The sequence below is a fragment of the Oreochromis aureus genome, linkage group 22 (genome assembly GCF_013358895.1).
Source record: "Oreochromis aureus strain Israel breed Guangdong linkage group 22, ZZ_aureus, whole genome shotgun sequence".
NCBI lineage: Eukaryota > Metazoa > Chordata > Actinopteri > Cichliformes > Cichlidae > Oreochromis > Oreochromis aureus.
The window spans coordinates 29,719,986-29,790,453 of NC_052962.1; the positions used below are offsets into that span (position 1 = coordinate 29,719,986).

A 70,468-nucleotide genomic window follows, 5' to 3' on the forward strand; every position below is an offset into this window, starting at 1 on the left:
TGATCAGTCCATTTTGACTAAAGTGCCGTCTTCTTCAGCTGTCAGTTGATTTTTCACCACATGAATTTTATTACCTCCTGTGTAGCTCATCTTGGATGGCTCATCATGCCAGGCTTTGACATCCTGATATCAGAACGGGACAAAAACCTTTATTCTGTAGAATTCATGTTTTACTCAAGCTTTGACAAACCATAGAAAAAAAATCACTTTGTATTATTGCAGATAATTCTTTTGGTAGACAGATGAGCCTTAAGACTGACTTTAAATATATGTTAGTTTTAATATAAGGTTCTTTATGTAAAATAGCTTTCTAATAAATGTTAAACATGAAGATTTGACTTGAAGAACACTTTTAGTTTCCTTTCATTTGAAACTATGAAACTATAACTACAACATCATCAAGGTCACTGAAGATATGCTGGTCGACTTTTAGTCCAGAGCCAAATTTGGAAAAATCAACTTTCTGCACCTCTCTGTTCCATTTCTGTGTTTTTTGTCATTTTGAAATGTTAAGTGAACACTTGCTCCTTAAAACACATATTTTATAAATGTATTTTCCATGGATTGTGCAGTAGGAAAAACAAGTATAAGATTCAAGATCCTTTATTTGTCACATGCGTAGTTATACAAGTACAACATGCAGTGAAATGTGTCCAATAAAAGGCCGCGAGTCGGACTGGAACCAGTGGCTCTCAGCTATGCGCCATATGATTGCATGCTCATCCATCTGAGGTAAACTTGCACTGAGTTTGAGAAATAAACAATTTATCAAACTATATAATGAAATATTTGAACTGCCAACTGTGGTAGAATCAAATATAAATAGTAGACAGCAGAAATAAGTAGCAATAATAAGAGACACACACATTAGAGAATGAGTTGCAAAGGGCTCATGAGTAAAGACTTGGTCTGAATAGAGTCCGTGTGTGAGTGGTCTGGGTTATGAGGGTCACAGACTTGCTCCTGTAACCCTTATCTCATCCTTTACTCAAACCATGGCTCAGATTAATGAGGGTGGTGGGTAGGGTGGTGTATGGGAAAATAGTGTTTATTGACAGTCTGAATGGCACAGGGAAAGAAGCTGTTTGTGAGTCTGGAGGTGTAGGACCTGATTGACCTGAGGCACCGACCACAGGGCAGCGGGTCAAACAGGTGGTGGGCAGATTGCAAGGAGTCACCTGTGATGGCTCTGGTTTTGCTGTGACAGAAGGATCTGGTGATGGCGGTGCTAATTACCCTCAGCGCAGCCTTCCTGTTCTCAGTAGTGGCCCCTGAGTACCAAACACCCAGGGAGTAGGAGAGCATGCGCTCCACAGAGGAGCAGTTGAAGGCCAGCAGCTTCTGGTCCAGGTTATTCTTCCTCAGGACATGGAGGAATCCAGCCGCTGCTGCTTTAAGCAACTGGCTATATGGCCTATAACAAGAGGTGAAACTGCTCAATTTTGAATGGAATTTTTCAAATAAACCATTGATCTGCAGTTGATCAGTTACCCGTTTTTTATGTTTTTACAACTTCTCCATCCACCCATCAGCCTGTTCGTCCATCTGTCTGTCCGTCTGTGCGTCCGTAGGTCCGCCCACCCGCTTGCCTGCTTATTTGAGGCCAGGTCGTGGGGGCAGCAACCAATGCAGAGAAACCCACATCTCCCACTCCCCAGCCACCACTTCCAGGTTATCCAGGGGAACACAGAAGCTTTCTCAGGCTAGCCAACAGATATAATCTCCCCAGTGTGTCCTGGGTCTAACCACTGGCCTCCTCCAGGTAGGACATGCCCAGAATACCTCACCCAAGGGGTGTCCTGATCAGATGCCTGAAACACCTCAACTGTCTCCTTTTAACGAGAAGCAGTAGCGGCTCTACTCTGAGCCCATCTCGAATGGCTGATCTCCTCACCCTGTCTGTGAGGGAGAGGCCAGCCACCCTTCAGAGAAAGCTGATTTCTGCTGCTTATATCCACAATCTCATTCTTTCAGTCACTATCCAGAACTCGTGACTGTAGGTCAGCAGTGTCAGTGTCAGCATCACAGCAGCTGTGACCACTCCCACTCCAAACTTCCCTCACTTGTGAACAAGATCCCAAGAAACTCCTCCACTTGGGGCAGCAACTTTTTCCTGACCCAGAGTAGGTGCTCCACATCTTTTTCAGCTGAGGGCCATGCCTTCAGACCTACATGGCCTGACAACCCAGAAACCTGGAGCCCCCTCGACAGGATACCCTGAGGGATGTGGTTCAATGCCTTGTTCAAGTCCACAAACTGTATTTTGTGGACTTGAACAGGCACGATGAACCCTGTTTGGCAAACTCCCACACACTCTCACCCATGCTCGTCCAGAGTTTGCAACCTGGAAGAAAACCCCATTGTTCCTCTTAGATCTGAGGTTCAACTAATGAACAAACTCTTTCCAGTACCTGTGAGTAGACATCCTCGGGAGGCTCAGGAGTGTGATCCCTATAGATGGAGCACACCCCTTCCTAAAGATGGGAACTAATACCCCAATTTGCCAGTCCAGTGGCACCACCCCAGATCTTTATGCGATATTGCAGAAGCATGTCATCCAAGACTGCTCTACAACATCTAGATCACAGGTGTTGAACTCCAGGCCTCGAGGGCCGGTGTCCTGCAGATTTTAGATGTGTCCTTAATCCAGTGCAGCTGATTTAAATGGCTAAATTACCTCCTCATCATGTTTTAAAGTTCTCCAGAATCCTGGTAATGAACTAATCATTTGAATCAGGTGTGTTGAAACAGGGTGATATCTAAAACCTGCAGGACACCGGCCCTCGAGGCCTGGAGTTTGACACCCCTGCTGTAGCTCATCCCCTCCATGGGGCCTGCCACAAAGGAGTTGTTTAACTTCTTCAGTAACCTTGCCCCTAGTGATGGGCGAGTTGTCCCCCTCTTCCCCAGACTCTGCTTCCTCTAGCAAAGGCATGTCAGTGGGATTAAGGAAGTCCACAAAGTATTCCTTCCACCTCCAGATTATGTCTTCAATAGAAGTCAAAACTTCCCCACCTGCATACACCATGTGAGTAGAGCACTACTTTCCCCTCCTGAGTTGATTGAGTAATAATGAAGTCTGTTTATGTAGTTTAAGTTTCTTACAGGCAAAAGTTTCAGATGTCGACATGCGGCACACTTCTGATCCTCATTTGTCTTTAGGTGCACAACACCAGTTCAGTCGCATCAAGGGATAATAGATGAATAAGTAAACATTGCACATATAATATTTATTCACATTTTTTTGTTATACACGATACAGAATTTTTTTTTTCATTGAGCATTTCTGAAAGGCAGCTTTAAATGTTTGTGGTATTAGCTTTACATACTCTACTCAAGTTGTTTAAAAAAATACATGCTGACCTGAATTTCAGACACACACAGCCACTGCTGATTTCTCACAAATACTTCTACGAGATCTTTTGCAGGAATTATCATACCAATACACTGGCCCCATCCTCCCACAGTCCTCTCCATCAGGATCTTTCCCTTTCCAATCATCGGGCTCAAAAAACTTCCAAAATGTCAAACTAAAGGATGAAAAACAGAAAGAATGTTAAGAGTCAAGTAAAGTAAGTAAGTAAGTAAAAGCTGAACTTTGATTCTGGAAATGAACAAAAGTGTTTTTGTAATGTGTTCAGTCTTTTTATACGCCACTATTGGATGTCATAAAATTTGTGTTTGTTTGTTTGTTTGTTTTGTTTGTTTGTGTTCTGTCCTGGTCTCTGTGTGTGTTTCTTCTCTTTCTTCACTTTCCACTTACCTCCTCACTCACTTTAATAAAATGCTACTGGGATTGTCTGATTTTTGCAGTTCCTTTTCCTCACAGTATAATGCACCTTAAGGTGACTATATATATATATATATATATATATATATATATATATATATATATATATATATATATATATATGTGTGTGTGTGTGTGTGTGTGTGTGTGTGTGTGTGTGTAATGTAGTATAATCTAATTAGATTGAATCAAACCTTTCATTTAGTGGGGAGCCATCCACCCACAACCATCTGCCCTCTTCTGCTAAGTCTGTCAGTCCGATCCAGAAAGGGATGTCATGTATCTCCTTTTTTTGTTGAACGTTTTTCCTCAAGAAATTCTAAACAGGAACATTTGATTAAATTATTTTGGGAATCTTTCAGTCGTGTGATGATGAAACATCAGGGTGAGACATGAACCTGCAGAAATGTTTTATACCTGCTCTTCTTCGCTGTCTATCTTAACCAGGTCTCCTCCTTTACTTTTACATACAGTTCTGCTCTCATTCCAGGAGGATGAATTGGTGGAGAAGTAATAGCAATTTCCTCCATGTTCCTTCCAGTCATCCTCACATTTATAACATGGTTCATCTTTGAAGAGATTACAGGAAGATATTTCTTCAGGTGGAACAAATCATGTTTATGTTTGTGTGATTTGGAGGCAGAAGGAGGTGCCTCTGTCCTGTAGTTACAGCTTATCTTATCATTTCTGTCAGTCCATCAACTTTATTTCAATCACAGGATAAAAAACATGTCAAAGACAAAATCTAAAACTTACTCATGTTTACTTCAGGAGGTTGTGAGGTTGTGGTTGTAGGCTTTATTGTGCTGCAAGGTTGTGTTACTGTTATGAAAAAGAAATTTAAAAAAGTTTACTCAATACATTTTTCAGCATAATCGTCTCTTTTTTTATTCTGGGGTAGCAGGATGCTCTTTTGATCCTGTATATGTTTTTATTCCATCTCTTTCTGCCGATACAAGTCATGGCGAAAACTTAATAACTTACTTATTTTAATTTCAGGCTGCAATGGACATGTCGGCGTCACTGTATTGCATGGTTTGATTTCAGGCAATCTCTCTGAAAAAAATAAAACTAAAAGAAAACAAACAAAAAAACAGAATAGAAAATGAATGTTGGGAAAGTAAAAGTTTAGGAGAAATATCGTGTTATGTGATTAAATTGCAGAGGTCATAAACAAAATTCAAAGTCCACAATTGCAGTGTAGGAGTCTCTTTTTCTTACCCGTGACATGAATTTTAAAAGTTTCCCGCTCCAATTCAATTTTTCTGAGCATTTCCTTGGTTTTCAAAAGCTCAAACACTTAAATAAGAAAAAAAAAAGCAACTCAGTCAGTACTGTTTTTGGCTTCACTTAATCTCTGTAAAGAATATTTGCCTTTAATTTTCCAGAGTCAATAGCCAAGGACAAGGTCTTGTTACTAGAACCGCTATTATTTCAGCAAATTTGTAGTCACGATTTTGACTACAAATAAAATTTATTTTATTGCATTCGTGTTGACTTGGTAAAGTAAAACTGTGAATATGTTTGCTTTAAAGGCCAGTTTACAAGCTGCGGAATAAATTTTTGGTTGTATCTTTTCACATTGGAGTCACATTGGATTTTGATTTCTTTAACTGATTTGATTCTGATTCAGTTTTGACTCAGACAGTCAGAAATATTCTAATTTTGATCACTTATCAGTACATATCCATATTTTTATATAAAAACAAAGCTGACACTTGTGAGACTTCATCAGAGGTGTGAGCATCACAGCAGACGCCTTTGTGTCAAAGTAACTGAGGAGAAAACAGAAAAACATGAAGGAGATTTTCCTGGCCTGGTTTTTTTTATAGCAGATAAAATATTACTTAAAAATATTCTGCAGTTGTTAAAAAACGGAAGAAAATCATGAAACAACATATGAACATTACCTGATGCTGCTGAGAGCAAATTTACAGATGTTTTGTTGGAGACCCAGCTAAGTGTTTTGCAATTTGGCATAGTTTGTAAAAGTTTTCTTCATACTGAACAGCAGAAATTAGGCTTTATTGTCAGAGGTCATTTTTGGAAAAAAACAAAAAGAAAACAGCAGCCTACAGCGCTGTAAACAAAGACTGATGTGCAATAAGCAAGTGAATAATGCAGAAAACAGAGATTTGAGATGGGAAACTGTTCTTGAAGTACACTGAGAGAGAGAGAGAGAGAGAGAGAGAGAGGGCTGTACAGGAAGTGTCATTTTATTGTGGTGAAAACAATAAAATCACAAAACAGCCAAAGTAAGAAGTGTAGTTTTCATCCTCTTTTGCTGCTGGTTCAGTGAATTCTGGTTGGAGAGTGACGAAACCTGCAGCTTCAGAATCTGTGAGATGTCGGTTTCCACCACCCAACAGCATGTATATGTATGTGTCATCGGGTGAACGGAGGGATGTGTTTGTGTCTGTGTTCACATCTTTGTGGAGAATCTGTTTACTTGCTCTCATTTGCTGTTTTAGCTGTTTGATGGTTGTTGAAATGGTTTTGTGAGCTTTAACCTGAGATTCTAGGGTTTCTGGCAAAATACATTTATATTTAAAAATCGATTCAGGATTTAATGAATCAATATCACGTTATTTAAGCTAAAATTGATTTTAATCGGAAAATTGATTTTTTAAACCCACCCTTAGGCACACCCCCTAGGGTTGATGAGAATGACTTCCAGACAGATGGACAAACCGATGGTGACTAACCAACAGGACAAAGAACACGACCACAGTCATAGATGTAGCTATGCCAAGTGATAGCAACATCAGGTAAAAGGAGCACAAGAGCTCAAGAAGTACCAAGGGCTGAGAGAAGAGCTTGAACTGTGTTTCTCTGTCCAGAAGAGCACAGTCCTAGGAGTCTCTCCCAGGCCTCTGGTAGAGGACCTGAGCTTGAAGGATAAAAGACCGCCTGCAGGGTGAGAGGGGATTTAAAAAAAGTAAAATTAAAAAAATTAAAGCTGTAAACAGCGATGAGAGGGCCCCTGCACTACCAGACGCACTGTGGTCATTCTGTGCTGTGGTCCACTTGACTTGCAGCTTGGGTGTGCTGTGGGTCAGCAGAGTGAACACCTCTTATGCCCACAAGGTGGCGATGGAGAACACCCACTAACTGTGTGCCCTGATTTATATCATGCCTCAAACCACCAACTGAGCCAATTTTACACAGGTATCTGTACTGCTACTTAAGTAAAGAATGCCTGGTCTTTTGCCACCTCTGCATTTGCCAATGTTATGGGAATGCTCCCGACTAGCGGAGAGTGCAAAGGAACATTAGCAACATAGCTTGCTAACCCATTAATCTCTTTTAGTAGTACAACCTTATGCTCCAGCTTAACACAACAAAAAGGAAGGGGGCACCATCTTGTGGCAGTATTATGCAATTGTGCTTTAATTCACAAAGAGGCAGACAATTTCTTCTCCTATGACATTATGTCAAAAACAGCACGTTAAACAGTTTAATACCACTTCTTAGGGGAGAAAGTAATAGTGGGTCAATGTAGTGTCCAGTCTGGCCTCAGTCTAACATAAAAAGAAGAAGAGAGCAAACTTTTCTTTTATACAGACTGTGATCATGACCTCTTGTCAATTATATTGAAAGAGTTGAAGCCAGTGAAATAATAAACACAACTATGTTGCTAAACTGTATTTTAATAAAGATGTCATTTAATGTCCCTTCTCTGAACAGCAGCGTATACACCCACAGTAAATGAACAATGATGAGCCTGATTCCCTGAATGTGTACTTGATTTTGTTAGATGTTATGAGAGTGTTCTTACTCATGCAAATAATTCTGTCATCATCCACTTTAGTTATCTTCTGTGGGCTTTCAGGTCCTTTAGTGTTGCTGAACTGACAAGTTCATTCAACTTATCAGGCATGCTTTAGCTGCTCCTTGTTTACCTTGCTTCCCTGAGTACTAATATCATCTCTCCTTGTTTTCCCAGTGTGGATCCCTCCTTTGGCCACAAGAAGTGGATCCCTGTTCATCATTACCTCACCTGCTGCTGCAAGAGCTAGTTGCTTTTCTTGGGGTGGCTGTGGCTCAGGAGGTAGAGCAGCTCACCTAGTAATTGGAAGGTTGGTGAGCTGATCCCTGTCTGCAAGCCAAATATTTTTGGGCAAGATACTAATTCCAGTGCATCCATCAGAGTGTGAATGTTAGAAAGCGCTTACATAGAAACAGTATGAAAAAAGCCTGTGCCTCCCCTAGACCTGAAAATCACCATTGGTTCTCATTGCTGTTACCTTTAATCATTTTGCTAAATTACAACAACTTTAGAAACTAATCATGGTCAACATGCAACACATGCACATCGAATGTAATTAGCAGAAGCATCAAGTGAGGATTGATTTCTTTTTTTGTGGATTATCTCTTAAGTATACTTGTTTTTTTCCCCTTATTTTTACAAGGCTTTAGGTGCATAAATGTAAACAGTCATTGTGCAGCATAAAAGAGGAACTTAGTGGCCAAACGACAATTGCAAAACTGTTCACTATCTATGGAGCATGACTTAGCTTTTTCTTAACTTCAAACTGTATCAGTGTTTGTGAACAATGACCTGTATACACCTTTAGCATTGTTGGTGGCTTTCCAGATGTACACACACAGTCAAGACAAGCTGGATGGTCGCTCTCCTCTTTAGTCCAAAGGATGTGGGGTTCATGTTTTCCAAAAATAACTTTAGATTTCAATTTGTCTGATTATAGAACAGTTTTCCACTTTGCCTCAGTCAACTTTAAATGGCTTTGACCCAAAGAAGATGGTGGTGTTTCTGGTTTCTGGATTATGGTGCCATCATCATGGCATCATCTCTACATGACAGAGCTTTGACCTGCATTTGTGGATAGCACAGTTAGCTGTTTTTGCATACAGTGATTTCAGGAAGGGTTCCTGAGTCCATGCATGGATTTTCAGGTTTGCCACTTGTGGACAGAGTTTGCTCAAGATTGTCTGAATCTTTTGATTTATGTACTGTAGATAAGATATTGAAAATCTTCTCAATTTTGCATTGAGGAACTCTGAAATTGTTCAATTTGTAGACGGGTCATTGATGTGACATGGCAGTTTCACTGTCCTACCAGATAAAACAAAGCTTATACGTAAGTTCAGTAAGGAAGATCTGTAGTCACATCGATCTGCTTCCTGGATGTTTTGGATGCTTTGCATCACTTTCACTTTCCCATGCGGTCAAGCTCACATGACAGGGTAGTCCAATCATCTTTCTGCCTGCCTTCTTCAGGCCAATCAGTCTCCACTTGGCATGCTTTAAATCTCACTGCTCATCTGTCACTCTCCCTTGGAGACACCTCCCTGCAACCCACCTCCTCCTCTCCCATGTTAATCAGGCTCCATCCAAATCTCCATCTTCATCACCATCACTAGCGTCTAGACTGTGGGAAGTACTTCCCTAATTCTTATCACCACTGGGATTCGATTTTGCTGTCATGGCCTATCTGAAACTAATCACCAAATAGCTTAATTAATTTCTGTATATCAATAAATCATGCTCAGTTGCTTCTAATGATCTCTGCTTATTGAAATGTTAATATTGTCCTCATTTAAAATGCTCCAAATGGTTCAAAATTTATGTTTTACATGGACATGTTAAAAAAATACTTTATTTTTTAAAAACTTTGTGCCAAATACTTGGCCCTGTGTGAAAAATTCAGCCTTTGTCTCGTCAGTTCATTTTGTCCAGTCTTTTTTTGTCAACTTGTGAACTCTGACTTTAACTGAGACCAGACAGGCTGGGATTTCTTTAGAACTTGTTCTGGCTTCTTTTGTGAGCTCCTGCATGAGTCGCTGATGTCTTCTTGGAGTAATTTTGGTAAGTTGACCCCTAATTGAAAGATTCCCCACTGTTTTCTTCATTTGTGTATAATGACTCTCACTGTGGTCACTGGAGTCCCAAAGCCTAAGAAGTGGCTTTGTAACCCTTTCCAGACTGAGAGATGTCAATGACTTTAAGTGATTTCTTGATTCAACAGGTCAGACAGCAATCAGTAACCACATTATTTTCAAATGTTGAAAACACAATGACAAGAAGTCAACAGACTGGAGGTGTTTATTTCCATCAAGCACAATTGTTTTTTTTTTTTTTTTCTGGATCAGTGTCATTCAAACTTTTCCAGGAAATTGTTTTTGCAAAAGCTTAAAAAAATTAGAAAAAAATAAATGGTTGGAAACTGTTTCACAGAAAGCACGAGAACAGCGGCTCATAATAATAATGTAAATGAAGACAAAAGATATAAGACATAAAATATTAATATATCTGGCATGTAACTGGTGACCTGTTGAGGGCGTACTCCTCCGCTCGCTTTCTGGCACTTGGGACTACACCCCACCCCCTCCTTCTCCCCCCACCAACATTTAATTGATTAAGCAGGTAAAGCAATTAGAAGGATAGGTTTTTCATGTTATATTATTCAACTCTTCTCTTTAATTTTTTCCTTGAAGTTTCTTTTAAGTGTTTGTGACATCAGAGTTGGAAAGTGTCATTTCACTATCTCTACCCTGTACTTAGATTGTTTTGTACGCTGAACTTGATGTAAACCAAATACAAACTGTCCAGTTAAGTTATTTCTTTGAGGTATAGTGCACCATTTATCAAACCAACACTTCAGGCCAGGAGCGCCACCTTTTACCTCCGTCCTGTCACAGACTTCTCCATCAGGATTTTCCTCATACCAGTTGCTGGTATGAGGAACCAGTTGTCTGGTTCTTTGTTGTTCCAGTAAATCACCCTAAGAGATAAAAACAAACAAACAATAATTGCTTCAGTAAAAACTGGTATTTTTAATTGCGGGAATAAAAAACTATTCTAACAACAGTGAAGCTTATTTATCAGTGATGAGCTGTTCACCCACAACCATGCACCCTCTTTTGTAGTTAAGTGTTCTTTTCTAAACACTAATATAGACTTAAGTGTCTCCTCAGCTGGTACAATCCAACTTTTATTATGCACAAGTAGTGGTTATGTAACGCGGTGGTTACAGTTAGCATTGCTGCCTCACAGCAAGAAGGTCCCACGTTCAATTCCACCATGTGTACTTTACAGTACTAATGTGCAGTACTTTACAATTTCACAGATAGTGTCAGAAGTTCATGTTGCAGATAGAGACCATTGTGCATTAATGCATTCATCCGAACAAATGAAAAACCCATAGTGGTAGAATATCACTTTTATCCAGATCAGTAGATGTTTAAAGTGTGGAGACTGATTAATGCTGTTTGTATAATATACTGCAGGGGTGCAGGGAAAGGTAGGACTGACTTCCCAGGAGGGGCAATTGCAAGCCTTGAATGAAAAGGTGTTTTGTTTTTTAGTTTTTTTGCATTTTTAAAACTTTCTTGTAATATGTGTCATAATTGAGACAAATGATGCAGAATGGTTATATCCACCCTGCACTTGGACTCACAGTCACCTACACAGAATAACTGCATTAGCAACTTTCTGTCAAAAGAAATGTGCACAGACACAATGAACAGGTTAAGAATGATTTAGCTATAAGCAGAGTCAGTGTTAGATATGACACAATCAAAATAACTCAGCACAGCTTAACACCATCAAATCCTTTAATTTCAAAAAGAGCCAGAGAGAGTGAAGCAGCAGCATCAGCAGGTCTGTCTCCAAATGATGTGACTCAAACTGAGATCATGTAGCAGCAACCAAAAGTTATTCCAAGCGATCACTCATTCACCTGTAAGCTTATCAACACTAACACCAAATGACATTAAGCTTTATTGTATGTTGACCCAGTGGTTCTTAACGGGTGTGCCATGAGGTAAGCAAGACGTTTTGAGGAAGTAGGTGTTCTTCAGGGAGATGAAACAGCATTTTAAAATACCACAATGACAGTGGGAGTTAAATAAAAAAAGAAAAATGTAGGGAGTCACATATATTGTGAATAACAATTTTTGTTGCTAGTTTTAATTAAACGTGAGCTGCAAACCAACACTCTTGCCAATGTTTTCATGTCTTGTGTGTGTGTGAATTGTCTTGACTTTCATGTATCTTTCATGTCAGATGTGATTTTGTATTTTATGAGCGTGAAATCGTCTCTTCACAGACTTCCTGTGGCTGCAATAAAGTGCTGAAGTCAGAAGATGGCCAGTGCATTTGTGAGCTAACAGCACAGATAAATTCTGTTTCTTTGGTAATTTAAAGCAGATCAGAAATGTTATTGCTTTTAAATAAAGTTTATGAATAAAAGTGTTCAAACTCACAGAAGCAGAACGTCAAAAAGACAGCAGTTGCCAGGAGAACACAGACAACCACCACCGCCCCTATTTTTGTGGTGACCTTTGACCCTCTGTTTACTTGTTCATGTTGAGGTTCAAAAACTTCATCTGTTGAATATTTAGAGGAGACAGAGGGTGGATTAATTAAATAACACAAAATAATGTAGCTGTGTACAGGTAAAAGGACACTGAAATATTCATTAGTAATGATCCAGTATTTATGAGTTATAGCAGTTACAGGTTGGAGGACCACAGCTGCAAAGAAACACTGACATGCTAAATAAGGGATAACCACATGTCGAATACATCACAAGCCCCAATCGTTCCTCTTTTTATCATTTTCTAAGTCACTTTAAACTTACAATTAAATGTCTGTCTTGGCATTTTCTCCTACCAATAAAACTGAACAAAGTCTGAATGCTTATATTTTGCAAATGTGCAGAGTAAATATCATCATCTATAGACTTGCAGCATGATGATACATTTTAAGATATGTGCAGATGATCCTGTTTTTATTCCAGAATAAACATATTATGGTCAAATAGCTTTTATACAGAACAAAAGAAAAGTCATCTTTACCTTCCCCCACATTGCCACTGTCTGAATGGCTCATCGTTTCAGACTTAAAGATCCTGAGTTCAGAATTAGTCCAGCTGTCTCTGAATAATAGAAGAATTTTAATAAAGATTTATGTTTTACTGAAGCTTTTGACAATAGAAGAAAAACACAAGTATTTGGCGATATTTCTCCTGAAGCTATGTTTGCTCTTCTCTTTAGGCTGTTCAAAAGAAACACTGTACCTCATTTTCATGTTTCACAACTTTCTCATGAATCATGATAACGGGGAGGAGACTTCATCCACAGTCTACTTCCTCATATTTGAAGAACACTTTTTCACAAAATCCATTTTTATACATTTCATGGAAACTACTGTTCTTTTGTAAATTAATAAAAATACCACAAGGACCACAGCCCTGCAGGCGCTGCAATCTACTCCAGAGTTTGATTGCAGGACTCACAACCTTCATCTCTTTCCCCTTCCTAACACAAAAAACTGACATCACCAGGAATTAGGCATCGAGAGCCGCTAAATTCAAAATATGACCTCACAGTGGATAAGGAACAAAAAGGAAAAGAAGAAAGACGAAAGCCATGTAATCATTTTCCAGAGAGGACTCTCTTTTAACTTGTGGATTTTACATTTTAATCAACTATACATGCATGCATGGTTGATAACCCACTATCTTCTTCAGGTCATCTTCTTCCTTTACTGGTCTTGTGGTCTCAGCGAAAGCTCAAGAGAGACAGAGTATTCTGAAGTCTTGTCTCTCCTCTTTCACTACCAGCTGTCAATCTCACTCACACTGCATCCTGTAGTCATGTAGGCACAACTGCTCTCCAAAGTTTTCTTTTTACCATTACATTGTTGTCTGCTTATGACAACAATGAACTTGAGTGACGTCCCATTTTCATCTGAAAGGTGTTTTATTGAGTTCAGGTCAAGACTCTGTGCAGACAGTCAAGTTCTTCCACACCAAACTCACTTATAAATGTCTATATGGACCTTGCTTTATGCACTGGTGCGCAGTCATGTTGGAACAGGAAGGGGCCAGCCACAAACTCTTCCCACAAAGAGCATTAAATTGTACAAAATATCTTGGTATGCTGAAGAGTTCCTTTCACTAGAACTAAGGGCCCGAGCCCAGCTCCTGAAAAACAACCCCATTAATGTAGAAACTGTAGCTGCTGCCTCTGTCCTCTAGATGGAGCTTTAATAACTGAATCAAGACCATCTGCTGGATTAAAATAGGAGGCTCGAGGCGGACATGAGGTGCAGACTAACCAGGCTTTTATTCACCAACATTAACAGAAAGCAAAACATAAGAAAAAATAAAACAATACAGCACAGTGATGTAGCAGGGAAGTTATCCAAAGCGTAAGTCAACATCTGACTCAAAAATAAAATAACATGTAAGTTGCTTTGGCACTTTGCTAATGTGGCTGAATTAAAATGACTCTGCAGAGAAGAATAGATCAAAGTTCCTCCAGTGATGATAAAATATAATTTGAGAACACCATAAGGGGTAATCTGATTATTTGTGTAATCTGATTTCACCTTTAAAAGTAATCTGATTACTTAAACTTGTCGAGGAGATTCATGCCAACACACGTTTCCCACATTAACCTGCTCTGCGGTTTATCCTCTGTGCTGGACAGGCTGGTTATTCTACAACTGGTTGTTGCAGATGTGCATTGCTGCCATCTACTCTTCATTTTTACTTAGCTCAGTTTGCATTAGTAATGATGCTTACACATACATTCAGTAAGGAAGCTCTGTATTCACTCATCTGCCTGCGTTCCTGGGTGCTTTTGTGCTGTTAGTCTATTCTTTACATCACTTCCACTTTCCCATGTTGTAACCTAATTCTGTCATCTTCACTCTGATCCACTCATTTTATTACCCACCGTAAGCCTGCCTTCATCTCATCTCCAAGTTATCCTGGCCAAAATGAGTTCCTCATCCAAGTATTAACCTGCTTCATCTCTGCCACCACCAGCATCTAGACTCCAAAGGGTCCTTGCCTACTTCCTGCCACTGTTAGGCTCTACTCTGCTATGCAGCTCCATCTGAATAGTTTATTGCTCAAACTCAGTACTTCAATAAATCATGTTCAATTCCTTAAAATGGTCTTTATTGAAATGTCTGCTGTTCTCATTTTGTCATTTTTTAGTGTTATTATAAATGTAGATTGGGTAACGGTAACTGTGTAGGAAACTGCACTGTTGCATGATGCATGCATCCAAAATAAAGTCGTTTGTAAAGATGAGCCCGGAGTGTGCAATGGCAAGTTTGGTGTGAAATGGTCAGGTCCATCTATAAGGGCAAGGAGTGTTTCATGTATGTAAATAAGCCATCTCCTTTATTTCATTACAGTGTTCAGATTGTTAAAATATTATTTTCTTTAATTGTCACAAAATAATGTGTGCCCCAGTCTCCAGTGAAATGTAGTACTGGAAGAATGGTTATTCCTCCGTTCTACCACAAGAGGGAGTATGCCCTGAAATGAGCAGTCTACAAGGGCTAAACACAGTGGGCCACTCATTGTAATGTAGTGGGCCTAGCAAGAGTTAAGAGACTGGTTACAAAACGTGTAATACAGTATTATGTGTGGTCATCCTCATTATGTTTGTAATCATCTTTTAATCTTGATTTCATTTATTCTACTGTAAGATGTATTTGTTGAGTTTGAAATATTTCAGTCCACTGTGACGATGGACTGTGTCTGTATATTTGCAGATTGTACACCAAAGGCTGACACATTAAGCCACAAAGGTTTTATTTAAGTGTGCAACACTTCTCCTCCCCTTGTATGGTTGACAGCTGTGTGGTGCAGACTTATATGTGGTTGTCAGTGGTGGAGAACTCATGCATTTCTCTGGATTAGGCAGATATTTGACCATAATACACAGTGCCCAGCTTTGTGGGAAACCAACACAGCATATCAGCACAAAGACCTCATACCAACTGTCATTCCAGTAGTGGATGGTTAGTGATTTGAAGTTGTTTTCCAGCCATAAGACCTGGGCACCTTAAACCATGAACTTCTCTGTATACTAAAGTATTCAAGAGTCAAATGTAACGCAGAGAGAACAATGATCCCAGGCACAGCAGCAAATCTGCAAAACAAGGAAAAGGAAAATAATCAACATGTTGCAATGGCCCAGTCAAACTCCACACTTCAGCTTGTGGTACTGTGGTGAGAGATTAGTGAGCAGAGTGAGATTGATCGTCAGACTACTGCTTCTACTACTGCTAATATACTAATACGACTAATAATAATGAGAAGTTATTGCTTCTAAAGGTGATAATCTTTGCTGCTAATCTTCTAATCTGTTAATCTGGAACAGTATAATTTGACATATTGAAGTCATCAGGACTTTTTTACTTCCGGTTTTGTTTTGTTATTTTCTGAACGAGTGTGAATCCCAGGCCCACATCACAGGTGTAGGTGTAAACAAAGGGAAGGTCTAATTGTAGGTGTCCTAGAATGGGTGAAAAGAGCAGACCATTCTGGAGATCTTCAAAAGTAATCTTACACTCAGGTGTTATCTTAAATTTGGCCTTATGTGTATGTTTTAGTGGATTCAGCAGTTTGGAAAGTTGGGAGAAATTTGTGACAAGCTAGTGGCACAGGCAGTGTGGTAAATTTAGCCAAAATAAAGACATTGAAATTTACTCAGTAGATATTCATCATGATAAAAGAGGATCTTTGTAAACCAGTTCAACCAGGAACTCGGACATTACATACAAATGGAAGATACTTCCAGGGATGAACAGCTGGGCTGATGTTTGGTGGAGATGTCTGGGATCGAACCGAAAAAAAGACAGAATTAATAAATATCAATTGCTGAGAAGCTGCCACGACCAATTGGGACAGCTTGACCTCATAACATGGCATTTCTTTTTGTTAATGTTAATTATGATAATGTAAGAATACAAACCTGTAAGTAATGTTTTAAATTGCATTCATTTCCCTCATCTTAGAAATAATAGCACTTTCCTCAATGTTGCTTCCAGCTTTTTTTAAGCTGATAACATTTTGAGACACAAATTTGTTGTTTTAATTTAGTTTATTTTGAACTCAAAGATGAAATTCATGTCAATGTCAGTTTTCCCTAATATTTAATCAATGAAAGTTAATTTGAGGCTTTACAGAGAAAAGATAAGTGAAGCTTTGCATCCCTCATCTAAAAGATACAACTGCAGTTAGCTATAAGTTATCAGGAATTTCACTTTCAAAACTTTAAATGCTGACATGTTTTGCTACTAAAGCAATCCTGTGTGATACATGAATAGTATAAGTGTCAAGTTTTACATTGATAGTAAACATTTATCTGCTCTGGGTTTCATGGTCTGGAAACATTTACCACAAATGTGTAATGGAAACATTTTGTTATCTGATCATGTGACATGAGAAAAAGTCAGTCTGCTGCTTTTAGTTTAGATAAAACTTTATTAATCCCTCGGGTGGGTTACTCCGGGAAATTCAGTTCAGTTCACTTTTCGCCTCATTATTAACACTTGACTGGTTCTATTCTTTCTTTAAATTTCACCATGTATTCTTAAAACACTAAAGGTGGCCTCAAGTTTGCTGGTACTTAAATATAACTTCCTAGTCTCACTGAAAAAAAAAAAATTGTACAGAAAGCAAATTCATAGAATCAGTGGCTAATCCACGTACATGTTTTAGGATTGTGGAGGCAGAGAAAATGCAAGTTTCACAGTGAAAGGCACAGGAAAGTTTGAGCCCAGAACATTGTTGAGGCAACAGTGCTAAACACTGCACCACCATGCCAACTAAGTTTCATGCAGGTAAAAATATTTTACTCCAGGATACATGTTTTTCTTCTATTCTGGGAAGTTTTGTTCAGACTGGTGGTTGTTTGATGATGAACACTCACGTCTCACTGAAGCTCTGTTTTTCGTCACCTTCGTGTTGATGAATTTAAAGGACAGAGTTCCTCATGCTTAAATAGTTTCATTTTACTTAAATTCAGATCAATGAAACATTTGTATTCTGTCATTTTTAGGATACAGATAATTTGTTGGTCAATAAGCTGATATCTTTTAGACATCTGGTATATTTAGCTTAAATTTATAATCTAGAGCAGGAATCTTTTACTGAGAAAAGTATGACAGTGTTCACTGAAACCACACAGTAAATCATCTTCGTATGCACTGTTCTTGTGTGGAAAAATGTGAGAGTAACATCAACAAGATGAAAGTGTTTATTACTCAAAAATACAGTACAACTAACATATTATATTAGTTAGTTACATTATATTTATAAAGCATAAAGCTTGGATAAATGGTAACCAAACTCTTCCCTTAAACTGAAGTTTTTGTATTTTTTTTTGTAAATTTCTCAACGAAAAAATGAGGCAAATTTTTCATTTTCACAGCAGCAACACCACCGTACACCACAACAATACTGTTAATAAAAACAAATCACCAAAATATGTTATTCAGATTTATTCAAGTATATTTTATTTTTTACTAAAAGCAAATCTAGAAGGGATATACAGTTTAGACATTAGCTTTATAAACATATCGCAACTCCAACGTCTGTATCTTTTACTGACACTCTTTTATAGACTGACTGAACTTTAGACAGTTGCACATTTACAGCATTCAGTAACTGTTTGTTTCTCACAAATACTTCTATGAGACTTTTTGCAGGACGAAAGCTTAGCTCCACCTTTTGCCTCCACCCTTAAACAGCTTTGCGCATCAGGATTTGCCCCTTTTGTTCCATTATTAATGTCTTTATCTTTGTTCTTCCAAAAAGTCAAACTAAGAAATAAAACAAAACAGAAGATGTTCAGTAAAAAATGGTGACTTTGATTCTGAAAATGAATACAAATATTTTCACAATAATTGAACCTTGTGTTCAGCGGTGATCCATCCGTCCAAACCCATGTCTTGTTTTTAGCTGAGTATATCAGTCCGATCCAGAACTTGTCATCAGACTTCATGATTTCTTTCAGTTTACTCTCCAGGAATTTCTGAAGGAATTTGTATTAAAATTATTCTGAAATGTTTCTGTTATAAGATGATGAAACAGCAGGATGTGATAAAATGCATGAGAACATGAACCTGCAGCAGTGTTTTATACCTGCTCCTCCGTGCTGTCTATCTTAACCAGATCTCCATTTTTAGCTCTACATGCATCTCTGCTCTCGTTCCAGGAGGTTTTAGCGATGGAGAAATAATAGCACTTTCCTCCATGTTGCTCCCAGCCATCTTTACATTTATAACTCATCTGATCTTTGAAGAGATTACAACAACAACTTCAGTCAGGTGGAAAAAGTCATTGTTCATGTTTTCTCCTCTTTCTGTCACTCCAACAGTCAATGTTTCTTTAAGCATCATCAGAGGATAAAAATAATAAAAAAAAATATATAAAAATATAAATATAAAAAATATAAAAAATAATTAAAAATTTACTTTTTGCATCAGGACATTGTGAACGTGTAGGCTGCACTGTGCTGCATGGTTTTCGTTCTATTTTGGAAAAAAACTGATCTGACTGCCATCACCCTAATTTGAACTCATCTTCATGAGGTTTGGGAGCAGCAGGAGTCTTCTTCTGTCCTCCGTTTATATTCTAACTTCCTCTTTCTGTCAGTCCATCAATGTTTATTTAATCATCATCAGAGGATACAAATATGTCAAAGACAAAATTCAAAACTTACTTTTTATTTCAGGAGACTGTGGACATGTGGACTATACTGTATTGTATAGCATCTTAGCACAAGAAAATATTTTTTTACTAATCTGTTGTTCATCAAGAATGTCTGTTTTTCAAATACTGAACAGAAACTAACAAAAGTTTTATTCTACAGCCAAAACAGGGTTTGGATATTCATGTAATATCAGCTGTTATGAACGGTGTAAATTAGAGTTTAGATGTCTGAAAAAATCCAGCTTCGATCCAGCATTGCAGCTTTGGAGTTTCACATGCTTACCTCTCTGTTTGTTTCCTCCCTCTCTGTGATGTCTATGCTTAAATGCTGATTTAAAAAGTATAAGACAAAAAAAAAAGAAATCAGTCAACAGCAAACTAAAAGACATGTAGATTTTTGAATTCCTTAAGTTAAAATTAAAATTGTAGCGCTCACAGGTAACACACAGAGCAATGACAGCAGCAGCCAGGAGAGCAATGACAACCAGCAGGACCGCTCTCTCTGACAGCAGCTTCGAATTTCTGCTCAGCTCTGCTTGTTGAGGAAGCTCTGAAGAGTTAGCAAAGACAGAGATGTCACAGATATGAGAGATAAACATGTACAGATTGCTGTCACAACAACATGAGTATAGAATATACAAGGTGTGATCAAGAATTTCTGGCTCATAAAAATCACAAATAAGATGCTTCTTACAGCTGGCAGTTTAGAAAATAAAGCACAATAACCTAAGTGATTTTCTGTTGCTGAAATTAGATATAAAGATTGTAGTCCTTGCATGTGGACGTTCGTTAGATGCAGCAGTTTACTGGCTCTCTAAGTACCACCCAGGAAGACATTAAATAACTTTAGCTGAGAACTCCTCAACCAAACAACCTCAAACACGACGCTTCACTTCCTGTGGTTTCCAGCATTACTCCTACTTTAGCATCAGATTAAGAGTTATCGAGAAATGTTAAAAGAACACAAGAAAACCTCTGAGTAAATGTTTGATTTTATGTTTTTAATAATTTTATGATCCCCTTTGAGATTTTGATCCTGAAAACTCCTGTATATTTATATTTTTACTTTACTGACTCCTTAAAGTAGGATGAAACTCCGTCAAAGTTACTTTCCCAGTTTCCTTTTTTTGGCCTTTTTTTGGCTTTATTAGCGGGAGAGAGAGACAAAGACATGAGCAGGCGATCGGCAGCTTATCCTAGTGAGCCAAACCAGCACTTAAATGAAAAACAAAACACAGAAATGAGACACCTAAATATAGTATATATATTGTTACAAGTACACAATATCCATATTAATTTTACTTCCATCATTTTAACACTGACAGTCTGCGACGCCACTGCAAGTTTGTTAGTGAACTAATTCACAAACTTTTTTCCCTTTAAGGGAAGGCTGTCCATTAAATAAAATTCTGTCCATGAAATTTCTCTGTAACCTAATAAGGATATTTATTACCTTTAGTTTATTATTATTTAAAAAACAAAACAAAAAAACAAACAAAAAAAACCTTTCTGTTTTTAGTACTACTGTAAATGTTTGAACTCGTCTGTCAGACGGTCACGGCAGATTGCTCCCTTCTTCAGAGTTCTTCCTCGTAGAGTCTCAACTGATTGTTGGGGCTGTTCTTGTGAAACGCTGCCATATAAATAAAACTGAATGGAAATTTTATTTATCTCTTTGGTGCACACATTAACTGTAAAAATGTTACATACAATAACATACAGCAAGATTTTTGGAGAGATTCAAATTAATTCAGCTTTCCCCCTTTTTTAATTGATTCACTCCCATGTTTTGTTTCCAAAGTCAGCGCTCAGTGTGACTGAAGAACATATTTTTATTTTGTAAAAAATAAAAATAGATTTATCTGATGGCTGTTTGCTTCCTGATCAATACTGAGTGCTGTTCAAAGTTCATTCTCCTGTTAAATAAAACCTCGTCTGTACCTACCAGGCACCTCTGTCGTGGACGGCTGAGTCTTTGAAATATTGACTTGGGAGAAAGTGGGATTAGCCACTGGGGAAGCTCTTTCTACAACACAAAACATGAAACCAGACTCTTAGTTTGTTTGAAATTCTTGTCTGTTGATAAATGTAATTTTAAAAATTCACTACAATGTTATACTTAAAAAAACAAGAAACTGCTATTTTGAGTTTTTTTCTAAGAAATCTTATTACTCATTAGAAAGATGAATATACAGACTCACCATTGGTCTCCCTCTTCGCTTTTATAAACCTCACATTAGAGTAAAGCACTTCTTCTTCAGGCATTTTAATGCTGTGTGTTACCATCAGTGAGACTGAAAGAGAAGTTACACAACACGCAGACATCATGAAAAACAACTTCCTGTAAAACGGAAGCAAGGGGAGGGCTTTATAAACCACAACTCCACAATATCTGACTGTTTTAATCTCATGTCATTTTCAAAAGAAATGTTTCACATCCATTTTTTGTGTGGATAAAATAAATGACATGTACAAACACACTCATATGTATAAAAAACGAAGAGGTCATTGAGATGACCAGACAGAATAACTGTTTGTAAGCACAAAGAAGCTGTAAATAATTCTCTTCATCTGTAATGAATCAATCAGTGTGCAATGCTTTACTTCAAAAGTTAAGATCTTAAAGCAGGGATTTATAATTCGAAATGTCTTTTGTTATGATCTAAGATAATCTGTTGCCTCGAAGGTGTGTGTGCGTTTGTGTGTGTTGGTGGAGCTGCTGATTGGTTTGTAAAAGTTCCTGTGGCTGGATTGGATAATTGAATGGACAGCAGCATCTTAAACTCCAGCTGACAGCCACCTCTGTCCACTCCTTGTTGCGTCTACAAACAACAAAGAGCCAAGCAGTTGCAAGTAGCACCAAGTAGTTGTATGAGAAGCCTGAACAGAAGTCCATTAGGGAATTTTGTGAGCTAAGTTGTGTTTCTGATATGCTGTTAGTTAAGAGTGTTTTGTAGAGAAATGTAAATACTTATCCACTGCATATACTGATCACTGCAGCAGTAGCAGGAGTGAGACGAGTGTTTGTGTTGAAATCCATTTTGGTTATTGGTTAGAAACATTGGTTCAATAATTGTTTTTTGTTTTCCTTTTATTTCCGCTTAGAGAACACTGGATACTTTTATTTGTTGACATGGCAGTGCTCACCTCCAAAGCAGATAAACTGCTGCTTAGCATCTTCAGTTGTTCTGTGTTGCTAGCCTCATGTTATGTCGAGGGTACCCCTAGACCACTAGGCAAAGTAACACTTTCCTGTTCTAGGGAAACAAATAATTCGTCATTACATAAAATGAGCTTTAAAATCTTTTAATTCTTTTTATTTAGCAAGTGTAACTGCTAAATAAAAAGCAGTTGTGGCAAAACCTGGAACAGACAGGCCAGTCCACCATTTCAGGCTTTGCCTCTCCAAAGCATGAAAAGGACACACATGCAGAAGCTGCAGTAACAACAGAGGGAGATATTTTGTTTCAAGGCAACATAAAAATAATCACCGGAAAGTGATTAAACAGACATTATTAACGCATTTGTATATGAATATACATATTAGCATCTACAGGACCCGGGAAAGTACTTCATACGATTGTTTTTTTTTTTTAATTCACTAGCAAATTCTTGGCTTTAAATATATTCTCTCCCCCTGCTGGTAATGAAACTTCTGCATGCATATCCATTTCACATTTTGGGAAGGCAAAGCATTTTGAGCACACCCCACCTCCAACCCCCTCACTGTTGAAGGCGATATGAAACACCTAAAAAGGCTCATTTACATTAAAGATCACTGCTCCCAAAAACTGACATAGATGTTGTTTTACCAAAAAGTGATTGTCTGCTAAAAATTGAATTCTGATGTTTTAATGTGTTTTTTTTTAAAAAGTCTAATAACTTTATTTATATTAGTAAATAAACGGTAGTGTAAGGGATTTATGAAGGGGTTATATATAAAATAAAGAAATGACCTGTTTTTGAAGTATCTTTGTGACTCTGTGTATTTGATGACCCATATTATCATCAATCCAGTCCTTTTTGGTCACTTCAAGTAAGTTTATAGAACTGTGATGTTATATTTGTTACAATTTCTGCTGCCCTCTTGGCTAGATCTCTCGTGAAATACACATTTTTAATGTCAATGACACTTTTTACGGGGATAAATAAAGAATATATAAAAGTCACTTTTCCAAAAACTGAGTGCATGAGCTATGTTGTGATAAGATATTCTTTGTGAGAGATATGATTGACCTATTTTTGATGGTTTGAGGTCAATAAGTCATTTATAGCAGCTTAAATTCCTGCAATAATTTTTTAAGTACCAGAAATCACTTTTGGCAAGCGATCACTTTTTGGCATTGGCACGTGAAACAAGCGTTCCTCAAGCTAAAGGGTAAGGTGCTCGTAGCACCTTACACATTTGTGTCAGGGAACAAGTCCCTTGCGTGAGTGCGGCTTGAACCGTGGTGTCCCAAGTGCACTGTCTCTCGATGAGGACGTGGTCTTCTGTGACCGACCCAAACGCATCAGTGGCATCATCATCATCATTGTCGTCATCGGCACCGTCGGCAGGTCACCAACAACATCAGCAACAGTAGGACCGAGGACTGTAAGACACAAAAGGTGTGTCAGAAGGTGCAGCAAGTACATATGTAGGGGTTGTACTGTGCTCTACTGTCCGACGTGTGCAAGCTGGGTCTAGGCAGGTAAGCATTGTAAGTTGGTGCGTAGGTAGGTGGATAGAGAGCAAGTGGTCTCAGGGACACAGAAGAAAAAGAAGAAGAACAACAAGAAGCTCATGGTGGGTCAGAATGACTCTTTTGTTTTGTTGCAGGTCAGATTGACCCATCTTAAAATTAAATAATCTAAATTAAGTACAAGAGCAAAACAAAAAGTCAAGGCCGCAATCAGTTGCAAAAGCACTAGAGTCTAAATGAATGTTGTCTCTGTTGTCATGAGTAAATGGACACTCCCCCTGCAACGCTGCCTGTGTGTGTGTTTTCTGGAAGGCACCATGTGGTTGACTTGAGTGCTGAACTCAGTCCTGTAGCGTCTCCAAAGACAACATCCCACCCCCAACAAAACTCACACCCAAACACCCAAATAGTGATAGCACTTATACACCCACCCAAATCCATCAGGTGAATTCTGGTGTAATACACTTTTAACCTTGCAACCATGCAATTTAAACAGAGCTTTAAAGTCAACATTTGGCATTACAGCCCTGTTCTTGTGAAACGTTTTCATGTTATTTCTTTAAGTAGTCTTCAGTAGCAGTTCTCCAGGCTTCTTAAAGGACATTCAAAGCTCTTCTTTATATGTTTGCTGTCATCTGTTACTTTAAATAAATTTGGTGATTTGCAGTACAAAATGTCTAAATGGTCAAACTGACTGTAAAGTTTCATCCATTTATTTTACATTTTCAAAATTAAGTTTTTATATTTGAACAGGTGAAAATATTTAATAATGAAATCTGTTAAAAGAATGTGAAACTATACAAGTCAAAGTTTTTGTGAACAAAGCACCATCTGTTGATGACACTCTGCAATTGCATTAAAGTGACGTATGTTCTGTGGAAAGTGCATACCAGTGGCAGTTATAGGTGGCTGTATCTGTGAACAGTAAAAACAGTTTTTTTTTAAAGAAAAGAATTCAAAGTGCCGAAAAAGACATGTTACCACCCCAGGATGGTGACATATGTGTTGTGCAGTGATAGTGCAGCAGAAAATGTTAGCGGTAAAATCGTGTGGATACAAGTACCAAATCAATTTTTACGACCATTCATCATACTCTTTTCATGAAATCCATTAGTCAGGCTAAATTTCAAAATGGCAACCATTTTCAAGATGGCCACCAACCGGTAAGAACATTTAGAGACAAATTCAACAAGACTGGGCTTTGTGAGTTTCTTCATGCTTAGTCTTGTAAAGGTTGAGTTTAGAAGTCTAAAAGTAATCAAAATCTATATAAAGGTACTTTTGACTTTTTGTTATGTAGATGACCTTCCTGATGCAACCCTACTATGTATCCGGTTTTGGTATCACCACAAGGACGCCACCAGCTTGTGATATCCTGAAGATTGCTTTTTTTTGTCATTTCTTCACCTTCTTCACGTTTTGCATGTAATAAGCGCATATTCTGGCCTGTGAGACTCATTTAGACACTCAGACACCCAATATCATTACAATGCAGACACATGATAGTGATTTTACATTTTCGCTCGTTTGTTCACTCTTTCCCAACATGCTTGCATTTAAACCGGGCCCCCTGTCTCTGTGTACCTGTCTGTACCACTACACTTGCTGATTACAGAACGTCCTTCTTTCATATAATGGTATGATACCCGTCTGCCTTTGTATGTGATTTGCTGTTCCCATTAAGTCCCATCCCTGTCTGCATAAATTCTCAGCAGGGTGAAGATTCGGCTCCCACATACCCACGGGCCAATAATAACCGACATATGAAATTATCTGGCAGGCCAGTGTAACATCCTCGGCCTAGGGGTAACCTGGGCATAACAAGAAATGTGACCAGGAAGAGAGGACGCTCTGCCTATTCCTAAATAAAAACCAGTTAAACCAATCAACCATTCAATCAATCAATCAATATTTATTTCTATAGCACATTTAAAAAGGAAAGTGTCCATCCAAGTGCTTCATACAAGGTAGCAAAGCAGATTACTACAAAAGGCAACAACAACAGTTACAAACAATTACAGTTACAGTAACAGTTACAGTTACATAGCACAAATGCAGACCGGGTGGAAGTCCGAACTAATTTGCTTCAAATGCTCGGTCCCCTCTAGTCTTTCGTCGGGGCCTTTGTTGCACTAAAAGCAGTTGGTAGAGGATCTGAGCGCTCTCTTATTTAAAATGTTAAAAGTATACAAAAGGATTTTAAAAACGATAGTATTTAACAGGAAGCCAGTGTAGACTGGCTAGAACAGGGGTGATGTGGTCATGCCTTCTGGAGTCAGTTATGAGGTGTGTGGCGGCATTTTGAACTAATTGCAAACGCTGGGGGAGAGAGAATTGCAGGCCCATGTACAGAGAACTGCAATAGTCTAGTCTCAAAGTAATGAAGGCATGGATAAGCTTTTCAAGGTCTTTATGTGGAATATACAGTGGCTTGCAAAAGTATTCGGCCCCGTTGAACTTTCCCACATTTTGTCACATTACAGCCACAAACATGAATCAATTTTATTGGAATTCCACGTGAAAGACCAATACAAAGTGGTGTACACTTGAGAAGTGGAACGAAAATCATACATGATTCCAAACATTTTTTACAAATAAATAACTGAAAAGTGGGGTGTGCGTAATTATTCAGCCCCCTTTGGTCTGAGTGCAGTCAGTTGCCCATAGACATTGTCTGATGAGTGCTAATGACTAAATAGAGTGCACCTGTGTGTAATCTAATGTCAGTACAAATACAGCTGCTCTGTGACGGCCTCAGAGGTTGTCTAAGAGAATATTGGGAGCAACAACACCATGAAGTCCAAAGAACACACCAGACAGGTCAGGGATAAAGTTATTGAGAAATTTAAAGCAGGCTTAGGCTACAAAAAGATTTCCCAAGCCTTGAACATCCCACGGAGCACTGTTCAAGCAATCATTTAGAAATGGAAGGAGTATGGCACAACTGTAAACCTACCAAGACAAGGCCGTCCACCTAAACTCACAGGCCGAACAAGGAGAGCGCTGATCAGAAATGCAGCCAAGAGGCCCATGGGGACTCTGGACGAGCTGCAGAGATCTACAGCTCAGGTGGGGGAATCTGTCCATAGGACAACTATTAGTCGTGCACTGCACAAAGTTGGCCTTTATGGAAGAGTGGCAAGAAGAAAACCATAAGAAGTCCCGTTTGCAGTTTGCCACAAGCCATGTGGGGGACACAGCAAACATGTGGAAGAAGGTGCTCTGGTCAGATGAGACCAAAATGGAACTTTTTGGCCAAAATGCAAAACGCTATGTGTGGCGGAAAACTAACACTGCACATCACTCTGAACACACCATCCCCACTGTCAAATATGGTGGTGGCAGCATCATGCTCTGGGGTGCTTCTCTTCAGCAGGGACAGGGAAGCTGGTCAGAGTTGATGGGAAGATGGATGGAGCCAAATACAGGGCAATCTTGAAGAAAACCTCTTGGAGTCTGCAAAGACTTGAGACTGGGGCGGAGGTTCACCTTCCAGCAGGACAACGACCCTAAACATAAAGCCAGGGCAACAACAGAATGGTTTAAAACAAAACATATCCATGTGTTAGAATGGCCCAGTCAAAGTCCAGATCTAAATCCAATCGAGAATCTGTGGCAAGATCTGAAAACTGCTGTTCACAAACGCTGTCCATCTAATCTGACTGAGCTGGAGCTGTTTTGCAAAGAAGAATGGGCAAGGATTTCAGTCTCTAGATGTGCAAAGCTGGTAGAGACATACCCTAAAAGACTGGCAGCTGTAATTGCAGCAAAAGGTGGTTCTACAAAGTATTGGAACAAAACAAACACCCATCCATTATATATTCTGCAAAAAAGAGCAATAAGGATTGTAAATAAAGTAAAGTAAATAAAGCCACTTCAAAAGAACCATCAAATCCTTTTTTGAAAATTAAATTCGGTATTCTTAAGTTTAAAGATTTGGTTGACCTCAGAACTGCATAAATAATGTTTAATGCCGCAAAAACATCTTTGCCTCACAACTTTCAGAACTTGGGCCATTTAAAACCAAATCATCTTAATTGTCCTTATTACTAGCTGTTCAGCAAGCCAGTAATAAGGACTAATATAAAATATCAGCATTACAGTCACAGGAGTTAGTTTGTGGAAGAACTCTATAGAGGAAGTTTTTTTAAAAAAGTACATCAATGCATAACGTCATACCTTTTTAAAAAAACCCAATAAATTCCATGAATATAGTCACTGAGAAGTCTCACTGTATTCTAATGAAGCCCTGTCTTCATTTTTTGTTGATTAGGGTGAGAGTAACCCAAGCTGAAAGTATTCATTAGGATATGTGTTACAGAAATACACTTTCATATTAAACATATACAACCAGAACTCAGTTTTTAAATATAGAATAAAGAATTTTTTATTTTATTTTTTACAAGGCACAGAGATTTAGAAGTGTATTAATAACAGGGTGTATAGCCCAAAGTAAAACTGTAGTTTGCTGTTTTAGTTTGTAAACTTATATTGTTTTATGTGTGTATTTTACATGTGAGTAGACTAGGATCAAATAGTGTAAATTTCATCCTATTAGTTTTTGAGCATCTAAATTGAGTGGTACACACAGATATTCATGACCACTCAATATCTTTACTTTGGGTTTTTCTTCTGTTTACAATGCATTCTCTTGTTAGTTCAGTTATATTTACATGTTTGAAATAAAACAGTCAGTCAATCTGTTTTTGCCCATTTTTCACAAATGCTCTTATTAGGAGCTTTGCAAAACATATCATACCAAGTCTTCAGAGGTTCTTCCCCTTCTTCCTCCCCCATCCTTACACAATGCTCTCCATCAGGATTTTCATTAGTCCAGTTGTCCGGCTCATGGTCAGCCCAAAAAGACAAACTATTGGATGAAGGCCGAAAAGAAATGATCACGTTAACTTCCAAACTGCATATTGTAAAAGGAAAAAAATGTTTATGACAATCAAACCTTGTGTTTAGTGGTGAGCCATCCAACCACAACCATCTGCCCTCTTCCACTGCATCTGTCAGGCCAATCCAGAACATGTCGTCAAAGTCGTCCATTTTTCTATTCAATCTGGTTTTTAGAAAAATCTGAAATGGAGATGTTTGAGTGTTATTGATATAACACTGATCTGCTTTGAGAGAAAGTTCTCCTAAAGCACATTTTAAAATGTAAAGACGTGAAACAAATGAATGAAATGAAGAGTATGTGATTTATACCTGCTCACACCAGTTATCTATCTTAACCAGGTCTCCTCCTTTAGCCCTGCAGTCATCTCTGCTCTCTGTCCAGGATGATTTATTGGTAGAGAAGTAATAACACTTTCCTCCATGTTGCTCCCAGCCTTCATCACATCCACATGGCCCGTCTTTGAATAATTACAGAAAAGACTTTAGTCAAGTGGAAAAAATTGTACAATTCCAACTTTACAGTCATTAGTGGATATCAATTTGAGAAACACAAAATCCATAACTTACTTATATTTACTTTAGGAATTTCAGGACACGTGAGGTGCTTATTGCTGCATGATTTTACTTCTATAAAAACAAAATATAAAACATCTGATGTGTCTTTGATTTAAGAAAATGCAATCTCAAAGCAGTTTGAGTGGTCCCAGAATATATTCTATTAGGTTGTGTTACTAGGAAAGATTTGTTTCCCGTTTTGTTTGTTTGTGTACATTAATGTAAAACTCAGTTTAAGAGGCTCCTGTCAGTCTGCTACTGTCAGCAGTATAAAGAGGAATTCACACAGGAAGAGACCAGCAGCTATGCAGAAATGAGAAATCACATGTTTGGTATGGGGCTAGAAGTTAAATATATCTGAACTTTGAAATGAGCAACTAAAGCAACAACCAATGGCAGCAAAATATACAGCTTAAAGACATGATGATATGCACTTAAATGCTTCTCTTACTTTAGTCTCACACTGCCCTAACAATGCCAAATAAGAAGTAGCACTAATGCTAGTTCCTCAAACAATAGTTAGGTTGAATACTATTTTCAGGGCAGCTGAATGAGACTGAATCTTTTAGAGTTTCTCTCACCTGTGAGAGTTTTCCTCAAAGCTGCATTCTCTTCATTCAGTGTTTGGAGATTTTTTCTGCTAAGCCAGTTTTCAACAGCTGATTTCATAACAAGAGAAAAGTAGTTAGAGTAATACTTTTTGGTTTCACTAAAATGGGACAAAGATTTGTCCTTACAGATCTTTTCATGACAAGATTTTAAAACAATGCCTTTGAAGTAAAAAAAAATGAAGGGAAAACATATCAAACTTATATATACACCTGTGCACACAATAGCTGAAACGGTTCATGAAAAAATGTCTGTCCCTTTTGGTTTATTTGTCTCGGTTTCAGATGTGTGTGTTGTTCGGTTCAGGACATATGCAAAAAAGCCTTGCACCAGTAACCCAAATGAAGGGCAGAAAGGTCGAGTGCCTACTGCAGCAACCAAGTCATGGAAAAAAAGAAAAACGGTAAAGACAAAGCAGCTCCAGCGATAGAGGATGATCAATGTCTCCAGTTTTACTGTACCCTAACCTAACTTTAACATAAGAATTTCACAATGACGTGCCCCATGCCAGACTGTTTCATTCTTTCAGTTTTGCATGACTACATGGCACGTCCTTGAGAAAAACATGCATTTTAAACACTGTAAATGGTATATAAATGGCTTCTTATATAGCACTTTTCTACTCTGAGCACTCAAAGCACTTTACACAACTTCCCTCATTCATCCATTCATGCAAGCACTTTTTTTTTGGCAAGCAGACTGGAGGGATCGAACCACCAACCTTACGATTAGCAGATGACCTGTATACATGACCTGATATATATTACCTGATACCAATAGGTTTCCCAAATTGAACCAAAGATCGTGACATGAATCAAGCCACAGATTTTGTGAAACATTCCACCCCTACTGCACACACAAAAAAACTTACAGAGACGGTAAATAACAATGACAGCTGCTGCCAGGAGAACACAGAAAGAGAACAGGGCCATTCTCTCTGAGGTGACCTTTGACCCTCTGGTTGATTCTGCATGTTGAGCGTCAGGAGCTTCATCTGATGAATCACATAAAGAAGACAGAAAGTGGACACATAATAAACGGTTCTAACAAAGTCTACGTAGTGTAGTTAAGGGCAAATACAGGAACATTTAACTGTTTACGAATGTTCAGCCTTTGTCTGGTAAAGGCTGGTTTGTCTGGTTCATCAAGCTGCCAACTCTGAGAACCACAGTTACATTAGACAAGACACAGGAAACATCACACACCCATATAACAACATGTTGAATTGTGACACATTTTCATGGTCAGACCCTCATTTTAATTCTGACTTGAAGTCTAGTTTTATATATTAAGTTAGTTTATATATCAGTGTGGGTTTATTCTAGTTAACTTCAAACTGTTGGTTCGCCTCTTCTCCTTTCTGTTGAATTAACATAATATTCTTACCCTCTGTGCAGCTCTGTGGACTGCTCATCTTGCAGTCTTCAAGGTTCTGACTTCAGAATTAGTCCAGATGTCTCTAAATCACAAAATCTAAATAACAAAAACTAAAACTATTTGTGCTTTTCTCATTTTTGTGATTTTTTTTAGATTCAGTTACATTTAAATGACAGATTAACAATGAGACTCACCATAAATGTTTCCTTGTCCTCGCCGTAGCCTTTTAAAAAGGAAATGCTAAAAAAACCCAACTTCATGTTATCAAAAACAGCTTCCTGTGAATTAAAGAAGAAGGAGGAGACTTCAACTACAGTTCGTAGTGTATGAGTAACTGTTTTCATTTTGACTGAGGCAAAGTTTTCTTGTGTGTGGAAATGCTGCACCCATGTTTGCCATCACTGAATATTTTATTCATGTGCATTTGTTTGTGATTAAAAAACACATTGTTTTTCATGCTGTTTATTATTTTAACTCTTTTATTATTTGATGTCTATGTTTGAGTTCCTTCATTTTCCCTGATGAAATAATGATTAATTTTCAGTATTTTTTAAATTAATTTCATTTATTTTGCCATCTGTCTTGGTTGGTGAGAGGAAAATGACCAGACAGCGTTCCTCCCTGTCCAAGATGTGTGTCTCTGCAGTCTATTTACACTTACAGGCCAGTGGACACTCTTTCAAGGATGAGGATGTACACATCTTGGACAGGGAGGAACGCTGGTTTGAGCGCGGAGACAAGGAGGCCATTTACATGAAAAGGGAAAGACCATCTCTGAATCGAGGAGGAGGCCGAATGGTGCATCGTTCGCCATCTTACAATGCTGTGATTGCAGCCATTCCCGAACTCTCTGTGAATGGGACTCATGGCCATTGATCAGTGGTCTTTGATCAGTGGGTTTTGATCAGTGGTTGTTGATCAATGGTCATGAGAATTTGCATAATTAAGATTAAGGAACTGACCTCCCAGCCCATTGTTCCTTCAGTGGGCTGGTTTCAGTCATTATGCATATGTATTGTTTATAAGATTGGGGAAACCTGCAGGGGAAACACACTTGGATGAGTGACGAAACGTTTCTCCCACAAAACGCTACGTCCAGATGAACAGAATCAACTTTTGGAGATTTACTTTCCTGGATGATTGAGAATGCATCAAGAAGATTATGTATGAATGGTTCTCCCTGGGTTGTGTGAAATCCCAGAAAAAAATAAACTCATACAAACCGAATCGGTGCAAGGTGTAGGTCTGTTAGGTTATGTTGTGGTGATTCTCGGATTAGGGGATGGGTGTTGACACTGGAGTGCAAAATTAACACCAATGGAAGATAGACATGAAAAGGTCAAAGGGAGGGAGTGTTTGCCCAGGGCACCAAACAGGCTAGGACCGCTGTGATCATGTGACTCAGATAAAGACATGAGAAAAAGTCAGTCCCTTCACTGCTGCTTTTTGCCTCATTATTAACATGTGACTGTTCTAATCTTTCTTTAAATTTCAGAATGTATTCTTAAAACACTAAAAGGCCCTCCAATTTGCTGGCATATAAATAAAACTTGCTAGTCTCACTGTCAAAAAAAATATATAAAGAAATCAAATTCATGAATCAATGGTTAACCTATGTACATGTCTTTGGATTGTGGAGGCAGAGAAAATGCAAAATTCACAGTGAGAGCCACAGGAAAGTTTGAACCCAGAATGTTGTTGATGTGAGGCAACAGTGCTAAACACTGCACCACCATGCCAACTAAGTTTCATGCAGGTAAAAATATTTTACTCCAGGATACATGTTTTTCTTCTATTCTGGGAAGTTTTGTTCAGACTGGTGGTTGTTTGATGATCAACACTCACGTCTCACTGAAGCTCTGTTTTTCGTCACCTTCGTGTTGATGAATTTAAAGGACTGAGAGTTCCTCGTGCTTAAATAGTTTAATTTTACTTAAATTCAGATCAATGAAACATTTGTATTCTGTCATTTTTAGGATACAGATAATTTGTTGGTCAATAAACTGATATCTTTTAGACATCTGGTATATTTAGCTTAAATTTATAATCTAGAGCAGGAATCTTTTACTGAGAAAAGTATGAGAGTGCCCCCTGAAACCACATAGTACATAATCTTCGTATGCACTGTTCTTGTGTGGAAAAACGTGTGAGAGTAACATCAACAAGATGAAAGTGTTTATTACTCAAAAACACAGCACATCTAATATATGATGTTAGTTAGTTACACTATATTTATAAAAACATAAAGCTTGGATCAATGGTAACCAGACTCTTCCGTTTTTGAGTTTTTGTATTTTTGTTAAATTTTTCAAAGAAAAAATGAGGCAAACTGTACATTTTCACAGCAGCAACGCCGCCGTACCACACAACAATACTGTTAATAAAAAGAAGTCACCAAAATATGTTATTCAGATTTATTCAAGTATATTTTATTTTTTACTAAAAGCAAATCTAGAAGGGATATACAGTTTATACATTAACTTTACAAACATATCGCAACTCCAACGTCTGTATCTTTTACTGACACTCTTTTATAGACTGACTGAACTTTAGACAACTGCACATTTACAGCATTCAGTAACTGTTTGTTTCTCACAAATACTTCTATGAGACTTTTTGCAGGACAAAAGCTTAGCTCCACCTTTTGCCTCCACCCTTAAACAGCTTTGCTCATCAGGATTTGCCCCTTTTGTTCCATTATTAATGTCTTTATCTTTGTTCTTCCAAAAAGTCAAACTAAGAAATAAAACAAAACAGAAGATGTTCAGTAAAAAAATGGTGACTTTGATTCTGAAAATGAATACAAATATTTTCACAATAATTGAACCTTTTGGTCAGCGGTGATCCGTCCGTCCAAACCCATGTGTTGTTTTTAGCTGAGTATATCAGTCCGATCCAGAACTTGTCATCAGAGTTCTTGATTTCTTTCAGTTTTCTCTCCAGGAATTTCTGAAGGAATTTGTATTAAAGTTATTCTGAGTTGTTTCAGTTATGTGATAATGAAACAGAAAAATGTTATCAAATATGTAAGAACATGAACATGCAGTGGTGTTTTATACCTGCTCCTCCCTGCTCTCTATCTTAACCAGGTCTCCTTTTTTAGCTCTACATTCATCTCTGCTCTCGTTCCAGGAGGTTTTATCGATGGAGAAATAATAGCACTTTCCTCCATGTTTCTTCCAGCCATCTTCACATTTATAGGACTGCTTATCTTTGAGGAGATTACAACAAAGACTTCAGTCAGGTGGAAGAAATCACTGTAAATATGTGTGTGCTTTGAATGCAGCAGGGGGCTCCCTCTGTCCAGCAGTTACATTCCAACTTAACGTTTCAGCGTTTCTTTAATCATCATCATCATCATCATCATCATCATCATCATCATCATCGGGTTTAAAAGTGTCGAATACAATCACACCTTTCTTAGTTTTACTTCAAGAGGATCCCAGAACACATTTTAATTTTTTCCATGAAATCATTTGTCAAGGGTTGGATATTACCATAGCATCGGTTTTGTGTGCTCAGTTTGAATTACAGGGAGTGCAGAAGTATTAGGCAAGTTGTATTTTTGAGGAATAATTTTATTATTGAACAACAACCATGTTCTCAATGAACCCAAAAAAACTCATTAATATCAAAGCTGAATGTTTTTGGAAGTAGTTTTAGTTTGTTTTAGTTTTAGCTATTTTAGGGGATATCTGTGTGTGCAGGTGACTATTACTGTGCATAATTATTAGGCAACTTAACAAAAACAAATATATACCCATTTCAATTATTTATTTTACCAGTGAAACCAATATAACATCTCCACATTCACAAATATACATTTCTGACATTCAAAAACAAAACAAAAACAAATCAGCGACCAATATAGCCACCTTTCTTTGCAAGGACACTCAAAAGCCTGCCATCCATGGATTCTGTCAGTGTTTTGATCTGTTCACCATCAACATTGTGTGCAGCAGCAACCACAGCCTCCCAGACACTGTTCAGAGAGGTGTACTGTTTTCCCTCCTTGTAAATCTCACATTTGATGATGGACCACAGGTTCTCAATGGGGTTCAGATCAGGTGAACAAGGAGGCCATGTCATTAGTTTTTCTTCTTTATACCCTTTCTTGCCAGCCACGCTGTGGAGTACTTGGACGCGTGTGATGGAGCATTGTCCTGCATGAAAATCATGTTTTTCTTGAAGGATGCAGACTTCTTCCTGTACCACTGCTTGAAGAAGGTGTCTTCCAGAAACTGGCAGTAGGACTGGGAGTTGAGCTTGACTCCATCCTCAACCCGAAAAGGCCCCACAAGCTCATCTTTGATGATACCAGCCCAAACCAGTACTCCACCTCCACCTTGCTGGCGTCTGAGTCGGACTGGAGCTCTCTGCCCTTTACCAATCCAGCCACGGGCCCATCCATCTGGCCCATCAAGACTCACTCTCATTTCATCAGTCCATAAAACCTTAGAAAAATCAGTCTTGAGATATTTCTTGGCCCAGTCTTGACGTATCAGCTTGTGTGTCTTGTTCAGTGGTGGTCGTCTTTCAGCCTTTCTTACCTTGGCCATGTCTCTGAGTATTGCACACCTTGTGCTTTTGGGCACTCAGTGATGTTGCAGCTCTGAAATATGGCCAAACTGGTGGCAAGTGGCATCTTGGCAGCTGCACGCTTGACTTTTCTCAGTTCATGGGCAGTTATTTTGCGCCTTGGTTTTTTTCCACACGCGTCTTGCGACCCTTTTGACTATTTTGAATGAACGCTTGATTGTTCGATGATCACGCTTCAGAAGCTTTGCAATTTTTAAGACTGCTGCATCCTCTGCAAGATATCTCACTATTTTTGACTTTTCTGAGCCTGTCAAGTCCTTCTTTTGACCCATTTTGCCAAAGGAAAGGAAGTTGCCTAATAATTATGCACACCTGATATAGGGAGTTGATGTCATTAGACCACACCCCTTCTCATTACAGAGATGCACATCACCCTAATATGCTTAATTGGTAGTAGGCTTTCGAGCCTATACAGCTTGGAGTAAGACAACATGCATGAAGAGGATGATGTGGACAAAATACTCATTTGCCTAATAATTCTGCACTCCCTGTATAAAGGTCATTAATATTTGAAGTTTTAAAAAGTGTATTGGCCTTAGATACTCACCTCTGAACCTTTTGTTTTCAGCTTCACATTTGACTTCCAGGTTTTTGATAGTCTGAACTGATGTTGAAAAAAGAAAAAGTAGAAAACAATGAAAACTATTTCTTTATTTTTATCACCTACTTATTTATTTTGAAAAATACAAATACATACTCACTGGTAACACCAAGACCAATAACAGCAGCTGCCAGGAGAACACTGAGAACCAGCAGGGCTACTCTCTCTGAGGTGATCTTTGACCCTTTACAAGACACTGCTTGTTGAGAATCCTCTAAAGAGGTGAAAGAAGCAGAGATGAAAGATATCTGTACAAATGTGGGGAGTTTTTGAATGCAACATCCTGTTTACAGATTTTAGTTGTGTTTGGTTTAATTAAATTGCTGTGTTTATACTAAACATGTTCACCTAAAAACAAATCTGATGAAATCAAGATAAAAAATCAGTTTATCAGTTATGGAAGTTACTTAGATATAAGGGTTTACAGCAATGGTCCGAGTGCCTCAAGACAGCAATCTTGGACCATTGCTGTACACTGTTTTTAGAACTGTTGAGCTACTGATTTACTTGGAATCCCTGGATGTGTTGTTGGATGGTGTCTCATCTGGGTTCCACATTGCTGATCTGATCTATCAGATCTATGGTCATTCATAGATCATATGGAGCTTCATGGTTTAGTGGTTTACATATTTGCCTAGCATGCGAAAGGTCTATTGTTCAGGGCAGAAAAGATAAGACAAGATAACCTTTATTAGTCCCACACGTGGGAAATTTGTTTTGTCACAGCAGAAAGTGGACAGTGCAAAGTTATATAGCAAAAATTAGAATACAATAAGAATAATATACTGTACACAACTGTACAGAATAGAATAGAATAAAATAAAATACTATATACAGTAGAATAAAATATACAATAGGATAAAAATAGAGTACAAATGCTATATACAACTGAGTAAAAATACTCCGTGGGTGCCGCAGCCTGCCACTGAAAGAGCTGCTCAGCTTAAACATAGAGTGTGCTGGGAGCATCTAGCACCTCTGGCAGAACCTTAACAGCACTCTCAGGGAGGCTGAGGTTAGCAGAGATGGGCAGTAAAATGCTAAAAGTAACGCATTACTGTAATCCATTTAAATTTTCAAGTAAAGTAAGGGATTACTATTGCAAAAAAGTAATTAAATTGGTGTTACTTTACCGTAAGCATGCTGAATCTTTGATTTTATTTATTTTTTGCTGTGTTTTACTTGCATCTATTTGAAAGTGCAAGCGTAAACACAAAAAATTATTTTATTTTTGTAGTGGGGTGTGGTCTGCGGTGCCGTGCAGGGAGGGCGGACGCACCTGCACGGCATCCTTAATTATGCCCGCCTAGTTAAAAACACAGGGACTCAGGGGTTGGGGGTGTTGTGGTGTGACAAATATTGAATAAAATGGCTCAAACGTATGATCCCTGGACCCACCGTGTCTCATTCACACCACAATTTTATATGCTGGAATATGCAGAAATTTGGTTTAAATGTTAAACAAATTTCTTCAAGTCAAAGACTGTTGTACATAATTTAATGTTTGCTTGATGTAATGTATATAAAGTTAAAAGATTAAAACTAATAAAAGACTTTTCATTTTATTCAATTTTAAATGATTGCTTATGCATAAAAAATCGATCTGGGCTGAAAGATTTATTGCTTTATTATGTATTCAGGTTGTTTATCATGTTTTCATAACTAAGTAACTGAACAGCTCCTTCAGTGGCAGGCTGCAGCACCCATCAGAGATTCCCCAGGTCTTCTTCCTACTGCTGTCAGATTCCACAACAAAGACTTCACAGCTGAGCAAACACACACATCCACACATGTGCAATAACACTCAATGTTATTTTTTTTTCTGTCAACGTAGTATTTTATTCTGTTGTACATAGTTTTTTATTCTATTGCATATAGTATTTTATTATATTGCATATGGTATCTTATTCTTATTATCTTATCCCACTCCACTGGTTTTGAACTGTTCCTTTCCATGTCTTCCCAATCTGTCACGTGTTCTCACCAGCCCATCATGTTCTCTGTATTTTTTTCTCAGTTATGTCCGTGTTAGTTATGTCCCATCTCCTGTTTCTATTTCCCTGATGTTATGTCAAGCCAGTGTGTCTTAGGTCTGCGCCTCTCTGCTTCCTGTTTTATTTTGACAGTCTTGTGTTCCATGTTTAATGTGTTTAGTTTGAAGTATTTAGTTTTCCCAGTTTAGTTCTAGTTAGTTTCCGCTTAAGTTTCTTTTATGCCTTTGTTTTTTTTATAACCTGCAGCATTCAATAAACGGCTCGCCTTTTGTTAAATTATACTTTTGTTGCCAAGTGTCTGCATTCGGGTCCTCCTCCTCCACACAGTCTGCCAGCACACACCTTGACAGGCAGCCTGTATGAATGATGTGTCACGCAGCTGCAAAAGAACTCTTACTGTAAAGGTGACTTAAGAACTGCTCACAAATATGATTTCAGCATAAGACTGTACTTCCTTTCATTGCCAACACTTCCCAAACTTCCCTAGTGTGAAGCGGACACATACTTCTGTGACTCCTGAATTAACATGAAGTGACAACCCTTCAGAGGTGCATCTTTAAAAAAAAAAAAAAAAATTAACATAATTTTCAGTAAAAAATGCCACTGCCTACAAAATGCTTCTTGATACATTGTTTTTTCCCCCAACACCACAGAAAAGTGTGGAAAAAAAGGATGTGTATAAAAAGTACTTCAAATAGTTTCCAAATCTAGAGCAATCATGTGATTTGCCTCATGACTGACACTGACTGGTGGAGTTTTTACCTGTTTTTCCTTTTACCTACCAGGCTCTGTTGTGGATGGCTGAGTCTTTGAAATCTTGACTTCTGAGTAAGTATCAGCTGAAACATGTAAGACAAAACACTAAACCAGAGTCCTGCTCAGTGTCATGTAAATGTCTCCTCACTGCTAACAATCCATTCACATCACACTCAAACATCATTAAACAGAAATCACTCTGTTGAGATTTTTCTTCAAAATCATTTATACCGCTCATAGATAAATAGACTGACCGATGGACTCCCTCCTCACTTTAAACTTTACAGCAGAGTACAGTACTTCAGCTTCAGGCATGGTTACTGTCCGTGAGTCTGAAAGAGATGTTTCACAAGATGCAGAAAACATGAAAACAAACTTTTGTTAAACAGAAGAATGGGGAGGACTTTATAGGCCACTGTGTCATGGCTGTGGTGGCCTCTAGAGCTGCTGGCCCTCTTGTTTTCTCTTTTCTACTTGCACTATAACATAGATGTAAGAAAAACCGAGCAATGATTATTTGTGGCAAAGAAGTTAATTACATTCACATCACCCTTTTAAACTGTAAATACTAATTTTTTTTAATGGATTAAATACACTTACCGGTTGGGCTGCCAGCTGTCCCATTTTAGCCGGGACATCCCATGTACTGAGCAAAACTGGTTCGTCCTTTATTCTACCTTAAATGTCATGTATATTAACCTTTACCTGCAATGTCACATACAGTGCATATTTACACTATGCCCAGCTGGTTGTGCATTGCGCTTCTGACACGCCAGAGAGCCCTTTATTTATCCGTTAAAAATTTTGCAACCCTACTTATTGACCACTTCAATAGGTACACCAGTTGAACTGCTCGTTAATCCAGATATCTAATCAATGAAGCAAATGGCAGCAACTCAATACATTTAGCCTTGAAGACATGGTCAAGAAGACCTGCTAAAGTTCAAACAAAGACTGTGAATGTAAAAGAAAGGTGATTAAAGTGACTTTGAACCTGGCATGGTTGTTGGTGCCATACAGACTGGTCTTTTCAAAGGTTTACAGAGAATGATCCCAATAAGTGAAAATGTCCAGTGAGCGACAGCTCTCTGGGTAAAAATACCTTTTTTAAAGCTACAGGCAAGACGTTAATGGATGAATGCAAGTAACTCAAATAACCAGTCTTTGCAACAAAGGTATGCAGAAGAGCATCTGTGAATGTCAAAGCATAAACCAGATGGGCTACAACAGGTAACAACGTGAAAGCATAGCTCAGTCCTCTGTTTTTTGTCAGGTATGGCTATGTGGCAGGCAAAGCAGGACCCAAATGTAGGGCTTTGAGTCAATGGGGAATAGACTGAGGAAGGCACTTTACTGGTGTAGCTTGAAAGCTAAAAAAAAAAAAAAAAAAAAAAACACGAGGCGGAAACTTGAACTGAGAGACTAGGAAACAAAGAAACTAATGGATAACTCAATTAAACATCACATGAGAGGACTGCAAGCAGAGGAAGACAGAAGACTTAAATACACACAAGACAACAAGGGTGGCATGGTAAACAGGAGGGAACATAGCTGTTTCTTGTTCAGTAGCTTCTCTCATTCTCCTGCTCAAAATCATGTTCACGTGCCTCGTGTCATAGTTATCATAGTTGTCATAGTTGTCATAGTTGAGTCATAGTTCCTCAGTCTCGTCTCAGTTGTCATAGTTATTTAGTTTTCCCAGTTTAGGTTTTCAGTTTGCTCTCGCCCCTGTTTGCCTTCGTTTGAGTTTTGTGTTCATGTTTACCAGCCAAAATAAACAGCTCACTTTTGTTTAACCCCTGTTTCGCCTCCCTTCGTGACTGCAATTGGGTCCACTTTTTCACATCCTCGCACAGTCACCTCCCGCTGACTGTGACAGAACTATGACACTTTTATCAAGTGTTGTAGTTGTGTGTGGGGGGTATTTGAGTACAAACTGAGCATCATTTAAACAGCACAACTTACTTGAGTTTTGTTTTCCTGTCCATCCCTTTATGACCACAGTGTAACCATCTTTTGATGCACAGTCGCTCAAATTATCTCAAACTAGTTTCTTGAACAGTGAGCATCTAAAGGCTCACAGTCATCACATCTTTAATCAGAACTACAGAAACATGTAAGAAAGAAAGCACACCGTCTTCCCATCCTATCTCTTTAAAAACCAGGACATAATAATAATAATAAAAAAATCTGGTCCTTACCAGGGCCCTGTTTCAGAAAGCCGGTTTAGAAAACTCAGAGTTAAAAATGATACTCAGGGTTGAGTAACCCCGAACTGTCCAACTCGGAATATTCGGTTTCAGAAAGGCTGATAACAATTAGTTCAATCAACGCGGAGTTGCTTTAACCCCAAGTTAGCAGCGCGCGAGGATACATAAAGCCCTGATTAGTGGAGCACAGATTAAGCGAGTCACCATGGAGACGGAGGGAAAGAAGGCGCGGTCAATGTATTTTACAGCGCTTGAGGCCGAAATTCTGATGGCAGCATATGCCGATAACATGCAAATTTTGCGGAAAAAAAAAAGTAACACAGCCTCAGCTGCAAAAGAAAGGGAGCATGCATGGCAAAACATAGCCGACAGAGTCAATGCGTGAGTGTTAATTTAAACATTGATCTAGGGATTTCCACCCATTTAACACGTTATTTTATTATATTTCATTTTATTTTTATGTTATACATTTTATTTTGTGATGTGATGTGAGCACAGGTGCAACCCAGCAGGCCCCAAACGTTCCTGGCAGCAAGTAAAATGAAATATAAAAATATAGTCCAAACAGGTAAGGTGTAATTGCATTATGAGCCATAGTGCTTGGTCTGTTTGTCCTATGTAAATCAATTGCAGTTAGAGGCTACATTAATTTTCTTTCTGTAAGCACTTATTGAAATTATCTGAGCACATTACAAGTACATATTTGCTTACTCTGTATGCTCAAATGTGACCCGTTATATAAACAGAAAAAAGCGGAGGGCGAAAAACAGGTGGGGTCCTCCACCACCACCACTCACAAAGGCTGAGCAGTTGGCCCTCAGCCAAAACAGTGGGCGCCCTGTGGCTGAAGGCATCTCTGCGGGGACATCCTCTGAGTCAATAACCCCGCAAGACACAAGTGCCTACATAAGAGGTAAATTACTATACTCCATTACTATAATGAAATAATTTGTTAGTTTGAAATGCTACAGGGAACTATGTACCTGTACATTAATGCTGTGGAAAGACTTCCTGTTCACATAGTCTCCTTCATTTACTGAAGGAGCAATGATTGGAATGTGAGTGCCATCTATACAGCCAATCACGCCTGGGAACCCTGAAAATAAATGTAAAATTTAAGTAGTAGTTCAAGTATCACCACATCATGAATTAAGTTTTGTTCATCCTGATACCTGCAATTTTGTGGAATCCCTCTTTGATAAATCTTGTGGGTCTATGACCGGGGAACACCACAAACGAGTACAGGAGACGTTTCAGTGCAACTGTAACATTCCTGACTGCCCGACAGACGGTAGCCTTGGAAACGTGTTCAGCGTCACCAATATTATACAGAAAGCTCCCGTTTGCAAAAACCGAAGTGCAATACAAATAATATGTACAGAACTGAGAGAATGTCCGCGATGTGTCACATGAGCAATATAAGGCCTGAGGATGTTATTCAAATAAATTATAGATTGTGCTGACAAACGGTAACGTTCACACAGAAAATCATCAGGAAATGATAAAATGTCCAAACGCGCTCTAATCACTCTCTCGGCGGAGAGCTCTCATGGAGAATTTGGGCTTCAACATCTACCGGCTCTTCAAGGAAGGGGCACCATGTCTGACACTTCCTACAGTCAGGTTTCCGACAAAGAGGCGGAGAAGGTCCCAGGGTTAGTTGAAGTAAACCTGCTAGGGGCAGGTTAGCTTCACGGAGTGTGTCGTCATAGTAACTCACTCAGAATTAATCTAAACTCGCTTTGTGAAACCGAAAACCCAGAGTTTTCGTTAACTCAGGGTATACTTACTCAGAGTTTGCACTAAACCGGCTTTCTGAAACAGGGCCCAGGTTGTAAAATTATTCAAATGCAAACAACCTAAAGTATGACAGCAGTGTGTAAAAAAACAACAACAAAAAAACCAACAACAACAACAAAAAAAATCCCCTTAACAAACAAATACATTTGGTGAGCTATCCCTTTAAGTGTGGTGATAACACAATGTGGTTTACTTGAGCACATAAACCCAGAGAACAACAGCAACAGGAAACATAACACTTTGTACGTTGGTTAACATGTCAGACAGTGGTTAGTCATGACATCTCACATGGACAAGAGCTGCACCATATTTGAGCTCAAAGGTGTTGCTGCTGTTTGCCACAAGTATCTGCATGGCAGCCACCATAAGAGCTGGTCACATTCTCTTAATACTCAGGAAAGGTCCTTCAATGCTTCATTTATTACCTCCTAACCATCCCTGATGAAATGAAATGTCCTCTCAAACCACTGATGACATGATGATTGACTCAGATCACATAAATGTTAATTGATGTCATCCATCCATTCGCTTCCGCTTATCCTTTTCAGGGTCACGGGGGGCACTGGAGCCTATCCCAGCTGTCATAGGGCGAGAGGCGGGGTACGCCCTGGACAGGTCGCCAGTCTGTCACAGGACTAACACACAGGGACAGACAACCATTCACACATTTACACCTAGTGGCAATTTGGATTATCCAATTAACCTATCCCCACAAGTTGCATGTCTTTGGACAGTGGGAGGAAGCCGGAGTACCCAGAGAGAACATGCAAACTCCACACAGAAAGACCAGGGCCCTGTTTCAGAAAGCCGGTTTAGAAAACTCAGAGTTAAAAATGATACTCAGGGTTGAGTAACCCCGAACTGTCCAACTCGGAATATTCGGTTTCAGAAAGGCTGATAACAATTAGTTCAATCAACCCGGAGTTGCTTTAACCCCAAGTTAAGCGCGCGCATAAAGCCCTGATTAGTGGAGCACAGATTAAGCGAGTCACCATGGAAACGGAGGGAAAGAAGGCGCGATCAATGTATTTTACAGCGCTTGAGGCCGAAATTCTGATAGCAGCATATGCCGATAACATGCAAATTTTGCGGAAAAAAAGTAACACAGCCTCAGCTGCAAAAGAAAGGGAGCATGCATGGCAAAACATAGCCGACAGAGTCAATGCGTGAGTGTTAATTTAAACATTTATCTAGGGATTTCCACCCATTTAACACGTTATTTTATTACATTTCATTTTATTTTTTATTTTATACATTTTATTTTGTGATGTGATGTGAGCGCAGGTGCAACCCAACAGGCCCCAAACGTTCCTGGCAGCAAGTAAAAATGAAATATAAAAATATAGTCCAAACAGGTAAGGTGTAATTGTATTATGAGCCATAGTGCTTGGTCTGTTTGTCCTATGTAAATCAATTGCAGTTAGAGGCTACATTAATTTTCTTTCTGTAAGCACTTATTGAAATTATCTGAGCACATTACAAGTACATATTTGCTTACTCGGTATGCTCAAATGTGACCTGTTATAGCCAACAGAAAAAAAGCGGAGGCCCGAAAAACAGGTGGGGGTCCTCCACCACCACCACTCACAGAGGCGGAGCAGTTGGCCCTCAGCCAAAACAGTGGGCGCCCTGTGGCTGAAGGCATCTCTGCGGGGACATCCTCTGAGTCAATAACCCCGAAAGACACAAGTGCCTACATAAGAGGTTAATTACTATACTCCATTACTATAATGAAATAATTTGTTAGTTTGAAATGCTACAGGGAACTATGTACCTGTACATTAATGCTGTGGAAAGACTTCCTGTTCACACAGTCTCCTTCATTTATTGAAGGAGCAATGATTGGAATGTGAGTGCCATCTACACAGCCAATCACGCCTGGGAACCCTGAAAATAAATGTAAAATCTAAGTAGTAGTTCAAGTATCACCACATCATGAATTAGGTTTTGTTCATCCTGATACCTGCAATTTTGTGGAATCCCTCTTTGATAAATCTTGTGGGTCTGTGACCGGGGAACACCACAAACGAGTACAGGAGATGTTTCAGTGCAACTGTAACATTCCTGACTGCCCGACAGACGGTAGCCTTGGAAACGTGCTCAGCGTCACCAATATTATACAGAAAGCTCCTGTTTGCAAAAAAACGAAGTGCAATACAAATAATATGTACAGAACTGAGAGAATGTCCGCGCATGTCTCACATGAGCAATATAAGGCCTGAGGATGTTATTCAAATAAATTATAGATTGTGCTGAAAAACGGTAACGTTCACACAGAAAATCATCAGGAAATGATAAAATGTCCAAACACGCTCTAATCACTCTCTCCCGGCGGAGAGCTCTGCGGAGAATTTGGGCTTCAACATCTACCGGCTCTTCAAGGAAGGGGCACGCCATGTCTGACACTTCCTACAGTCAGGTTTCCGACAAAGAGGCGGAGAAGGTCAGGGTTAGTTGAAGTAAACCTGCTAGGGGGCAGGTTAGCTTCACGGAGTGTGTCGTCATAGTAACTCACTCAGAATTAATCTAAACTCGCTTTGTGAAACCGAAAACCCAGAGTTTTCGTTAACTCAGGGTATACTTACTCAGAGTTTGCACTAAACCGGCTTTCTGAAACAGGGCCCTGATGGTGGAATTGAACTCAGGACCTTCTTGCTGTGCGGCAACAGTGCTAACCACTGTGCCACCGTGCTGCCCTGTTAATTGATGTGTTTTCCATATAATGCAACAACCTGCTGATTGTTTTGAATTTTCAACAACAGAAAAATCCACAAATGAACTCATGGCCAAAATGCTTCTCTGATGAAATTTTACTCAAGGTTTGACAACAGTTTAAGAACTGTTTGTAGTGCTTAGAGCTGGTACACAGATGCTAGCACTAAATATAATATTTTCCTCCTCCCATCTTCTCAAAATAAATACTCTGTCATCTTCATGTTTCACACCATCATGTTAGAAAAAAACTCTTCCTGTTAGATTTAAAAATGGAGAAGAGACTTTATCTACAGCCCACTTTATGTTTAATGAAATGTTTTTCTTTCCTTGTATTTTTCTTGATAACAGATAAACCAAATCATTACTTTCTTCAGTTTTAACCTGGAGTTACAGATAATATTTTGATGCATTTTATTTATTTTATCCTTCATTTCCTTTTGATGGAGGCATTATTTTCTGTAAAGGCGGATGTGAATAAGTTGCTAAATGAGCTGTGGTTGGTTTTTTTTTTCCACCTGTGGTTTGCTAACATGCAAGTGTCCACTGAAACCACACAACGACTAAACCTCTCCTACATATCCTGTCCGTATAAAAATCACACATATGTAAGTTAACTACCAGATGTCTTATAATGAATACTCAGCTATAACTGAAGCTCACCTTTTCTTTACCTTTCTGTTGATTTACCCCCACATTAATGCTTTTACTCTCTACGTAGCTCAGTGTTCTTATGTAGTGGATCTCAAAGTGTCTCAGTGTAGAAGAGTGTTGGAAAAGGTGGTAGGGTAAGCAGACTCGGCAGACATTTCAGGTTCCCAGAGATGAGCAATTTATTTACAGTTATAAATAAATAAAAACTTAACCAAAACTCCCCAAAATGAACTCAGAACAAAAATCACCACACCCATACACTCAGTAACACAGCTCACCTGTCCTTCATTATCTGAATCAAGCGTAGACTTATATATGGGCCTGTCAATTTACCTTCAGTTAGTAGCCAGTACTACTAGCTTGAGCTGAGAGAGCTAAAACTCAGCACAAATAGCTGAGAATCACATAAAGCTCACTACTCTCCTGATTAACACATTTACACAACTAAATGGATCTATATAACAAAAAATATTCAATATACCACTCCGTAATCCAGAAACAAACAAAAGAAGGCTTTCCTATGGGAAAACACCCCTCCTGTTGGTTTAACCTATTGTATTTTAAGAGTCAGGAAATAGTGGGTGGGCCTTTTTAACACCCGACATACCCAAGCTCAGAACAGAGAAACAATGTAAGAATGCACAAATTATTCTGCAACATGTGACTGAGTATTTGCTTTAATTTGCTGAATGTTTGAATTTGACTGTGACTTAATGCTCACACAAACAAACCCAGGATGGTGAGTGTAGCAATGTTAGTGTGGCAATAGCAAATAAATGTATGTAGAGAATAATGTGCTTAATATGTAAAAAGTCAATACTTCTGACACAAGTGTTGAGTATTCCAACTGCTCATGCTTATGAAACTATTAAATGTCAACACATTTGGAAATAAACACTGGAGGAAATTACCCGTTGCTTTCTTTTGTCTGATTCCTTTAGGGGTCACCTCTATCTTACCCTATCACACAAACCCTCTACATGTCCTCCTTTACTACATCCATGAATTTGCATTGGGGTTTTCCTTTTTTTTTTTTTTTTTTGTCCTGCCTGGCAGCTCCATCTTCAACATCCTTTTTCCACCACGTCCACTCTCCCTCCTCTACAAATGTCTCAGCCTTGCCTCTCTACCTTTGTTTCAAAAATCTTAATATCTTTAACTCAACCACCTCCGGCTCTGCCTCCTGTGTTTCTATAAGCACAGGTCTCACTGTCATCTTGTAAATCTTACCTTTCAAGTTGCTGCTTTCTGTCTGGCACAAATCACACCTGACCTTGTCTGAGTTAGTGTTAATGTACTGAACAGAAGGCTTTACTGATGTGAAAACATTTTGTTTCATTTCCAGAATCAAAGTTAGGAACCTTTACTAAACCATTTATTTCTGTTCTTCATCATTTAGTTCGACTTACCATGCAATACTACAATGAGTTGAACATCTAGCCAGAGGAAGACTGTGTGATGATGGGTGTAAAAGGTGGAGATTGTTACTCAAAGTCTTGGTCTAATACATCCTGTAAAATGACTCACAGAAGTATCTGACTAGCAGTAACTGGAAAGCCCAAATCTGTATGTGTCTGAACTTCAGTTCAAGATAAAGGATATTGAGTGATTCTATAGTTTCTGTCACAAACATTAAAAATCAATTAGGGAACGCTTCATTGGAAAAATTAAACACTCTGTCATAGTCAGTATGTGCTTTGAGAAGATTCAGTTGTGATTTTTCTTTTTAACATTTTTTTACAACTGTAGCTAGAGGTCAAAGGAATTGACGAAGTTATCTAAGCTTATGCTGTGAAAACCATCTTCTTCAACTAGGCCACCACAAGCCCAAACAGATTTAGCCGTGCTAAAGTAACATAACAAGAGCTATTCTACACCTGTCTAAATCCAAGTTTAGGTGGTGTTTAGATGAAAATTCTGACTGGAACTTGAAAGACATGTGTGACAGGTAGGAGGCACGACACGACCACAATTCCCCATTGCATGAAATCTTTATTCACAGTTGCTGTACAAACCACAGCTGCAGCACTCCACTCGCAGCTCAACATCCAAATCAACAACAGCACAACAACAGGCCCTAGTTCATTTATGTGCAGGGTAGGAGTGATGTGCTGATTCTGCTCAGGTGCGCCAACCTACCCCACAGCTGCACCATGGACCACGCCCAGCCACAGCATGAAAGATGAAATCAATAACTTTTAATCACTTTATCAACAGGTTTGCAGGAATTTTACACAAATCAATGAGGGCTGCTACCTGGTTAAAGTGGCATCTCTGGGAGTGAGTCTTAATGCTTTTCTGATAACTGTCCAAAGAATTTAATCTGGACATAATAAAGGAGAAAAGGAGAACTACTTGAATAACTGTATACAGGTAAATGGGTATATCGTCAGAAAGTTGAAGAAGAGGAAGGAACAAAGATCCAGATATATTTAGACTTCAATGTTTCCACTAGCAGCTAAATAAGCTCATGTTAAACATGTTTATCCTGAGTGTCTGAGGCAAAATGGACACGAAAATTAACCCTGATGTATTCTTACAGTGACTTTGTTGGTAATAAAAGCAAAGGAAACACAAACTAGCAGCAGCTGCCCTGATCTTGTTAACTTGTTCATTTCAAAAATATACTGCATATATATGCAGGTGCAGGATGTTGGTGCAGTGGTTAGCACTACTCCCTCAAGTTCTGGGTTGTCTTGCTGGGACCTCTCAGTGTCCACAGCCCAAAGACATGCTTTTTTCTATAGACAACTAACACCATTTATGGTCCTCAGATTTGATCCGTGATTTCTGTTTTGAATTCTTAGTTTGAGTTCATGTTTCAGTTCCTACTTAGGTTTTCTATTTTAAGTGTTTTGGGATGTGGAGTTTGTTTTTCATTAGTGATCGGTCCTCTGTGTATAACTTTCTCTGTACTTTCACATTGTCTCTTTATCCTGCTCATGTTTTGTCTTTTTAGTTTGCTTAGTTCAGACAGATACACTGTGAAGCCATTTAAACATAGCTATGCTCTCTTTATGTTAGCTGGATAACAAAACCCCATCTGAGATCACAAACGTAGCTATCAGATCTTTCTGTTAATTTCACATTTAAACATTAAAGGTTGCTGTCCCCTGAACTAATAAAGAAGTGGAAATTGCTTTAGTTTGTTGGCAGATCAAAGATTAATTAATTTTATTGATTGAACAGGTATTATTGGCATGTATTCTATATCCTAATGCCTGTGACTGCTAAACTGTAAAACACAGTCGGCATCAAATTAGTAGTAGAGCAGATTAGAGTAACAATGTTTATATATTTTCTGCATCACCAAATGAATGTATACACAGTCCAGTGACAAGCTCCAATCTGTAATATTACAGTTACACATTAGAGCTCTGAAACAGTTTCCTGTAACCACCATCGAAATTGCTTTGTCACCATATTGAAGTAAAATTTAATTTATTAAATAAATTTTCCTGGGCAAATAGTGCCAAAAAAAAGGTTTGGTAGGATTAAAAACATTTATACATTTTCTACATTATACATTTTACATTTATCCTCTGGCTACCTGTACATTTTAGGATCGTTTTTGTATTTATATCTCTTAAAGGCCTGCCCCCCTGTTTTGACTTTGAATCCAAATCTATGGCCAGAAACATCAATTTAACATATTTCAAGACCCAAGAAAAGTTTTGCTGCATACTAACAGTATTTACATTATCAAGTTCTTACCTTCTGTGTAGCTCTGTGGACAGCTCATCACACTGAGGCTTCAAGATCTCAACTTCAGAATTACTACAAGTGTCTCTGCAACACAAACAAACCCTTTTACTCTATAAATATTAACGTCTGCTCAAGCTTCAACAAACAACAGAAAAATATATCTTTGTAATATGTAAAGAAATATTTTTGTTAGTTAGATAAGCACTGAGACTCACTGTATTCGCTTGCTTGCTACTATTTGCTTAGACTTCCTAGAAAGAGCTACTATACAACACTTGCATGATTCACACATTTGTCAGAAACTTCCTGTTCAATTTAAATAATGGGGAGGCGGCTTCATCTACAGTGCACTACTTCAGCTGTTTTCACTTCATTTCACTCAGTAATACTGAGGATAATCTAATTTATTTTGCAATAGAATGTCTCCTTAATTGTCACTATACAGATTTACAATGAGATACAGAGCAAACATGTAGCCGGGGTGGGGTGCTGGGGGAGTATTTACAGAAAATAAATATATAAAATCTGCAAATGTATAATTGGGTAAAAAAAAAAGGAAATGAAATATGTAAATAAATAGTATATACAGATTGGGATATTGCACAGTGTTGGCTTATAGAGGGAATCCTTGGAATGAGGGAGGGTGGAACTATGTTTATCAGTGCATGTGTGAGTTGAGGTTGGTTATGGCTTTTGGGAAGAAACTGTTCTTGAGTCTGTGGGTCTTTGTGCTGATAACGCTAACGCTTCCCTGAGGGGAGCAGGTTGAAAAAGTTGGGAACTGTCTTTGATGATGTTTATTACTCTGTTGAGGCAGTGGGAAGAACAAATGTCCATCAGGGAGGGGAGAGGGCAGCTCATGATCTTCTGTGCTGACTTGAATACACTCTGAAACCTCACTCTATCTGCCTTAGTGCAGCTGCCGTACCATACTGTGATGCAGTATGTCAGCAGGCTCTCAATGGACGAGCGGTAGAATGTCAGCAGCAGTTTGGAGTTCAGTTTGTACTTCCTGAGGACCCTCAGGAGAAGGCCGCTGTTGGGTCTTCTTGATGACCACTATAATGTTGTCTGTCCAGGAGATGTCAGAGGAGATGAGGACACCAAGGAATCCGAAGGTGCGGACCCTCTCCACACACTCCCCGTTGATGTATAGGGGGGCTAAGCCAGCGCTGTGCCTCCTGAAGTCGACAATAACCTCTGGTTTTCTTGGTGTTCAGCGCCAGGTTGTTCTCTGAAGACCATGCTGCCAAATTCAGGACTTTCTCTCTGTAGTCTGCCTCGTCTCCCTTTGAATTGAGTCCGACTACCGTGGTGTCATTAGCAAACTTGATGATGAGATTGTTGTTGTGGGTCAAACAGGATGTACAAACTAAACAAAAGGAGTACCGAGACTGAGAGCTGTAAGCCGCTGCAACAGTGTGCGCCGTCATCTTGAACATGACCTTCCTTTTCATGAAGGAAACACAGATTTGCATGTGCTGTGTGCTTTTTATGTTTGTATTGTTTAATTTTTGCACCTTTCTCCCTGAGTATTTATTCATGTGAATTCTACATCGGGAGCTAAAGTCTAGTGAGCAGTTTTGATCTTTTTATCATTCTTTAACCTGTTTAATTTGTTTTTTAGTGTCAGGAGCTTTATATGATCTGTGATATACAGGGGATACAGATACAGAGTTTGGAAAAAGTGAGTTATTGAGGTCACAGACAATATTGTAATTGTTTAAATGTTTGATTTTGTCTTCATAGATCAAAAATTTCCCACAGATATGCATGGGCTGCCCTCCTGTTGTTTAGTTTATGTTTGTAAAATTAGGACTGCATTTTTTTTCCACTCAGTATCTTACTCATGTGGATGGTTATTGATAAAAGCAATACATAATACAATACAAAGTTTGATTTTTTTTAATTTTTAGTTTTGTTGTAATCAATTGTGCTGCAGAAAAAAAGATTAATTTGATACTCAGTTTGTGTAGAAACATGTGAATAAATGAATTTTGGCAATATATTATTACAGTAATAACATGGCAGAATCAGGACAATAATGTGAAAATAAAGAGGTAAAGATGGATGATTGTGCAATTTCAACAGTATTTAGTAACATTAGATTAATGCTTATGTAATGATGTATAAAGGGAGCAGAAACTATGGTTATTAAAGTGGAAACAAATATGAAGATGCCATGAACAAATTAGAAGTGAAGTTGCAGAGTGCTTTCTAGGTGACAAACCATGCAGCATCATAACATGATTAAAGGATGGTTCTTCCATCTTCTCACCATGTTCTTCATTTGCATTTACATGCAGGGCTGTACTGGTAAGCTGGCATATTGGGCATGTTCCTGATGGGCCGACCTGAAGGGCCACTGGGAACTGCCCCTTCCACAAACGATGCTGTGCGCTCATGCGGCTTGTAGAAAAAGTTTAGTGTGGAAGAAGTGGTGAAAATGTGTTTTTGGGGCTTCTGCACCGTGAAGCCATCAACAACGAGTAACCAGGCCTCACTGCCACGGGTGGCTGCTGCTACTAGCACCAGCTGTGGAGAAGTGAGAAAGAGATGGAGGAAGGTGAAATTATTGTGATTAGAAATTAGATGGACGAACATAATTAGGAAGGGAGAGTATCACTGTGAGCTGTGTGGCAGGCAGTGGTTGGACCCAAATGCAGGACTCTGAGACGGAGTATTTAACTTACAGGTGCCAGCTTTTATTCGCTGGCAAAACAAACCAAGAAACACAATACATAAGCACTAGAAATGAAACAAAAACTCAAACTAGGAAGAGTGACCTCAACTGGTAGTCCATGACGTGGCATGACATAACCTGACAAACCACGACAAGTGAGGAACACACAGCTAATACGGAGGATGCAACACCAAACATTGGAAGACACAGGGCACACAAGTACAAAGAGGGATAATGAGAGAAACGAGGCACAGGAGGAGAGTACAGCTGGGAGTAATCAAACATGATGAGACCAAGGGAAAGCAAAACTTAATACTTTCAAAGTAAAACAGGAAACATGACACATAGACGTGGACTTGACAAGGAGATATGCCTGACAGGCGAGACAAAGCAACCATGGAACACAGAGACAGAAACCAGAAGACTAAGAACGCTAACACTGAAACCAAAAGACTAGAAATGAAAAATAATGAACTCAAAAGACTATATAATAATTAAAAAGACAAAACACTGGGTCACCGGCCCAGGACCGTGACAGAGAGATTCAAGGATTCAAAATGAATGGATACTTTGACAATCACCAGTGCTAACAGCTAAGGCTTTTAATTGTCACATGCCACAGGGCAACTAAGAACTAACCCAAAAACATTTGTACCAACCTGATTTAACGTCTTGATGCATTCTCAATCATCCAGGAAAGTAAATCTCCAAAAGTTGATTCTGTTCATCTGGACGTAGCGTTTTGTGGGAGAAACGTTTCGTCACTCATCCAAGTGACTTCTTCAGTCTCAGCTGACTGCAGGTTTCCCCAATCTTATAAACAGTACATTTGCATAATGACTGAAACTGACCTCCCAGCCCATTGTTCCTTCAGTGGGCTGGTTTCAGTCATTATGCAAATGTACTGTTTAAAGATAAACCACTGTGAAAACACAACCTTCAACTGTGCAATATTTTCTTCTTCTTTTAACTGTGCATTTTCTAAGGAAGTGTGCAATATTCTAAGGACTAAATCACTGTGCGGCAACCGTATTCTCACTTGTTCATTCTTATATGATTGATTGATTGATATATATTTCTTTCTCTTAAAAGTGCCCTCTTTTTCACTTGTACTGAACGGGTTTGCATACAATTTTCGTTGTTCAAAAGCAATTAAAATTCTGATGATATAAATAATATAAATGTATATTTTACAAAACGAGCAGTCCCATTCTGCCGCTGTCTGCCTTTATGGAGTCATTATTTCAAATAAACACAGCATACTTTTTTTTTATCCAGTAACCAAACATTTTTCTACACGATTAAACTGTAACAGTATCAGTGGAACTCGAGTTTTTTAAAGGAAACATTTTGTAAATGTTACAAAGTTACAAAGGGAAACATAACTGTATCTAATAATTTTATCTTTATTTATCAAATACCAGTCTAATAAATGTAAAATGTGGTGACATTTTTGCAGCAGTTGTAACATATAACAATAACAATTTAAAAAATATGAGACACAAAATTTTGTTTTCAATTTTATTTTTAAAAATCCTCAGAGGGATCTTTGTTAGTGACCATTATGCAAATAGCATTGATTCACCTCCTGTATCCTCTACTGATATATATATATACTAAACAGAATTTTAGATTTGAACAGATGCTTTTGTAGGTTGTCCAGTTATTTCTGGTTTCTCACAAATACTTCTATGAGCCACGTTGCAGGAAGCATCAAACCAACTGTTGAGATCAGAGGTTTCACCTTTTACCCCCATTCTTCCACAGTCCTCTCCATCAGGATAATCCCCTTTCCAATCATCTGGCTCGTTGTAGCCCCAATAAATCAATCTAAAAAAAGAACATAAAGAGCTGTTCAAGTGTAAACTGATAAGTTTGATGCTGTAAATGAACAAAAATATTCTCAATAATCAAACCTTTTGTCCAGTAGCGAGCCATCCACCCACAACCATCTACCCTCTTCTGCTGAGTCAGTCAGTCCAAACCAGAACTTATCCTGAGGATAATTCATTATGTCTTTCAGTCTTTGATCCAGGAATTTCTGAATAGGAAATTCAGATGAAAATTACCTTACAAGACTTCTAAATATGTTATAAAATAGACTTAAGAACATAAACCTGCAACAGTGTCTTATACCTGCTCCTCCCTGCTGTCTATCTTAACCAGGTCTCCTCCTTTAGCTCTACATTCACCTCTGCTCTCAGTCCAGGATGATTTACTGACAGAGAAATAATAGCACTTTCTTCCATGGTGCTCCCAGCCTTCTCCACATTTAGAACATGGCTCATCTTTGAAGATGTTAGAGCACAAAATATCATTAAGGTGGAAGAAAGCAATGTGCATGTTTGTGTGATTTAGATGTGACAGGAAATGCTTTCTGTTCTGCGATTACAATCTAACTACTTCAGTCATCAATGTTAGGCTGGTTACAGGTATGAACAGGGGTGGGCCTATGCAACCCACTCATTTTGCCCACCCAGTCTAATAAAAAGAAAAAAATCTGCATTTAAAAAAACTGAAAAAAAGTGATAAGCAGAAAAAGAAATCAGAGAGAAAACACGAGTACTGTTTCTAACATGTGGTTTGGTGTGCCTGGTTGAAAGTTTTCTACTACCCACTCTCTTTACGTGAACAGAGGTGAAAGCTGAGGTGAAATCAGAAAAAAAGAGACCACCAATCTGAAGTGTGCAGAGGTGCTAACTCAGGAACAAGTAAATGCCACGTGCACACACACACACACACACACACACACACACACACACACACACAGCCCCACTGCTTGTGAAACAATGAAACAAATTGCTTGACTGAAGCTGTGACCACATTCATTCCAGCAGTATTTGAACTTCTTTTCAAAGAAGCAACACACTGTGCAGAGAGCCTTCATCTTTGTCTCTTAACTGTGTTTCTGATAAAAAAAAAAAAAAATATATATATATATATATATATATATATATATATATATATATATATATATTCACCTAAGTGCATTCTATCTAACATCCACATACTGGGGTTCAGCATCTTGTGTAATACCTTTGGTGTGCAGACTGGAGAAGCCAGTGATCAAACCACCAACCTTCCAGTCAGCAGATAACCTGCATTACCTCCTGAGCTACAGACACCCAAATTGTACAGCTGCTATATATGGATCCCAATAAATCAGTAAATAATTGTATAATATAAATATTATTTGGGTGAAGATTTTATTCACTATATGTTTTTTTTTGTTGGAGATTGTGTAAAAACAATAATCTCAGAAATCATCAAAACAGGGACTCAGACCAACAACCCACTGATCAGGATAGCACATCTATAACCTACTCAGCCTAAAGCAGGGCAAATCCAGGCCTGCATCAGAGGATACACACATGTGAAAGCAAAATCAATAGCTTACTTATTTTTACTTCAGGTTGGGAACATGGCTTTGATTCTGTTAGGAAAAAGAAAAAGAAATGCTTTTATCAATTTTTCAACAGGGTCATCGTTTTTTTTTATTTCTCTTGGTTTTTTTTTTTTTTTTTCAAATCCACAAAAGTTATAAAAATCTTCATGATGGTTAAAAATGTTCCTTAAGCAAGGCTGGATTAACATCTAGCTGAGAGAACTCTTAACAGAGTTAAGAGAGTTCCAGTCTATCTGCTTACCTGTGACATTTTGATTTTTGATGACACGTTCACACTCCTTTTTGAGACCTTCCAGATTTTTTAGCATTTTCTTTGTTCTCATGTGTTCAAAAGCTGATTGAAGGAAATCAAAAGTTCATGTTAGTCGACAGCTCTGCTAAGAAAGAGTAAAACACATCAGCTGGACTAAAACAGCTCAACCAAATGAAACTTTCATCACCATTAAATCTACAGTAAATCAGGTCATTCTGTTGAAGTAAAACGAAACTCACAGAGACGATAAATCACCACGAAAGCAACTGCCAGGAGGAAACAGAGAACCAGCAGGGCAACTTTCTCTGTTGTGACCTTTGACCCTCTTTTTGATTTTGCATGTTGAGAGTCGGGATCTTCACCTGATGAAGATTTAGAGGAAATACATTTGCAGAATGTAGACAAAATAATAACCAACTATTATACCAGCTTTTTTGTAAAGTACTAAACAACCACAATGAACCAAAGTGCTGTACAAAAGAATAAATATATAAAAACACAACTGTGAGACATGATGCCACCAGACTCCAAACAGCTCCTCTGACGTCACATCAACATATCTGTCTGTATTCTGTAATATATTTGAATTTGAGTTTTACGCAAAGTTTCTAATGTGATTTAAAAGTTGCTTAAATCATTTTTCTTACAAGGACAGGAAAACCACAGTTCAGTAAACGACAATGTGCTCATAGCAGTCACATCACACATCCTGTCCCCCTCCTTAAGCACCTTGAAATCATTTGATGTCTTTAACTGTGTGTTTATCTTGTATTTTTGGCAATACTTCACCTTAAAGTGTCAGTTTACCCTGAAAATAAATACAGGCTACGTATTTTTCCTCCAGCCTGTAGTAATATTTATACAAGGTATGAATTTATATTTTGTAAATGTATTATAAGTATGAATGGCCAGATCCTATTAGTATTTATAGATATTTAATTCATGGTTGACATACATTGCAATACAGTTAGGTGCATATACCACAACTCTAGTGCAGAGAACCACAGGTACATTAGACCAACAGGAAATATCACTCTTTTTTCGCTCTTTCATAAACCTTCATGAAGCTTTCTTTGTGTCTCTTACTCAGTTGCATGTTAATGTATTAACCCTCTAAGGCTCAAATTAAGTTTTTGTTGCTAATGCACAACCAAGTCCTGCAGTGGTACTTCTGAGTAAAAAAAACCTCATAAAATATGTATGTGGGGTAATCAGGTTGTTAGTTTTTAACTGTTGCAAATCGGCAACGCCTGCCTCGAGAGGGTTAAAACATATGTAGTCTCCAGTTTGGCTTCAATTTATATGAAAGGACCACTCGGATCTGATTAACTGATTTACCACCACATTTAATGTTCTTACCTTCTATGTAGCTCTGTGGACGGCTCGTCATGCTGAGATCCTGACTTCAGACTTAGTCACTATCTCTGAATCACAAAAATACAACAACCTGGGGTTATTTTTCCTGTATCTTTACTGATTCAGTTTGCAGAGTCAGAACATCAAATAACCTTGTGAGCATCAAGACACATACTGAATGTCCTCCGCACCTCACTGGTTTGGGCTTTCAGAAAAAAAAGAAGAAAAGAGAATTGCAACACTTACAACACTTCCTGTGGAAATGTGGAGATGAGCAGGCTTTTTCTACAGCCTGGTTCCTGCATTTTGATTTCTCATTTTATTCAGATTAAAAAATAATTTCTTTTGACTTGAACTGAGGTCACAGATGATGTTTTCCTGTGTTTTCATTTATTTGATTTAAAGATTGGTTTTATTTTCATAGATGTGGACATGCTGCCCTCTGCTGGAACCACTTGGAAAGGTAAGGGGGGTTACTGCCTCAAGTTGCCCCTAAGTCTTATGTCCTACAGGACTTTGAGTTCCAGACAGAGAAGCTGGCCAGTAAAGCAGGGATGAAATATTGCAGTTCTGGACTGCATCAATATTAGTCCTTTCAGTTTTCTATACATTTTGTTAAATTTGATTAAGTTAAATTCTCCTTTTGTTCCAGGGAAACACACAAAAAAAATCTTCTTTAAAAAATTTTGACTTTAAAGCTTTTAAGCCCCTCATCAGTTCTTTCCCCCTCATCAAACAGCTTTTAGCCACTGCAACGGATGTGTGAAAGAATGGCCACTGGGTACAGTACCATGCAAAAGTCGAGTCATCCCTGATTTCTTTGGTTTTTTTTGCTTGAAAAATAGAAAATATGTGTAGCTATTTTTTGAGCCTCTGCAACCACATAAAAACTTCAGAATGCAATGCAGAAAGAGATGTTGTACAATACAATTTAGTTTACATCTTTAACATTATATGATTATTTGCATGTAGAAAGTGGCTTCATTGGCAGTAAGTATTTAATAGATGGTTGTGACATAGACTGTAGTTGAGTGCAGATACAAGAACATGTATCTGTTACTTCATGTATATTTGTCACAGCTCTACATGCTTTCCACAGCTGTATTACACCAACGTCTCATGTACCTCAGTGCTGAAGGCAGGGTTTGGAGCCAAAGTGCAGGATGCAGGAGACATAACATGAGAGCACTTTATTACAGTTAGCATTATGTTTCCTAGTTCCTAAGGTTACATGAACACAGACAAAGGGTTTAAATGCATAAAAGGGAACTGGGCAAAGTGGAGATACCTGGGGAGACACAGCTGAACTGAATGCACTTAATGACACAAGGGGAAGCAAAACTGAACATGATGCACTTAGGACAAGAGACTATCACAATAAAACAGGAAACACAGGCTATGACACATGAACTTGACAAAGGCACAAGAGAAACATGGTAGTTTTAAGCAGTATTATTATTATTATTATTATCATTATTATTATTATTACTCACAGAGACAATAAATAACAATCAGAGCAGCTCAGGAAAACACAGAACAGGCAGGACTGCTGCTCTCTGAGGAGACCTTTGACCTTCTGTGTGATTTTTGCATCTTGAGAGTCAGTAGCTTCACCTGATAAACATTAAGAGGAGACATAAAGTGGACATAAGCTTTCAGTAACACAACATAGTGTAGTTTTATACAGGTACATGAACATTTACAGCTGTTGAGGACCACAGCTGTATTAATATGGAAGAAATATAGTATCATCAGAATCCAACTTTTTTTAGACATTGAATTTATAACACTGAATTTTTATCCTCCAAATTTCCCTGCAAAAATATTCACCTGCAAAAATTCACCTGCAAAAAATTCACCTGCAAAAAATTCACCTGCAAAAATTCACCTGCAAAAATTCACCTGAAAAAATTCACCATCAAATATTCACCTGCAAAAATTCACCTGCAAAAATTCACCATCAAATATTCACCTGCAAAAATTCACCTGCAAAATTCGCCTGCAAAAATTCAACTGCAAAAGTGTTGAACTTAAATGACCCAAGCCAGAGCAATCAGCACTAGATCGAGTCGAGCGGCTCTCAGCCAATTAAATTACGCTGTTTGATCACATGACACCGTTAGCCAGCAGTGTGTCTCCTGAAAAGAGAGCTGATTAGAGGTGAGTGATTAAGTTTTTCTCCTAAATAGAGATCATTACAGAACGCCTAGTCCTACTTAAAATCCCATTCATTTTTCTTTTATTTTATCATCTACTCGAACTGAGGAAAACATTTGACTAACTCAACGAACATTTCGCGCCTCCCCTGCCTGTCTGCAGAGGCAGTTTTGAATTTAGGAGTGGCAAGATGGCAGCGGCAAACCCTGGCGGTTCTCCGGTAAGTATATTGTGTTTTATCTTCAAGTTTGTCTTTTGAAACGTTAATTTTATTTAAATCCGTTGGTCACGTATAAAGTACACAGACGGGGTCTTTGCTCAACTCGTCTGAGGCGTGTCTCACTAAGCGCTACATGCTAGCATCCTGCTAACCGAGCTAACCTTTACATGCTGTGCTCTACAAAATAGGATACTCGGTACAAAACCATACTCCGCAGATATTGATAGATAGACGAACACTGCAAATATAATGTGGGAAACGAGAACGGCATTTGGTGAAGGGTAAAATACACCATGAATAAAGCCATAGAGTGAATGGCTGCCATGGTTGCAGAACGGCCTGATTTAATGACAAGAATGGGGAAGAGTGAGGTGAAGTGAACCAAAGCCACAAAACACGGTCAGACAAGGCGGGAATAGGGCAGTGATATGTCCGTCAGTATGAAGTTGGTGTGTGCTTTGGTGAACAAAAACTGGAGACCGGTAGCAGGAAGATGGGTGACTCGTGTTTCACTGAAATAGTGGTGAATTAAAACATCCTTTGTTGGGGAAATTTAGGTGTAAATGCATCCATACAGGCGAGACAGAAGCAGACCAGGCAGTGAAGAAAACAAGGCAAACATTAGAAATATTAAAACGGAAATATAGGATTAATATAACATACAATTAGGGAAAATTGAAGGAATACAGTGTAAATTATACTGTAAAGTCATTAAAACAGCATAACCTGATTAAAAGAAAAATGTAATTGGGTAGGATGGTGATGATGATGATGATGATGATGATGATGATAATAATAATATTAAAAAACATGTACAAGATGGGCATGTATACTTGTACCCAGAATTTAACAACTATAAAGTTGTGGCATGCCAGTACCTTACCCCTTCCATTATATCCACACTTTCAGAAAAGGATATGGTCAATATCTTTACAAATACTATCTAAACTTAAACAGATAGCATAAGTTAAACAGGATATTCCCTCTGCATTCTCCTAGAGAGAATACATCAAATTAAACAAATAAGTAGTCTATGGCATTTAAAAGTGGTTACCTACAATTCTGAAATAATAATACTAATTCTTATTGATGATGATATTGTATTTGAAATCCTGGTGTAACACTGAACCCGACATCATAAAATGATTACCCTTGTAATGTCAGGGAGCTACAACCAAGGAGGGAAAATATTACTATCTCACCCCTTGTATCCAATTACATAACAGCACTGCTTGGTAAAGGTGTTGAATTAGCTGGGTCGCTCAGTTTGGGGAAAATTGTGGGTAGCCTGCAAGGGCCTCAACTTCTCCATTCCCACAATGTGCAACAAATGGGCACAGCTGATCTTCAAGAGTGGAACATTGGCCAGTTACTTCCAACTTTAACGTATTTTTGCAAATATATTCTTAAAATTGTCTCTTTACACAGATCATAATGATACAAGATGGCACTTGTGTAATTTCCTACAAATTCAATAAATCTAAATAATTGTTACTATCCTGTTAAATCCTGAAAAATGTTTTAACAGCTGTGTTAAACTTCATACTGACACATGCTGGAAAGTGCATTCATGAGACTTTTTTATGCCTTCTAGAGCAGTAGCAATCAAAGATTTTAAGGATTCTTTTACATTTTTTAAACACTTTGATTAAGGCATATGTTGTTCTTTATTGTCAGATCTAAGTTTGTTTAAAGCTTGAATGTTTTGGGGTACTTTTCTTTGTTTTCAGGGTTCGTGGCAACCACGGATGGGAAAATGTGGAGGTTGCACGGCTGATGTTTACTGTTCATGGCACAGGAAGAGGCAGTTTTATTTCAGGAATGAGTGAGCACAATCAAAGGTTTGTTCTCATAAAATACTGTCAACCTCCAATGTTTCTGACATAAGATGGAAGGTGTTGCAGCTTTATTTCCATTATTTAAAAATACATAAACATTTAAAGGGTATAGCTTTATGAAAAAAGTTTTATAGTAAAATGTCTTTAGAGAACAGTGCCCTATCCAGCAGGATATATTGTCTGATATGTGTCAGGTGTTTTTTTGTTGTTGTTGTTGTTTCTTTCAATTTCCATTATTTACCCCTCAAGGAAGAAAATATTGGACAGGTCCTACAAACCCCAAAGAGCCTTCAGGACTCTGCCCTATTTTTAGTTATTCACACACCTTTTCCAGTCTGTTACTTCCTTCCCTGAATGTTCATTCTGTGTTAATGGTCTGGTTGTCATCTCATTTGTTGCCACTGATCATTACAACCCTTTTGGCACCTTTTAAGTGATATGCCTGGGTCCTTCCTACATGCCCTGATAATGTATTATTACTGTTGTCATGCACACATTTCATGTAGGGTTAGAAACAAGCAGGAATTTCTCATACACACCAAAGAAAGGCCATACCTAATTAAATATTTTTATATATTATTTCAGAATAGAGCGACTGTGGAGAGACCTCTGGGTGGCCATTACATGCTTTACTACGATGTTCTTCACAACCTTGAGGAAGAAGACCTTCTTGACATTTCAAATGCTGCACACCTCTTTTGCTGCCATTACGTCTTTCTTCCTCGACTGGAGGATGATTTTAATACATTTTGCAGTGGATGGGACAACCATCCACTGCGAACAAAAAACAACATGAGTCCCAACCAGCTGTGGGAGTTGGGTCACAGATATCACCCTGTTCCTGTTCCAGAAAACACACAGGTAAAGGTGCACATTTTAGTACTCATTGATTTTCTTACAGAGAATGTGATGATTTTATGGATAATTAAAGTCAGTCATAAATCCACAAACACAACAAGCTGAAAGTCAGTGATGCTGCTCGGTTTGCAGTCCTGAATATGACGGCACAAGCAGGATTCACTGCACTGTTAATGTTAGCTATGTTATATTGCTGCCTCTGTTCGGTGGTGTCGAGCCAAACGGACTTTAACGTGTGTTTGAACGAGCTGACGGTTCACTCGTTAAGCTGAAAGAAAGATGCTTTAATCACAGGAGTCACGCATGTGTCCACTGGACCATCTGGAACTCTTCTTGTTTAGCACTCGTAATAACACAAACACTAAATCCTCCTTCTCTTGTGCTGTTTTGTAGCAGTGTATACACCTGAGACTGTCACCTGTCTGTCTGTCCTGCACACTCTCTGTTTCTTTCTCTCTGATTGTGGAATAAAAGTATGAACATGTATTTATAAGTTACACTTGTGTTTGAATCCTGCAGCTTATCACACATTTGATTTCCATGTGTGACGACTGCAAGTGTCCAGAGTGAGGACAGACTGAGGGACCCACTGCTGCACATCACCTGTGAGGCTTTGCACCCCTGATGATCCACCAGGACAAACTCAGCAGTGTGTGAGGAAGAGGAGGAGGAAGAGCCAGCAGCAGCTGACAGATGGAGAGAATAGACAGACTGTTCCCTGTTTGTGAAGGACTGCTAGAAAAGTTTAACATAACTAATTATCTGTCCTGAATCAGTCTTATTAGGTAATGTTCAAATAATGTTATCGTTCCAGTGTTTTCAGTGTGGGAGAAAGTACTCAGGGCCTTCAAGTTACACACTATGAAAGGCAGCAACAAGTTTAATGTTCAGAAACCTAAAGTATGTATCAGCAGCAGAATGGAGCTAAAAATAAATGTTTGTTTCAGTTCTATGAAGCTTTGAGTATTTTGGATTAGTAGCACTGCTGTGTTTGTTGCATCATATTGCTGTAATTGTTTATATGCTTTATATATTCTGAGGTAAGTTGATCTATAGTGTTACATCATATTCTATAAGGATGTTATGTGTTTGTAGACTTTCTGCCCAGTTTGACCCATTTTGCAGAAGTCAGCCTGTTTAAGGCTCTGATATGTATTCTGTATGACTTAAAGCAGTTATGACATGGTCTGATTTTCTCACCCAATAAAGGAATATTTAATGTATCAGTCTACTCTTCATTGTATCAGAAACAGTTTTCACAGCTCGTACGTTTTCTTTTTACACATATATGCAAGCATTGAGCCAAATGTAATAATGCCAACATATTAAACAAACATTTGTCTCATATATAATACATCTACATATACACTGTCAAAGATATTTGTCTTTGAGTGAAGATTTAAGGTGACAGGACTTATAAATAACTGGAACTTGAATCTTTACTGAACCTCAGTATTTGACTCAGAGTTCATTCACATGATTGTCACATCACATGTGCTGTACCAGTGTACCTGCACATGTGATGTGACAATAGAAGTGATTTGATTTGAGAGTTCAAACTCACTGCTGCAATAACTTATGATTAATATAATAACTATGATATTGGCCATATATTTACACTGACTTTAGTCTCATGAACAACATTAGCTAATTGTTATTTACTAGCTAATCTTAAATGACTGTTCAGTACAGAAATGAAGGCCAACAATCATGTTTTACAGTCCTGTGGTCTCAGCATCAGATACTTATTAAATCACACAAAGCTCGTGTAGAAACAAACACACGAACAAAAATATGTTCTCCTTCATTTCTGTCAAACAAAGCTGTACGAAACGTTTCCAGCGGTTGGTGTTATGGTTGCTAGGCAACCTGGGAAGCGCGACGGAGGCTAGACCGTCCCATTTCACGAGCCTCGCACTTCCGGCCTTAGCGGTCTTTGAGTACGCGGCCCTTGAGGATCGTTGAGGCTGCGTACTTTAATGCTGCAGACCCTGAATTGGGATACAGCCCCTGAATTGGGATACAGCCTTAATCACTCACCTCTAAACAGCTCTCTTTTCAGGAGACACACTGCTGGCTAACGGTGTCATGTGATCAAACAGCGTAATTTAATTGGCTGAGAGCCGCTCGACTCGATCTAGTGCTGATTGCTCTGGCTTGGGTCATTTAAGTTCAACACTTTTGCAGTTGAATTTTTGCAGGCGAATTTTTGCAGGTGAATTTTTTGCAGGTGAATATTTGATGGTGAATTTTTGCAGGTGAATTTTTGCAGGTGAATATTTGATGGTGAATTTTTTTCAGGTGAATTTTTGCAGGTGAATTTTTGCAGGTGAATTTTTTGCAGGTGAATTTTTGCAGGTGAATTTTTTGCAGGTGAATTTTTGCAGGTGAATTTTTTCAGGTGAATTTTTTGCAGGTGAATTTTTGCAGGTGAATATTTTTGCAGGGAAATTTGGAGGATAAAAATTCAGTGTTATAAATTCAATGTCTAAAAAAAGTTGGATTCTGATGATACTATATTTCTTCCATATATTACCTCAATAGGACACAACCAATGGTCCAGTCCTCACTTTGTGGTTTTCTTTGACTCACTGTAAATTCTTGTTCACTAGACAGACAACTACAGACCATTTAGAATAGTTCAACGTGAACAGAATCCAAACACTTTCTGAGCCTGAGTAACTGGAAGTACTCAGAAGTACGTAGGCACAAAGAGAAAGTATACACAGAAAGTCCCAAGGAAAGACTGGACATAGAACCTTGTTGCTGTGAGACAACAACACTAGCAAATAATAGTTTTCATTTGTAAAAGATTAGATCAATTCATTATTTTAAGTAATAATTTGATTTATTTTAATAAATTTATCCTTAAATTTAAGACTTTTTGGATGTTTTGCACTCCTCTGGTTGATTTTCCATATGTCTCTGGAATTCTCTGGAATTCCAACAACATATGTTTCATCTGATAATTCACATTTATGAATCTTTTTCACTGGATATGTTATATAACATCTTTCTATTCCAATCTGAGCGCTCAAAGTCACACACACACACATTCATACAGTGCTTTTATCTAAAGCTAAGTATGCAGACATTTTCACACACACACTCACATCAATAATATCATTGGCATCATTCCAGTTTTTGATCAGCACCATGGACAGCAACCACAGTCAGACATCAGAGGAAGAGAGTTTATATTTAATTAAGTTCATGCTATAATCACCATCTTCAGATTTGACATTGCTAAAATGACATAAAGACAGCTGTAATGTCTATAAGCATGCAACAAAAGAGAAAAGTCCATTAACCATGGGCCTTCACACACTGGATGGGTCACTGTAGCAAACAAGCACAGTCATTTATAAAATTCCTCATTAAACAATCATTTCCAAAGGACGAGCTGCTGGATGAATTGCATACACATATTCCAGTATGAGTGCACATTTTCAAAGTATAACAATATTTCAGAGCTTCACAAAAATATAAAGTACTTACTCATCAAAACATCTGCTCAACAAAGTTTTGCCAGCACTGCAGTGACAGGGAGGATAATCAAGAAATACAAGTAATATATTTGTCAGCATGCCTCTCCACCATCAAAACACTGCAGAAAAAGGAGCTTTGGAGTCAACCAGTCCCCAAAGGTGTGTGATATTTTAACATGTCGTTAACTAAAATAACATGCTTTCATGTTTTCTGTTGGTCTGACAGTCGTCACGGTTAGCAGTATGAGTACTGAAAAAGGTTCACATGCTGTAAACTTTGAGAAACTAAAACAATATTACATCTGCAGGAGGAATCCCATATAGTGCAAAGAGAAGATGCAATCCCTCCAAACTCCAGATAAGATTAAACATAGAGCCGTCAGTCTGCGAGGTGACAGTGCTAACCACCACCATGATGCTTTAGTCATATTCAGGTCAGTTTGTTTTATATCAAATGTTATGTTCTATAAGTGTTTGTTCAGTAGTAGTTTGTCTGATGACCGCTCAGATCGGACTAAATCTCTCTCTTCTTCTTCACTTTCCTGCTCCTTTATCATCACATTGATGTTCTTACCTTATATGCTATGTGTTATTCTTTTAAACCTAATTATTAGCTTCTTTTTTTTGTGTGTGTAACTGTTTCCAGTTCATTTCTGTTCAGACATGTCTGAAGAGAAGACAGAGAAACAAAATGAATGAAGATGACAAGTTCTGGATCAGACTGACAGACTCAGCAGAAGAGGGCAGATATTTGTGGGTGGATGGTTCACCACTGTGTAAAAGGCTTGATTGTTGAGAAAAATTAACTTTGTACCAAATTTGTGAAACAACACCATCTCGTCTCATGGGCAGTTCCTCATTTTGTTCTTTACTACTTTTTGTTTTAATCTTCCTTTTAACCACCTGCAAATCTGATGCAACTCATAAAACTGTTGTTGCATTTGTATGCAAGAGATCAGCACATTGTACCACAGGGACAGACATTTCAACAATAAAAAAGAAACCTTGCTTCACTTATAAAAAAAAAAAAGCAGTTATTCTGACAGGAGGAGCCAGACTGTAGATGAAGGCTCCTCCCTCCTCTTTAGTCAACAGGAAGTTGGTTTTTTTTAAGCTGTAAAACAGAACTTACACAAAGGAGTAAGAAAACAATTAGAGTGAGCATCAAAGCTTAGCTACATTTGTTTTCTATTAAATGTATAAAGAATTGAATCTATGATAAATAACAAAGGAAAAAAAATGTAACACTTTGTTGTGTTTTGTGATTCAGAGAGTGTTGGATTAAGTCTGAAGTCAGGATCTTGAAGTTTCAGCATGATGAGCCGTCCGCAGAGCTTCATAGAAGTTAAGAACATTAATGTGGTGGTAAAACAACAGGAAGGTGACGGAGCTTCAGTCACTCATCATTATCAGACATTGAATTAAAGTTGTGATGTTTGTGCTGGAATAGAACAACATTATATGTATACAACTTAAATATGTTGAGCCCACATTCATTGTTTAATCATATGAATTATTTTATTCTTTTCATAAATCAGAAATGTAAAGATTCAAAAGTAATTGATGAAGAAAGAGTGTTTAAAAGTTCTGCAAAATGAAGCTGTGAAGAGCAAAAACAAAAACAGGAACTGACCAAAAGGATGTGTGACATGTTAACATGTTTTAACTCAAGTGTTTCCTGTGCAAAGCATCTTAATCAACTTTAATGTTCTTGTATTGACACTCAGCTACAGTTCAGTGTGCTGTAATAGTACTAAAGTATTGTAACATGAGAAACTGTTTAAAACTGTTGTAACTGATAAATACACATTTTCTGAACTCTCACATTGTGTCTCCTCTAAATGTTCATCAGGTGAAGCTCCTGACTCTCAGCATGCAAAATCAAACAGAGGGTCAAAGGTCACCACAGAGAGAGTGGCACTGGTGGTTCTCTGTATCCTGCTGGCAGCTGCTCTCATCATTATTTATCGTCTCTGTGAGTTTGTGTGTTTTTCTTTTTTTTTCTTAACTTAAAAAAAAATCAATAATCTGATTTTCTGTAAAGCGAATGAGAAGTAAAACATTTACAGTGAAGGTGTAAAACACTGCAGAGTGAACACATTGGCTCTGTTTTATTTGTGTTGCAGCAACTTAGATGCGTCCACCTTTTTCAGAGCTTTTCCTTTTCTTCTTTTTTTTTTTAAATCTCAATTTACAAAATCTTTGTCCCTCTCATTTTTAAATCAGCAGTTAAAAACATGAGAACTAAAGAAACACTGAAAACACAAATCTACAAAAATCCTTTCAGTGTAAACAAACCTCACTGACTGACTGGTTTGTTTGTTCTTTTTTTTAATCAGCATTTGACAAAATTAGAACGAACAAAGAGCTCGAAAACCTGAAACATCACAAAATGAAGTGTGAAAGAAATCTGACAGGTAAGCATATACAGCTGATTGTTTCTAACCTTCAGTCTAAATCAAACTCATGACACACAGCTGAGTCGGTCTTTTTTATTCCATGTAAATGATTATTTGTTTTTTAATTCAAGCTTGAGATAAAAATAGATGATGAATGACTGACGACTGTTTTATTCTTTATTCTAACAGAGACTCTCTCTAAGATAAAATCATGCAGCACGGTGCAGCCGACCTGTCCAGGACCTAAAGTAATAGGTAAGTTATGGATTTTGTCTCTGAGTCACAAACTTCAAGCTGAGTTCACACAAACATGAACAGTGATTTCTTCCACCTGACTGAAGTCGTTGCTGTAATCTCTTCAAAGATGATCCTTGTTCTAAATGTGAAGAAGGCTGGGAGCAACATGGAGGAAAGTGCTATTACTTCTCCATCAATAAATCATCCTGGAACGAGAGCAGAGATGAGTGTAGAGCTAAAGGAGGAGACCTGGTTAAGATAGACAGCAGAGAGGAGCAGGTATGAAACACTGCTGCAGGTTCATGTTCTCACATTTGTTTTTGTTTTGTTTTGTTTTGTCTTTGTTTTTTTTACCACGTCTTTTTGTTTCACCTTCTCAGCACAGAAAATTAAACAAGGTCATTTTCATTTTCTTTTTCTGATCAGACTTTTCTGGAGAGAAGACTGAGAGATGTAATGACTGAAGATGAGGACAAGTTCTGGATCGGACTGACAGACTCAGCAGTAGAGGGCAGATGGGTGTGGGCGGACGGATCATCACTGAATGAAAGGTTTGACTGTTGCGAAAATATTTTTTCTTCATTTCCTGGCTTAAAGTTACCAGTTTTTACTGAAACAATTCTTTCTTTTTTTCATTTCTTAGCTTGAAGTTTTGGAGTGACATACAGCCAGACAATTGGAAAGGGCACAATGGTGAACATCCTGATGGAGAGGACTGTGCAAGGATGGGAGAAAAAGGTGGAACTAAAGATCTAAAGTGTTGGTTTGATGCATTTTGCTCAAATCCTCACAGAAGTATTTGTGAGAAAGCAGGAGTAAAAGGAAAGTTTAAAAAAGTATGTGATTAAAATTTATTTCAGTCTATTAAACACCGGAGTGGAGTGATGCAGGTTTTCAAAGTAATGTCACAAACAAACAAAAAAATTAAACTATTAACAAAAACTTGAATAATATTTTTATTTTGAATAATTATTTTTTTCCTTTTTGATCTGATTATTATATACAAGAAACGTGAGCGCACCTGTGAAATGTATTATATAAAGTGTTTTCAATATTAAAAAAACATCACACAACAATTTGGATACCCCTGAAAGGTAAAGGGAAGGAATGTTGTGTTAAAATGGAGCAAGTAATAA

General features: G+C 38.2%; 5 protein-coding genes and 2 long non-coding RNA genes across 10 annotated transcripts in view; 2 read left to right on the forward strand and 5 right to left on the reverse strand.

The window, feature by feature from the left end:
• Window positions 1-9,839: 9,839 nt before the first annotated feature.
• LOC120435852 lies at window positions 9,840-12,897 on the reverse strand. Its single transcript, XR_005609972.1, has 3 exons — window positions 12,614-12,897; window positions 12,020-12,142; window positions 9,840-10,536 (listed from the first exon to the last, which is right to left on the reverse strand). It is a non-coding gene; the product is annotated as an uncharacterized LOC120435852 (long non-coding RNA).
• A 5,158-nt stretch (window positions 12,898-18,055) lies between these two features.
• On the reverse strand, window positions 18,056-23,831 carry LOC116320987 (hepatic lectin-like). Of its 2 annotated transcripts, XM_031740730.2 has the most exons (8): window positions 22,429-23,830; window positions 21,483-21,575; window positions 21,227-21,307; window positions 19,718-19,831; window positions 19,565-19,609; window positions 18,712-18,863; window positions 18,480-18,601; window positions 18,056-18,389 (listed from the first exon to the last, which is right to left on the reverse strand). In XM_031740730.2, exons 2-8 carry the CDS (start codon window positions 21,565-21,567, stop codon window positions 18,203-18,205), a joined length of 786 nt encoding a protein of 261 aa, XP_031596590.2. In that variant the 5' UTR covers window positions 21,568-21,575; window positions 22,429-23,830; the 3' UTR covers window positions 18,056-18,202. The 2 variants fall into 2 exon arrangements, with proteins under 2 accessions (XP_031596590.2, XP_039461093.1); XM_039605159.1 differs by having other exon boundaries at window positions 21,483-23,831.
• On the reverse strand, window positions 23,692-31,617 carry LOC116320989 (C-type lectin domain family 7 member A-like). Its single transcript, XM_039605320.1, has 10 exons — window positions 31,416-31,617; window positions 30,901-31,023; window positions 30,002-30,079; window positions 29,433-29,492; window positions 29,175-29,323; window positions 28,921-29,045; window positions 28,723-28,833; window positions 27,430-27,472; window positions 24,854-24,878; window positions 23,692-23,873 (listed from the first exon to the last, which is right to left on the reverse strand). The coding sequence occupies exons 1-10, from the start codon at window positions 31,441-31,443 to the stop codon at window positions 23,692-23,694; spliced, it is 924 nt and encodes a 307-aa protein (XP_039461254.1). The 5' UTR covers window positions 31,444-31,617.
• Window positions 31,618-33,824: 2,207 nt separating this feature from the next.
• Window positions 33,825-50,678, reverse strand: LOC120435817 (hepatic lectin-like). 2 transcript variants are annotated; one of them, XM_039605939.1, is made up of 9 exons: window positions 50,653-50,678; window positions 50,447-50,521; window positions 39,611-39,688; window positions 39,383-39,439; window positions 36,707-36,820; window positions 36,553-36,609; window positions 34,466-34,617; window positions 34,234-34,355; window positions 33,825-34,142 (listed from the first exon to the last, which is right to left on the reverse strand). In XM_039605939.1, exons 2-9 carry the CDS (start codon window positions 50,472-50,474, stop codon window positions 33,956-33,958), a joined length of 795 nt encoding a protein of 264 aa, XP_039461873.1. In that variant the 5' UTR covers window positions 50,475-50,521; window positions 50,653-50,678; the 3' UTR covers window positions 33,825-33,955. The 2 variants fall into 2 exon arrangements, with proteins under 2 accessions (XP_039461873.1, XP_039461872.1); XM_039605938.1 differs by lacking the exons at window positions 50,447-50,521; window positions 50,653-50,678 and having other exon boundaries at window positions 39,611-39,799.
• Window positions 50,679-54,569: 3,891 nt separating this feature from the next.
• Window positions 54,570-58,339, reverse strand: LOC116320986 (CD209 antigen-like protein C). Of its 2 annotated transcripts, XM_039605982.1 has the most exons (8): window positions 58,311-58,339; window positions 58,139-58,203; window positions 57,019-57,141; window positions 56,768-56,860; window positions 56,518-56,553; window positions 55,257-55,408; window positions 55,037-55,161; window positions 54,570-54,950 (listed from the first exon to the last, which is right to left on the reverse strand). In XM_039605982.1, the coding sequence occupies exons 2-8, from the start codon at window positions 58,167-58,169 to the stop codon at window positions 54,749-54,751; spliced, it is 762 nt and encodes a 253-aa protein (XP_039461916.1). In that variant the 5' UTR covers window positions 58,170-58,203; window positions 58,311-58,339; the 3' UTR covers window positions 54,570-54,748. The 2 variants fall into 2 exon arrangements, with proteins under 2 accessions (XP_039461916.1, XP_031596589.1); XM_031740729.2 differs by lacking the exon at window positions 58,311-58,339 and having other exon boundaries at window positions 58,139-58,301.
• Window positions 58,340-60,259: 1,920 nt separating this feature from the next.
• On the forward strand, window positions 60,260-63,759 carry LOC120435631. The gene is made up of 5 exons (XR_005609798.1): window positions 60,260-60,295; window positions 60,455-60,512; window positions 62,243-62,353; window positions 62,936-63,211; window positions 63,728-63,759. It is a non-coding gene; the product is annotated as an uncharacterized LOC120435631 (long non-coding RNA).
• Window positions 63,760-69,277: 5,518 nt separating this feature from the next.
• The window catches only part of LOC120435539 (C-type lectin domain family 12 member B-like), a gene marked incomplete at its 5' end in the record, with an annotated part of 1,706 nt that continues 515 nt past the window's right edge, over window positions 69,278-70,468 (forward strand). The window contains 3 exons of the mRNA XM_039605321.1: window positions 69,278-69,350; window positions 69,460-69,611; window positions 69,759-69,935. Coding sequence (XP_039461255.1) covers window positions 69,278-69,350; window positions 69,460-69,611; window positions 69,759-69,935 — 402 coding nt within the window. The remainder of the gene's footprint in view (window positions 69,351-69,459; window positions 69,612-69,758; window positions 69,936-70,468) is intronic.

Excerpts from the sequence above, each read along its gene's own strand:
- LOC116320987 (XM_039605159.1), bottom strand. The coding sequence starts at position 21,609 with ATGATGTCTGCGTGTTGTGTAACTTCTCTTTCAGTCTCACTGATGGTA. Across the intron at positions 19,832-21,226 it reads GTCCACGACAGAGGTGCCTG|AGCTTCCTCAACAAGCAGAG; the intron begins GTAGGTACAGAC and ends CTAACTCTTCAG. Across the intron at positions 18,864-19,564 it reads GGGAGGAAACAAACAGAGAG|ATCAGATGAGTTATAAATGT; the intron begins GTAAGCATGTGA and ends ATCTCTTCAAAG.
- LOC116320989 (XM_039605320.1), bottom strand. The coding sequence starts at position 31,443 with ATGAGCAGTCCACAGAGCTGCACAGAGG. Across the intron at positions 29,046-29,174 it reads TAGATAACTGGTGTGAGCAG|ATTTTTCTAAAAACCAGATT; the intron begins GTATAAATCACA and ends TCTCCATTTCAG. Across the intron at positions 27,473-28,722 it reads GAAGAACCTCTGAAGACTTG|GGTCGTTGTCCTGCTGGAAG; the intron begins GTATGATATGTT and ends CTTTATGTTTAG.
- LOC120435817 (XM_039605938.1), bottom strand. The coding sequence starts at position 39,722 with ATGTTTTCTGCATCTTGTGAAACATCTCTTTCAGACTCACGGACAGTA. Across the intron at positions 36,821-39,382 it reads GCCATCCACAACAGAGCCTG|AGGATTCTCAACAAGCAGTG; the intron begins GTAGGTAAAAGG and ends TCACCTCTTTAG. Across the intron at positions 34,143-34,233 it reads GGATCACCGCTGACCAAAAG|TTTGACTTTTTGGAAGAACA; the intron begins GTTCAATTATTG and ends TTTATTTCTTAG.
- LOC116320986 (XM_039605982.1), bottom strand. The coding sequence starts at position 58,169 with ATGACGAGCCGTCCACAGAGCTACATAGAAG. Across the intron at positions 55,162-55,256 it reads TAGACAGCAGGGAGGAGCAG|AAATTCCTGGATCAAAGACT; the intron begins GTATAAGACACT and ends TTTCCTATTCAG. Across the intron at positions 54,951-55,036 it reads GGCTCGCTACTGGACAAAAG|ATTGATTTATTGGGGCTACA; the intron begins GTTTGATTATTG and ends TTCTTTTTTTAG.